This window comes from Cupressus sempervirens, chromosome 1 (genome assembly GCF_028749045.1).
Source record: "Cupressus sempervirens isolate cs-2001-9-10 chromosome 1, ASM2874904v1, whole genome shotgun sequence".
Lineage (NCBI taxonomy): Eukaryota > Viridiplantae > Streptophyta > Pinopsida > Cupressales > Cupressaceae > Cupressus > Cupressus sempervirens.
Genome location: NC_143118.1, coordinates 572,974,763 through 573,046,851, shown reverse-complemented (window position 1 = coordinate 573,046,851; position 72,089 = coordinate 572,974,763). Strand labels below are relative to the sequence as shown.

Below are 72,089 nucleotides of genomic sequence, written 5' to 3'. Positions count from 1 at the left end.
TTCCTTCTTCCTTCTCTGCTCAGCTCTACAACTTCTCTTTGATCTGCTTGATCTACAAACTCTACTGAATGAATGAATGTAGAAATATTCCTTTTGTCTTCTAACCTAAAACATTTTCCCCTCTCATTTCCAAATTAAAAAATCTCACCTACCGTATTAACTTTTCTTTCTATTCTGGATGTCAGGGTGGTAGGTGAGCATTTGGCTCAAGGGGCAAATGTCAACGCTGCAATAAGTTTTCCAACACCCTTTGACAATGAAATAGAGATGGATGTTACTCTGCTGGACTTGCTACACAAGCTTCCAAATCTTTAGTCGCTATCTCTTTTGGATTATTTCATTGAGGTTTTAGGATCTGCATTTTAAATTTGTATTTGAAGAAAGGCTTGTAGTGTGAAAAACTTAATTTTTCTATAAAGTTACTTATTCATGGTATTGCAATGCAGGATCTGGCATGTGGTTCTATACCTCAATGTCTTGCATTTCCACATGTTAACCTTAAGAAAATATGTATACAAGTTTATGAGTTGAACTACAAAGAAATTGCATTGATAAGTTGTATGCTTCAAAGCACGCCTTTTCTTGAAAGGATAGAAATTAAGCTGTCTGCAGAGGATGACTATTGTAAACATCGCTTTCTTTGCTTTCGAGATATTTTTCACCAGAGAAGAGCATCCTCATTAGCAAGGATAATTGTTGATTTTTCAAATTCAGGTTGATTAACTATAAACTTCATGACTGTTTCTTCTGGAATAATGAGTGCTCTTGTGCACTTTAATTTCCCAATTAGTTTGTATAGTCTGTATTGTTGAAGCTTCATTTTTTCCCTCTTAACTCTTAGTGAATCATACAAACATATTCAATGTGTGAAAATGCTATTCCAATTATTTTTGAACATTTGTTTTAGTTTCATTTTACGGCATGTAGTTACATATAAACTAATTATACAACTAATCCCTTCAATTTTGAGTTCTAATCTCTTATTGGAATGAAGCAAAATCTTCACATTTTACTTACCAGCATTTTATTTACCAAAATTTCATTGAATTATTTGATGTCTGTAATCATCCAACAACTATTATAGGATGTTGGCTTAAGTTTGTCCATTGAATAAATTTGTTATAAACTTATAACCTATACCAACACAACTACCACTTTTTCTTTTTAAATGATTTCATTTGTGTTTTTAAATTTTTTTTATTAAAGACTGTGTACAAAAAATAATACATTATAAAAAACTATTGTTCGAATTCATGATCTATCTTGATCACCAAGAGTCTAAAAATATCAGAAATAATATCTAAAGAGAGACAAAATTGAATTGCCAATTGAAAAATAGCTGATATAGAATAAAATAGATCAATTTTCAACATCCACCAAGAAAAAAAAGATAAAAGATAACATATGATATTTTCTAGAATAACTTTGAAAAACATTTAAAAGATGACACATTGGCCAAAGATATTAACTGGAAAACTGAAATAACATTTAAATATTTCAAGTTTTGTTGTAAGAGCCTCATGCTTTTCACTGAACAAGTTGGTTGCTTTGTGTTCCATCGTTTTTCATTTTTGAAGATGAAGAAAGGTAACCTTATGACCTTGGAGTTTGTAATCGGAAGGAAGATTATAGTAATCTTGCACTTGTACTTGATTATGTAGTGCTTCATGTCTGTATGCTTGGTGCATGTAAGCGTAACTGATAGCACCATTCCCATAATTATAATTGTAAGAGTAATAAAGGTATGCCCACAACTTAGCTTTTCCACCATTCCCATAATTATGATTTGTACTAGATTCTAGTTACCTTAAATGAGGGGCTCACATAATAGATGCCATTGTGAATTTCATTAATGCATCTGATTCAATCCATTGATTTCCCTACTTTTTAATATTTGTATATCTTATATCAATAACTGGTACAACCTGTATTTGACTTTTCTATTCCATTTATAAATTGACCATGTGAATTCAGGGAGAAACATGAACGAGATCATGAATAAGCAAGATAACCGTTTCCTTTGTAATACAAACTCCTTTGAAGTAGTTGATTCTACTCTTTTTTGGTTTATGTAATACAAACTCCTTTGTAGTAGTTAATTCTATGCTCCTTTTTGGCTTATGTAATACAAACTCCTTTGTAGTAGTTAATTCTATGCTCCTTTTTTTACTATTCAAAAAATTACTTTATGTTTTTTTCAACTATTCTTGTGATTATTCTTCAATTACTTGTTTTCATGTTGGTTTACTGCAAGAAATGTAAATGAAGCCACATATGATTCTATTTTTTGAATTTCTCATTTCTAAAATGGTACTAATATGTTGTCATGAATTGGATGTCTTGGAGAATACAACAACCCATAAGGATGTTGTTTAAATAGATTATGTAGGAATGAATTAATAGATTGGAGGACCATAAAGAAAAAAATCATGCTAGAAGATAAGTTTGACAAGGTTGCTAATTTCTTAGTGCAGGTGATACATTCAGCGGCCACCACCTCTACCTCATACATACTAACAAGGAAGACACAGATGATGATAAGGATATGGAGACGACTCACTCTTTGTGTGACTTCTTGGCTGATGATTGGCTATGAATACTTATAAAGAATCCAAGAAACCAAACCAAGGAGGGTTATCTCCTGCTTGTGTACTTTGATTTTAGTTCTTTGCTCTATGATTAGTAGGTTCTTGATTGCCCTAAGGGATCTCTCTAGTAATTATTACTGGACTAGTTTAATGCCCACTATGAATTATTTGGCCAAGTTTATGTATAATTTTGACATTCATGTGGTTTGTACTAGTAGTAGTTTTAAAAATACTTTAACATGGGGGTTTTTGATATTAAAGAAAGGGGTTGGGTAGTTGCATGGTAATGGCTCTTGACTGATTCTCGATCTATGTTTTTCTTTGTTCTGGGTTAGGCCCCACTTTGGCTTCTTTCGAATATCAAAAACACAAAATGAAGCATTATGAAGTTGTAGGTTGTATGAAACCAAAACGAATTTACCATATGTTGATAGGAGTAGTTTCCAAGAGATGAGGATTTCATTTTAAAGATCAAATTCCATTCCATTCTTGTTATAGCGTTGACAAATATATGCCACATACTATTTAATAAAATGTATGCCACATAGCATATAGCGCTAAAAAATATATGCTAAAAAGATAATAAGAAATAGGTAGAATGATATTTAAAGACCAAAGACATAAAAAGAAGAAGTTAAATATCTCATAATAAAATAATGCTTTTATTTTGAGATACCATACAAACATTCCAACTTAAAACGGATAATTTAGTTGTTAATATTCCTTACAATATGTAAGTATAATGTTAATACAATATGGATACAATTTTTATTAGAGGTTAGCATGTCCAGTTTAAAAATGAACAATAGGGCATCAACTGTAATGAAGGAGCCAATGTTTAAAAATAACCAAAAAAAAGTATTACTCATTTAAGCTTTCATTACCATTATAAGAACAATCGTTGAATGAGGCATAACACATCCAAAACAAGTAACAAAATAATGCATGTAAAAGTTAAAACCCATGCCCACTAAAGAAATTAGTATGGTTGTAGTGAAAATTAGACCAACATTGTCAAATCAGCATAACTAGTGACCAAAATGACCATCTATAAAAGGTAACTACTTCTTCCATTAGTATTTAGTATCATCGGGAGCGTCAGAAATAACTATTAAACAAAAGAAATTGTTCATGCATGCCTACATAAAGAAGTCTAATTGAAAAAAGTCACGATCTCATAGTCATTTCCTCACTAATCTATGTTTCCTTCACCCACCATTTTCCCACAATTTGCAATGTGCTTCTTAGTTTGTTGAGTGTTAGATACAATTGGTTAATTGAGTGTTGTCTTTGATGTTACACAAATGTCATATCAGTCATCAGACAGAGTCTACCGAGCTCAGAAGGTAAGCATAGTAGTCTACAGACTCTACCGAGCTAACTTGGTTAACAAAGAAAGTTCAGTATTTATCGAGATCACTCGGTGATCGAAGGAAACTGTGACAGAGTGTTTACCGAGCTGGGAAGGTAAGCGAAAAAAATTTAGTGTTTACCGAGCTGGGAAGATGATCGAAGAAAATTTAGTGTTTACCGAGCTGGGAAGGTGACCGAAGAAAAGTTAGTGTTTACCGAGCTGGGAAGGTGAGCAAAGGAAAGTCAGTATTTACCGAGTTCACTCGGTGTCCAAAGGAAATTTAGCAAAGATAGTTTCTACCGAGCTCACTCGGTCATCTATACTCACGAAATTTGTTGTATTAACCGAGCTCAGTCGGTTAACACAAGAATTATTTTCTAAACATTATTAACCAAGCAGTGTCGGCTAGTAAAGGGATTTGTTAAATTATTTCTAGCCAACTATTGTATTTGTTTGATTATTGGTCAGTGATTAGAGCCGACTAAGATAATCTGTAAGGTATATATGAAAGATGAAGTTGTGAATTCATAAGATGTAAGAATTTGGATGCATAAGAGTGTGAATATATGGATATGGAATGAGCAAATATTGAACATATGAGCGAATGTTGAAGAAGTGTGATGAAGGATCATATGCGTTGAAGGAGCTGCAAAGTTGTATGTGATCAGTAAGGATCCAGTCAAGCATAACAGAGATCTGCAATCAGCAAAGATAAGTTGCACATTATATCAGGTCACTTCATTGTTGCTTAAAACCATTGTAACAGTGAACTCAAAATCTCTTAATAGAGTGGGTTTAACAACCCTATTGTAAATCCTCTAACAAGGTGACAGTTCAGTTGAATTGTTCTAAAGACCTTTAGCAAGGCCACTCCTAACAGGGTGATTAAATCCTCTAACAGGGTCACACCTAATAGTGTGTTTTGTAACCTTTAACAGGGTTGGCTCCTAATAGGGCTCACTTCAGAAGAGTGAAAAACAGTAACTAGTTACATTGGTGGTTTTTCTCATATTGGGTTTCCACGTTAAATCTGGTGTCTCTAGTGTTCATGATTGCTGAATTATTTTTTGGTTATCAGTTCTTAATAATTATTAGTATTTGCTGCATTATCAAGTTTCAGTTATCTGTAACTAAGATCAAGATTTTTAGACATCAAAGGGACTGTGAAATGTTTTTGTGGTAACTGATTCACCCCCTCCCCCTCTCAGTTACTCCATTCTCATTTCCAACAGTTGAGAAGGTCCACAAAAGCACTACTTTGATGGGTTTCTCTTGTTAGAAAATTCTAATTGAGTAGGATATCTATAATGGGATGATTCAATTCAGAACACACTTACATACCATTCACACTTCATTTTCAGACCACACTCATTGTGAGACAAATAAAAGGACAATATTTTGTAAAAAGTCACAAGCTGAAGAATTATAGGAATAGAGTTTGGGATGAGATAGAAGGTCTAGATGCATTCTCTATTGAATCAGTACTGAGGGTGATGAACATTAAGGTTGATTCCCTTGTATTCTTTGCCTCTCTATTACTTCCACATCCAGACTTCAAAGATAAAAGGTATTAGATTGAAATTGTGTATCGATCCTCCATTTTGGACAACATAGAATCCGAGCAAGTCTTCAATGATGATAAGAGTTTGCAGCTATTCCTGGAAAATGATAAGTTTAGTTTTGAACATGAATCTAGTGGAAGTGATCATGAAAGCTTTGATGTCAATAGGAAATAGAATCAAAATGGAGAAGTTCAATTGAAAGGTAATATTACTCCCCCATATTTTGTGGCTTTAGAAAAACTACTTAATAGACATGATTCTTACATAAAGTAAAAAAGAGTAGAAAAGGGGCCTATCATGGGTGAATATGAGGGAGTAAAAATTGGAGATATTCATAATCCTAAAATGATTAATATTGGGAAATGTTGTTCACCTGAAGAGAAAGAAGCTGCAAGAAAATTATTCATAGAATATAGAGATGTTTTTGCCTAGAGTTATGAAGATTTGAAAAGCTATAGAGGTGGGAAGGAAAAACTTCAAATTCCACTTAAGCTTGATGCAGTTCCTTTCCGATAAAAAAAAAGGAATCATAATCCTAAGGTCATGGATGCCATTTTTTAGGAGGTAGATTAAATGTTAAAGGTGAGGATCATCTATCCCATTCATCATTCCACCTAGATAGCTAACATAGTACTCAATAGAAAGAAGAACAAAGAGATAAGAATCTATGTTGATTTCCACAATCTAAACTAGGCATCTCTAAAGGATAAATTTTCTCTTCCCAATATGGATTACTTACTACAAATAGTGGTAGGATATAAAATGATGTCCATGCTCGACGGGTTCTCAAGTTATAATTAGGTTGAAGTAGAAGAGAAGGATCAACATAAGATGACATTCACCACTCCTTGGGGTACATTTGCATATCGCAGAATGCCCTTTGGGCTTATCAATGCTGGTGCTACATTCCAAGGACATTCGTTGATTTGAAGGACCAAATTATAGTTATATACCTAGATGACCTCACTAGATTTTCAAAATAAAGGAAAGATCATATGGAAGACTTGAGGAAAGTTTTAAAAAGATGCCGAGAGCATGGAATCTCTCTCAATCCCAAGAAATCAATTTTTTTTGTGATAGAGGGAAAACTCCTGGGTCATATAGTGTCCTATGAAGGCATCAAAATTGATCTTGAATGAGTGGAAGCCATTCAAAGATTAAGCTTGCCCTCAAACAAAATAGGAGTTAAATCATTCTTTGGGCAACTAAATTTCCTCAAAAGTTTTGTGCCAGACTTTGCAAAAACCATGAAGCATATAGTGGATATGATGAAGGGGAATTCAAATTTTAGATAGAATGAGGCAAGAAAGTAGGCCTTTTAGGATATAAAAATTGCTATTGCTAATGCCTCAGTTTTGAGTCACCCAAATTATAAATGAGATTTCTTCATTTACTGTTATGCTTCTAAACACACATTATCAGTGATACTTATGCAAGAGAATGATGAAGGGGTACAAGCCCCAATAGCTTTCATGAGGATACCTTTCAAAAATCATGAACTGAAATATTCACAGATTGAAAAACATGCTTATGCAGTGGTTAAGGCACTCAAAATTTTTCAATTCTATATCTTGCATTCACATTCTATAGTTTTCATCTTAGATGTAGCAGTAAAAAGTGTGTTAACACAATATGATGTAGGTTGTAATGTCAGAGGAGCATGGGTAGTGAAAACATAGGAGTATGCTATAGGAATCAAGCCTACCAAGCCAATAAGGGGAAATTCTCTATGCAAGGTGATTGCAAAAAACAAGATTACTGAAGAATTAGACGAATCAAGGGAGAAGCAGTTGGTTTTAGCTATAGGTCTCTACAATTCATGGTTTGAGAATATTTCTTATCTACTAACACATGGTGAATGTCCAAAATGCCTAACTTAAAAACAAAGAAGAGATCTTAAATTGAAAATAGCTAAGTATGTGATTTGGGATGGAAAATTATTCAAAAAAGCCATCGATGGCACTTTCCTTAGGTGCATAAACAAACAACAGCGAGAAAATTTGTTGAGAACATTCCACGTTGAAGCTTGCAAAGGAAATTTTTCATCTTTATTCACAACTTTTAAAATATTGAGGTAGTGTTATTACTGGCCTAGGATGTTTAAAGATGCCTATGCCTGGGTAGCAAGATGCAAGAAATGCAAGATGTTTGTTGGACGCCCTCAATTAGCTGCTCTGTCGTTAAGACCTGTCATCATTGAGGAACCTTTTAAGCAATGGGGCCTTAGTTTTATTGGTCCAATTAATCCAGCATCTAGTGCTGGTCAACAATATGCAATAACTACAACTAACTACTTCACTAAGTGGGTAGAAGCTAAAGCTAGCAAGAAAACTACTTTCGAGGTGGTATGCGAATTCATAAAAGAGAACATATTAGTCAAGTTTGACGTTCCAATTAAATTAGTGATGGACAATGTAGCTTATTTCTATTCAATCCAAATTACCAATTTTTGCTTTGAGTATGTGATCACAGTCGATCATTCATCTGGTTATTTTTCTCAAGGAAATGGTCAAGCCGAGTCTAGTAACAAGAATTTGATGAATATTGTTAAAAAACTGGTCTTAGACAATCAAAAGACTTGGCATAAAAGAATTCATGAAGCACTTTGGGTAGATAGAGTAACACCTAAAAGGGAAATTTTCATATCTCCTTTTGAGCTAGTCTATAAGACTAAGGCTAATCTCCCCTTACCTCTGGAATTAGCCATGAATAAACTCATAACAGTGATTGAAGATGATATTTATAAAGATGGTCTATAGAAGAGGATTTTGTACCTAAGCAAACTTGAAGAGGAAAGGGAGGAAATTGTAGATCACATCACATAGCATTAGATGTGAGTGAAGGATATATTTGATAAGAAAGCAAGACCACAAAAATTCATGGTAGGAGATAGGGTGTGTTACTCTGGGATAAGCAAAATGCTCCCAAGGGTATGGATAAAAAATTGATACTTAATGGAAAGGTCCATTTAGAATTCATCAGAAGGTCCATTTAGAATTCATCAGGAATTTGAAAATAATTCTTTCAAGTTGGTTTACCAAGATGGAGAAATGCTGCCCTTGACCTACAATGGTCAGGATTTGAAACTTTACCAGATTGAAAACTGAGAATAGGTAACCCTTGTATTGTATTTAGTTAGTTTTAGTTTCTTCATGTGTGTCCTTAGGTAGTTTTCCTTCCTTTGCCTTTGTTTTCCTATTTTTCCCTATTCTTGTTTTGTTGTGTTTCCACCTTTTATTTTATTGTGAAACCAAACATTTTGAGTTCCTCGCTTGGGTATGCTCTACCAAAGTCCCCAATTAGAGCCTGCTGTTGCCCCACTTTTCATCTTGAATCCATGATGCAAAGTGAAAATTTGTATGTCTTTGTTAATTCTAAGTGTGTCTAGGTATAGTTTTAATCTTTTTTAGGTATAAAGCTTCTCCATCAGATTATCCATTCTTCGCTTCCTTCATATCACATGGTCAGGTAGGTTCCCTCTATCTGATGAGTCTATGGGTAGTCTAGGACCTAATTTGATGGAGATTCTTACAATTCACAAAGTGATCTTTGGTAATGAACTTGTTTCTAGCTTATCATGTTTTTCATGAGAAAGAAGAGAGCTTGCAGAGAATGGAGTATTGCCTTATCTTTGGCAGGCTTTCTACCCTTGAAGGTGATTTCTTGCAGAGACCAACAAATGAGGCTTGAAGGCTGAAGCAACAAGGAAGTAAGTTTTTCTATGGTTAGGTCATACCTCCATTATAGTCTTCCACCTTGGGAAGCATTTAAAATCCTTCATAGTGCTCAGAATCACCTCTAGTAGAAAACTCTAAAGTGGCTTCTCCATGGTAGGATTTTGACCCATGAAGTCAATTTTTTTATGAAGGCATTGGTGAAAGAGAAAAACAAGTAAGTGGGTCCCACTTCAAATTTCATATCCATTTTTTTTATTTTCCAAAACTAAGAGGCATATTGGCCTAAAGGGTAAAATGAAAATAAAAGCATGGGCAAAAAAATGGAAATCGCCTTCACCTTGATGGGTTTCCAACCCTTGAAGGCGATTTTTAGCATCTAGTAAGAAATCAACTTCAAAAGCATGTTGGGCACACAAATTAATCACAAGATACTTAAAGATGGTAATGGAAATAAGTTAATTATAGTTGGGTAGGTATTTTGAGCAAAATCTAACTCGGCCGATATTTCCTTACCGAGTACTCTATTTTCAATTCTTTGAAACTGGGCAAAAAATGGAAAGGTAAAGTTGAAATAAAGGAAAGTTACTATTAGGCCAATGGAAATAGTGAAAAGACATGGAAATACATGTTATGAACTCCCACATTTACTAATCTAATCGATTCATCCTTTAATTTGTTCATGTGGCATGGATCCTGAAAATTAACAGATGGATTAGAATACCTATATAGAAGGAAATATAATGATTTTAGGAATCATCATTTTTCTTGAACTATTATATTGCAGTAATTGTGTAGCATTTTCAAATTTCCTATGTTGAGAATTCATTTCTCTATGCCTAATCTAGATTCAAATTTGCAAATTATCCTATATTCTGACAAAATGGCAACCAGATTCATCGATTTCGAAGGACTGGGTGGGATCAAGTCCACATTGCAAAGTTTCATAGATACTTCACTCCATTTCTATGACATGCAAGACTTTCAAAGGAGGCTGAGGTTAGATTTGATCCACCCCATAACTAAGAAACTCCAAGGGAGCAGATTAGTGGAGGCAGCTAGTTTCCTTGTGGCCGTGCAAGCTCCAAAATTGATTTGGGAATGCATAAATCATTACAATCTAGACACCAAGAAAATTTCGTTACCTGATCATACCATGCTAATCTTGATTGATAGGCAAACTATTGTGAATTGCCTCAGAATTCCAGAACGAGAAGAATTCTTAGAATTGATAGTAGGAGGGGCAATGTTTGAGTTCTCCTTGAAGAAAATAGTGTGGAGAAAAGAAATTATGAGGTCCTAGTTCTTAAAGCCACAGGCTACTAAGAGTAAGGTCCCTAAGACACTTTTCAATACTGATCTCAAGGTTGAGATCATAGAAATTTTGGTTCTCTTACACAAATTTAATGGTGAGGTAGAAGCACTTAATTTTGTTGAACAATATTTCTTTTTGGTGCAAATTATCTATTCAGATACACATTACGTTGATTAGGCTTATCAAGTAAGTGAAAATATATCTAGAGCTCTTAGTGCTGTGAAGTTCCACAACACCTTTTACATATCTTCATTTTTTATTCACATGTTAGCATCCCTTCAATTGTGGATGGGTTTGTCAAGATTAAAAATTTTTTTCCTGATGATGTAAAATGCTATGAGTTCTAACCATGTTTGCAATTATAGAACAGTTATGTAGAATATGTCAAAGTTAATGATGCATTTACTATGAGAATTTGCAGGGAACTACAAGGATGCCTAGAAAGGAGATTCAACCCAGAAGTGATGGTGGCCATCAGTCAATTTGGCAATTATTTTATCCAGTTCTCAACCTTTTCCTATTTACATCTTGTAGCTTTTGATGAATTCCCTTTGAAGCTGCCTAGATACTCGAGGGACATGATTGTGTTGATAGAGATTGTGAGGTAGGCTATCCAAGTGAACATGCTAAGCGGGAGCCTAAAGAAGAAAGGGTATAAATTCCCTATGAAGGTTGGGGCTTATAGTTGCGAGTCTCAATCTGATGCAAAGAACATGCTCAAGGCCTTTGAGATGAAATATAAATTTGAAGATATGAGGTCATAAGACCTATATTCGATCCTAATGGATACACAAGGGATGTGTTACAAACTGGGAGTGTGATCAAACATGTTACCACTATAGAAGATTATTGGGTAGATTGCAAGGATGAGTTGGAGAGCCGAGATTGTGCTTTCGCCAAGCTCACAGTGGAACAAGTAAAGACATATGGTATTGATCTCAATGTTGAAAGATTAGAGGATGATGTGTAAAATATGTACAATAACACATATTTAACTAAGATAAGGAATAATCCTATCAGTTTGGAGCCTTACGTGGATATAGAAAAAGACTTTGATGTAATGATGACCTGAATCATTAAGAGAACTAGGAAATGGGTTGAATGGATTGCTAAAAAGAGTCAGAGTAAGAGCACAACCACTCAAGCTTCTTTAGTAGCTGCTACTCCAACTTTTTCTCAGAGTGCCACACCTAGTGTGATGACAACAACCACTCAAGGAATAGCTCAACCTGCAGGAGGAGGTGATCAACCTCTAGAAAAGAATGCTTCAATAACTCAAACTTGTCAGGATGGTTCTCTACCAATTATTGGAACCCATATGGTGTTGAAGAAAGGAAGATGGAGGAGAAAAAGGACAGTGCTTCCACTCTAGTCCCATCCCCTCATGCCACTCCAGTTCCATCTCCTCACACTACTCCAGTTCCATCTCCTCATATCACTCTAGTTCCATCTCTTCATCATAGCCTTGTTCCATTAGTAAGTGCTTCACTACTGAGGCCAAGTGGTTCCCTGTTACAAATAGTAGATTTTGGAGATGGAAAGAGTAGTAGCAATGAGTCTATTAAATCCGATGAGAAAACAAAGAAAACCCAAGAGGTGGAGAAAGGTCAAAGTTCTTCTGGGCTCATTTCCTAAGATCCAAACAATCCTTTCTCCCCAACTGCAATGGTAGTGACCCCAGCTAAAAAGAATATGTTTAGCATAGAATCACTTGGGATGACCTCCAAGGTAATAGGTATTGATTCTTTATTGAAGGACACTTTGGACAGGAAGAGAAAAAGGAAAGATGAAGGCACCGCTACCAAGGATAATGTTTCTATTATAGTTGGTTCTAGATCTATGCTAACCAAGGTTAAGAAGCATAAGACTTTGTCCATACTTGGGCAATATCCATAAATAGGGCACTTAAAAATGGAAATAGCCAAGCCAAATAGAGAAGAGAGAATGGAGGACATGATGGCTAATGATTTCACTTTGCACTCAATTGATCTTGGAGAGGGTAGACATGATACAAAGGTTGGTTTGTGGAGGTCAAGTAATGAAGTAATAGAAGGATAGTTAGAAAGTCTAAAGATGTCAAAGATCAGGATTAAGGCCGAGTTAGAAGAGTTGAACAATTTCATCAATCAACTGGTCACCCCATTGGAAACTATTTCTAGTATATTAGTGACCAAGAATTCTACTACAACTAAAGTGCAAGCCCTCATTTCCCAACTTTAGGAAGATAAAAAATTTGGTCAAATTAGAAAAGAATGGATTGAGAAGCTCAAATCAAAAGGAGTTTCTATCATAGAACAAATTGGTAATGTTATCCTTAGATTGGAAACCAAAAAGGATAGCCTCATATCAAATAGCAATACTCTGGCTAGAGAAAGGGAAAAGTGTGATGATTGCATCTCCCTTCTAAAGATGATCATCCAAATGAAAGCAAAGGAAGCAGTTAAAGCAAAGATCTTGAAGAAGGGAAACGAACCCATGTTCAAGTGGCTTTAGAGCATGCAGTTCAAGCTAGAAATGATCTATCTAGTTGGAAAGGGACTCAAAGAAATAGAGGATAAAACAAAGAAGACTCAAAGATAGAGGATTCAAACTCATGAAAGGGTTACACACTAATTCACAAACTAGTGGCCAAGGAAAGGCTCTCATTGGAATAGATGTAATGAAAGGTAACTTTTCTACATTTTTGGATAATCTATCTAGAGTGACTTCTAGTAGTCAAAATAGAGTTGTAGAACTCTAGACACTCAATGGATGTATACACATGGCCATAGAGGAGTTGCCAAATTAGTTGAATGTAGTGAAAGAGCTGGCTAGGAAACATTCAAAATGGCTCTTGAGATTCACCAACATACACGTGCCCAACCATGAAGAGCTAATTCAGATTATAGTTGTTGCTAAGGCATATAGAGCAAAAAATAAAATGGGAAGAAGTCTAAATGATTGACTTTATGCCCTCTTTTCATTTTATTTTGTAATTTTTGTAATATGACAAACTAGCATTTCTCCATCTATCATTTTCAAATGATGAACCAATTAAGCTTCTATTGTAACGGTCATCTCGAAACTCTATATGTATGAAATTTAAAGATTAATGAAAGGTCAAAAATTTTTTGGTGTGAGATACTTGATGTTATAAAGACAATTAATGGTATTTTATGTCAATTATTTCTAATTCCATTTTCTAGTATTTCTAGTTTTTTTTCTCTTTTGTTTGAATTGAAGCAAGGAAAGAACATAGTTTCACTCCGTTGTTTCGAGACAATGAACAAATGTGATAAGAATTGTTATTGTTTGTTCAAAGAGAAATCTCTTTAAGTGTTTTTTCCCTTAAGTAATGGTAGTTTAGATTCGAATTAGCTAATTTGGATGTTGGTTAGAATGTTGTTAAACCTCGTGAATGCATAATATGTGTGGTTTTATGAACTTAATCAAATCTTTAGAAATCTTCATTTGGCCTGAAATAGATTCTATTTAGGTCTAACTTGGTTTTACCTCTTCTATTCTCGGGTCAAGAAAAAATCCCTAATTAGCTTTAGGAATAAAATATAATTCATTAAAGATCTATCATAGGGAGCTGTACCTATCAATTCATAGAAAATCCTATTTATCTGTAAGTGGCTTTTCAGTTGTATGTAACGAAATATTGTTCCAAACTTGGGTATTAAAGGGTCAAAATCAAAAGAATAAATCTATTTACCAACACCTAGCACTAACCCTAACTCTGACTTAACTCTAACACTCATTCTACCCTTAACTGTAACCCTAACCCCAAATAATCCTAACTCTAACTCTAATTTTAACCCTAACCTTAATTTTAACCATTATCCTAACCCTAACCTTAACCCTAACCCAACTCTAAGTCTAACACTAATTCTAACCTTAACCCTAACCCTAATTTTAGCCTTAATTCTAACTCTAATTCCAATCTTAACTCTAACTATATCTATTATTCTAACCCTAACCCTAACCCTAACCCCAACTCTAACTCTAGTAATAACCATAACTATAACTATAACTCTTATTGTAACACTAACCCTAACACTAACCCTAGCTCTAATCCTAACCCTAACCCTAATCCTAACCCTAAACCTAACCCTCATCGCAACCCTACCCTTAATCCTAACCCTAACACTACATATAACTCTAACTCTAATGCTAACCCTATAACCTTAACCCTAGCCCCAATTCTAACCCCAATTCTAACCCTAACACTAACCCTAATACTAACACTAGCACTAATAGTAACACTAACACTAACACTAACACTAACACTAACACTAACACTAACACTAACACTAACACTAACACTAACACTAACACTAACACTAACACTAACACTAACACTAACACTAACACTAACACTAACACTAACTCATACTCGAACTCTATATGTAACCCTAACCCTATGCCAACCCTAACTGTAACTGTAACACTAATTAAGACCCTAACTCTACCCCTCACTCTAACTCTAACTCTAACTTTAACTCTAACCTTTACTCTAATTCTAATTCTAACTCTAACTCTAAATCTATCTCAAACCCTCACTATAATTCTAACCCTAACCCTAACCCTAATTCTAACCCTAACTATATTTGTAATCGTAATTCTAGCTCTAACCCTAATTCTTACCATTACCTAACCCTAACTCTAACTCTAACTCTAATTCTACCCCTATCCCTAACCCTAACCCTCTATAAACCTAATTCTTATCCTAATTCTAAGCCTAACCCCAATTATAGCCCTAACCATAACCTAATTCTAACCCTAGCCTAATTCTAATCCTTACTCTAACCCTAACTCTAACTTAGTTCTCACCCTAACCCTAATTCTAACCCTTACCCTAACCCTAACTGTAACCCTAACCCTAATTCTAACCCTAACACTAACACTACCTCTAATTTTAACAACTATAATTGTAACTCTGACCCTAATCCTAACCCTAACCCAAACCCTAATACTAACCCTAACTCTAACCCTAATTTCAACCCTAACCCTAATTCTAACCCTAACTATAACATTAACTCTAACTCTAACCCTTATTCTAACTATAACCTAAATTTTCTCTTTTATTGTTATTCAAATTTCAACTCACCTAAAATAGATAGTTTTCATCTCCCACCACATTTTTCAAAACAAATCTATTCTAACCAGAAGAAAAATTATACATTTTGGAAAAGGACTCTCTCCTCTAGAACGTCATATAGATTTTAATTTTTTATTGATATCATATACTATTTTCTCTTTCTCAAAATCATCTTTTTGAGTGTTAAAATTTGTGCTTGTAGAATTTTTCAATTACAGTATACTATATCTAATTAAAACACTATAAACTCTATATTATAATATTCTTGACTTTGAGCTCTATAAAATAGTGTTTATATGTTATTAAAAATATACCATAAAAACTAGTAAGAGTTATTGAAATGTCAATTTTCTGAAATAATTTTATTTCTTTAGTAATTAGGTACAAACTAGTATAAAACATGCATTTAATTGACATTTCCAATTGGAAAATTTCAGACCATGTATAACTTAGCTAGAATAAGTTTATTTAGATTATATGTTTGAACAAAATTAATTTTTTTAAATTGCCATTTCCAATTAGAAAAGTATGAGGCCATGTATAACATAGCTAGAGTAAATTTATTTAGATCATATGTTTAAACAAAATTGATTTTTAGATAGAAATACTCAAATTTAATCATTCTGATATGCCATCCTGAAAGGTGACACAACATTGTACTTTTACCCTACTCTCTTTACAACTTGATGAGGAACTTGATTATGAATGTAACATGCATAATTTTTTGCTCTGCCCAATACCGAGGTGCTAATGATTTGGAATGAATCATTTTATAGGCCTTTTCCTTTAAGGACCTATTCTTCCTTTTTGCAACTTCATTTTGTTGTAGACTATAGGGAATTGTGTGTTGAAAATCAATTCCTTCTGAGATAGAATTACTCAAACCTTTGGTTGGCATATCCCTCCCATTATCTATGCACGAGACCTTGATAAACTTTCTAGTTTGTTTCTCTACAAAGGATTTGAACTCTTGGAAATACTCAAATACTCCAGACTTCTATTTGAGAAAATAAACAAATGTGTATTGGGAAAGATCATCAATGAATGTTAAAACATATTTGGCCTTGTTGAAAGAAGGATGAGGAAATGGTCCTTCCAAATCACTATGTACTAGTTCCAAAAGGTTTGTGTCTCTCTATGCTTTCCTTTATCAAAATTTTCTTTAAGATGCTTTCCAAGAATGTATCCTTGATAAACTACATTAGAAAATTGAATATAAGGAAACCTTGTAACTGTATCATGTTGATTGAGTTGCTGTAAGTAGCGATAGTTCAAGTAGCCAAATTATTGATGTCACAAATGACTCACTTTATCAGAGTGAGTGAGTAATACAAGTGAAGGTGAATTAGGAACAAAGTGAGGGAAGTGATACAATCTTGGTTGGTGTTCTACCTTTCCCACTATAATTTTTGACTCATTTCTCATCTCACTAATAACCACTACATCTAGAGTAAACTCAACCTGCTTGCCAAAGCCTATGTGAGTGATCTGATAAATAGATAGGAGATTAGTTGAAAAATATGGAACACAAAGAACATTATAAATTGTCCCTTTGCTCATGTCAGTATCCCCTCTCCCATGCACTTCAACATGAGTGTCATCACCCAAAAGAATCTATGGCATAGAAATGACTCTAATGAGGAAAAACACTCTTTTGATGAAGCCATCAAGTGTGATGCACCCTAATCAATAATACATGAATTTAGTTGTGAGGCAACAACAATTGGGTGTTGAAAATACAATAGGGAAAGTAAACTCTTGTGGGGGGGGTGGTGGTAGGTGGTGACTGTGAATCAGTCCTTCAAAAATTTAACCATAAATTCATTCATCACACATTCATTTCATAAATTGCATGTAAACTAAAATAGCTAGCTAAATATATTCATTCATAGTATGAAAGAAAATAACATTCAACACATGTATGACACAAGATATTTGGTTACCCAAAAACCCTCCAATAAGAAGGTAAAACTGGGGTGGGGATGACACCCAAAAATCTCCACTATTGTAGTAATAAAGTGTATCTAATGAAGGTTACAATGTTTGGTCATGAAACATAATCTACCCTATGAAAGGTCTACCCTGTTAAAGGCTTAAAACATTGTTAGATATTACACTGTTAAATGATTTGAGCGCCCTGTTAGAATTGTGCCTAGAAAAAGGACTTTAACTTACAATGAAGTAAGTACCTTTTTAAATAATTTACAATAGAATGTTAAGACTACTCTGTTAAGAGATTTAACTGATTCCCCTATTAGAATGTCTCAGCAATGATCTTGCAGTTAGCACTCTATTGCTAAATAAAAAATCTCCTCTTTCCTGATGTGTACTTGATCCTCACTAATTAGATGTATGTCTTTTGTCTTTTAATTCCTTTCCTCTATTCTTCTCTAACTTATTCTACAATATATCTCAATTCACAACTTCTTAGCCACCATGAACGCTCTATTTTCTCATGCAAACTTCTCTCTTTTCTCCCTTTTCATTCTCATTAAAATTTTTAGGGTTTTTCCTCCTTAAGAATACTTAGGTGACTTAGGGTTAGGTATGAATTAGCGATTGTGATTTTCCTATATTTTTGTTTAATCCTCTCCTTTTTCTGGTTGGTTGCTTGTACTACATAGGGATCCTCAATAAAGATTCATCCTCATCATCTAGAATCACAAAACAATCCTTAAGTCAACTAAAAAATGGTTTACATAGAATTTTGTTCCATTGCAAACAACTATGCCAAAACTATATTACTCAAAACTTGAAGTGTTTGATGCTCGACATCCACTATCTCTTCAATGCTATAACTTGGCCTCTAAATGACTAGCCATCCATTGATCACTCAGAATTTGAATGATTCATCATGTACTATCTATTCGGTACTTGAGTGACTCAAAACTTACTAGTTACTCAACATATACTATATATCTCTCGCTCAACATATACTATTTGACAACTTATGCTTGACATACATTACTTGTTTAGCATGAACTAAGTAAATGACTTAAGTATATTGTCACTCATATGTCAAAACCAATCTGATATTAGTATTAGGGCATTACCCTTTCCTTTTCCTTTACTTGATTCCTTGGAAGATTCTTGGAATGAATCTGACTTGACAGAATCAAGCACTTTGATATTGTTCCTTTCAAGAAGACGAGACAAGTGATCAATTTTCTTCTTCAAATATTTATGTTAATGATATCTAACCAAGTTTTTTACAATAGGAACATGTTTTTCTCTCCTTCTTGGGCTTATTTATTTTTGAAGAAGATGTATCATTTAATGCTCTTGTAGTAGAAAACTTCTTTTCTTGATTCTTTTCTGCTTAGCACTTTTGATTGTTTTCTTTCTTAGGAGGACCTCATTGTTTTCTTGTGCCCTAATTTGCAGTCAAGGCATGAGACTTAGATGGCATGATCATGCCCATATGGATTAACTTATCCTGCTTCTTTGTGAGTTCATTGGCAAACTCATCAAGAGAAGGCATTGTGTAGTTGTTTTCTAAGGCACTTTTAGTAGCATAGAAGGTGGAGATAAACACAAATATGTAGGACCAAAGTTGGAAAGAATAATTAGAATTAGTTTTGAATCTTTCTTCTCAATTCCACATTCTTTCAATTGCAATCTTAAAGATTTCAAGTTAGTAAATAAGTCTTTAATAGTATTAGAGTTACATGGATTTAATCCTATCAATTTATTCTCTAATTGATGGTCTCTCAATTCATCTTTCTTTCCAAATAATCCTTCTAATGTTGTCCATACATTATTAGGAGTTGTAGATGATTCCACATGATAGAGAATCTCTGGAGATATATCCATGCATAAGGTACCATATGCTTCATCACATTTGTTGTACCATTTAGGCTTTTCTACAAGTAATGTTGGTTCAATTTCAAAACCCATTGTTACTCTATATAACCCTAACTTCTTAAGATAGATTGTCATTTTAGACATCCACTCATAGTAGTTATAGAGTGTGAGTAATGGTATTGTAGATTGATCCATTTTAGTGCATAAATAAATATTTTTGAGCCAAATGAAAGAGAAGAAAGGTTAACACAAGAGACTACACACAAGACTACCACCCCCCCCTCCCCCCCCCCCCCCCCCTTTTTACTAGATCAAAAATCACCCCCCAAGATGCAATGATTTTGGCACTTTATAATTAAGTGCATGTATAATTGGAACTTTTGCAAAATATGGTTCAAAGTGGACTTGATGTTTTAATTAAAACTTCCAATTTGAAGAAAATGAATACTTATACAATCAAGACTAAGGATTTCTATGAATCCAAAATATTATAATTGCCAATTTTGGCTAAAGGATGAAAGTGCAATTTTTTCCCAAATAATTCTATATTTTTATAGAGTATTTAAATTCTTCTTGAAAAATCATGAACTTTAAAAACAAATAGCACTCCAAAATCTATCTGTATGAGGTCGTACAATGCTTTGGAAGTTGCAAAATGTAGGATTACATAGGTACAGTCATGAAAACTTGCAATTTCGAATTATCATATGCATCCAAAAATAAAAACTAACATATTATTTGGAGAATTCTACTCCAAATCAAAAAATATTTATGATCATTCAAAGTTAGACTACCAAAAATAAAATGCAATTGAAGAAGGGCAATTCACAAATATCTTTGATTAAGATTGATGCTCAAATGAATGTCATGACAAGGAAAAACATCTCACTGCAATGGTCACAGAGACGTCAAATTTAACATAGAAAGTCGACAACATTTAGAAAAAGTACTTTTCCCACATACATATAAATGTAAAGGGAATTGAATTCTTTAAATTTTTTAGTGCTCCCACCTAAATATGTACATTGATTTGGTCAACCTTGTAGCTAGTCAATGTGCATTTGGGTCATTAAAGACTTCATGTGGGCTTTTCCAAGCATGTTTCAGGCTTCAAATATAATTTTTCAAGTGCCAAATGATAAAAAAATGTCATAGAGAGCTCCAAGCACAAAAATAGGTCGAATAATATATCAAAATTTGTCTCCTAAGCCTTCTAGATGCAATGGTAAGCTTTAATTGGCCTAAAATACTCCGTTCTTTGTGCCCTACTCCATATTTGAGCTCAAAGTATGTGTTTGTAACTAATGAAAATAGAATTTGATTTGAATGAAACAAAAGTCAATTTTGACTTTTTTGAACCTTCTGGATGAAATGAAATTGTCAAGATAGCTTCATGAATGTACTAGAGTGTTGCAATCAACATATCAATACAAATACATATAGGCAAAATAGATATTATTGTGTCTCCATAAATCCTTTATGCAGTTTGTATATAAATGAAAGAGAAGAGCATACAAGATTTTACAAGACCTCTAATAATAATATACTATTTCAAAATTGCTCCGATACCATGTTAGAATTTGTATTAAAAGAAAAAAAACTAGAATCTAATGAAAGACCTAGATTAATCAAGAGGAAATAAATTAGTTGCAATAACAATATAAGAACAATCTCTAATGTAAATGTTTAAAGGCCTAATAACATCAATATTTCCTAATATTTAATATATAAGAGCTAGCCTATTTATATAGGCAAGATTTGAGAGGATACTTGGACAAGATTGAGACAAGTGTCTCAACTTGGAGGAAGTAGAGTCTCAATGGAATCAACCACCTACCATCCTCCTACAATCTAGATGAGTGGTGTCCAAATTGAAACTAATCACATGTAATATCTTAGGAGTAGTCGGAGTCAAAAAGATGACTCATAATATCCTCCTAACAATAATATCTAAAAATATATAATTCCTCCTAACTTATGAGCTCACCTATGTAAACTTAATATAAGAGTTAAATGGAAAAGAACCATTTTCTCTAACAACTAGTAGGTCAAAAAAATTTGGACAAAGAATTTTCTCAAAAAATCATGATCACAAATAAACTTATTGGGGGGTTTCAATACAAACCCCTCAAGACTTTTGAACATGTATCTTTTACCTCGATTAGAAAGTGACATTCAATCAAAAGTCACTTAGTACAAGTAAAAATTTAAAAAATTACATTGGATGGAAAGTAATTATGTTTGTCACTTATATTCCTGACATATTCATCTAGGTAAATTTTCTTAATGGCCATAAATTTCAAGTTGAAAACCTCTTTTATCAAATCATTGTTCAAGACCATAATCCCTATATATATAATAGTTGCCTAATAATATAATCATAATTAGTACAAATTGTATGTATGTGGCATATGGTCATAAAGACATTCATTACTACCATATTGCTTAAGTTGAAGCTCTATATGTTGTTATCAAAATATCTCTGTCTTAGTGCTAACAAAGACATAATTAATGAATCATGTATGCTTATAAAGACATTGGATCCCATTATATTCCCATCATATCTTAAGTTAAGTATTTAGATATTGTATATTATAACTTCTCTCCCTCCCTCAATCATAAATTAATTGACGTGAAGAAAATATTTAGATATTGTATATCGTCGACTACCATTTGCTATGATTATATTTATTCATGGCTAAACATTATTGCTATACAATCTTGGTCTAAATAATTTACTTACTTCTCCTTTAGCCCAACTCTACACCTTTGTGAATATATTGTAGCAAGGCTCAAAAAAGTAAAATGACCCTTTCCAATCTAAATGAAAGTAATTTATTCCTTTTGATAGTCTTAACAAACAAGTGCCACATTATGGCCAGTACTAGCCTTGTAGTTTTTTAGTGCAAATATTTGATAGAAAATATTGTCATATATTATATAATAATTTAAATATTTTATTATAAACATGTTGTATATTATACTTTGTAAGACATTAAAAATAGTTAAATTATGAAAAAGTCTAAAATGATAACAAAGATAGAAAAAAGAAAGATAAGAACTAACCTAAGATTCAAAAGAATATATACTTATAAATTTTATAATAGTACATATATATACACACAAATTTAAAAATTAACAAGTAAAAATATTAATTAATTAAAATTTATCAATAGTGAAGCAATTAGAAAATAGACTATAATATGAATGCAATTCATCATATCTATTACAAATACTTTTTATACATGTTCTAACAAAATATTTTTAAAACATGTAAATGTATGATATTAGTAGTTGAAGTATTATCAAAAATTTTAATATTGAAAATACATAAATGTGCAAATCCTTTTAGTTACTGTAAATATATCTCACAAGTTCATTAAGCTTCTTAATTAAATAAATGTAAATATAAATATAAGTTCAAAATGTGTATGGTAATATAATGATTTATTTATAAATATAAATGTAGATGCTTAATTTAAAAATAAAATTTAAACAGGTTTATTTTTCAATAAGATGTCAATTAAAATATAGTATATAGTAGTTAAAATATGATTAAAGATGTTAGTATTTAGACATTTATACATGCTTATCATTTATCCATAAAAGTTGTAAGATATTTCTTATTTAGTTGTTAGTATAATAGTTATTATATTTATTTAAAATATTTTATATAATTTTAATAGCAATTGAAAAATTTAGTAAAATAGATAAATAAATTATTCTATTTGACTTTGGTCGTTTTATAATACTTATAATATTTATTTAAAAAAATTATATGATTTTTAAAAATCATATATATTTTGAAATTAAATAAATTGTGCTAGATTACTATGGTAATTTAGAAAAATAAAGAGTTTGAGTAGGTTAAGTAGTTTTGTAAAATTTAGATAAAATAGTTTTAAAGGTAAATTAGTTACAAATTAAATAAATAATAAATTTAATTAATAAATATTGTCATCATATGAAAAAATAGTACAATATAGAACTTCTACAAAAAGAATCTAATAACACAAAATTGTATATATAAATCAATAAATTAACTTTATAAAAACTATATATATATATATATATATATATATATATATATATATATATAATTTGTAAACAAGAGTTGTGATACAACTATAGTCTTGCCTAAGGGTGAGTGAGTAGCCGAGTTGGTGTGAAGGCGAGTCGTGAGGCATAGTGTTAGGCTAATGATCCCGGTGCTACGCATCAACTCCGGTTCGAGTCACACTAGGTTTACCACAAACCCTTTTGCCAATAGTGGCATGTTGTGATGGTTAAGTTGTTGTGTTGTTATCCTTGCCATCAAGGTTCAAATATCATGGGGATGAAGTCCCCCGTTTGTGGCCTCACTGGTTCATAGCTCCAGGTCAAAGCGTTTACCCCTCTTGAAAAAAACTATAGTCTTGCCTAATGCAAATGTGGATTGAGATTGAAATAAAAAATTCTTTCACCACTTTTATAAAATATTTGGTGTATATATATATATATATATATATATATATATATATATATATATATATATATATATATATATATATATATATATATATAATATTTTTTCATCAATAAATTTTACATGATAATTATATATAAAATTAAAAGTTTAGATATATTTTTCATAAATATTTTATAAGGAAATAAAATGTTAATTTCATAAAGCATAATTAATGCCGATAGGCATTCTACAATGGTAGAATGGGGGAGTGGGATGGTGTGAGCACGTTAATGTTAACTTTTATTCTTCCAGGTTAAATTTGACAACCATCTACATGTAAAAAGTTTAAATCTTATTATAAATATGTTGCCCCGTTATAAAATTGTTTCAATTTTATAAACCTCGGTTAATTTTTGAAACTTGCCTAGTTTTAAGCTTTATATTGGCCATTTTATCTCTAAGTTTTTGTGAGTTTCTAAATCTTCATGTCTCCAGCTCGTTCTCAGCTATGCCCAGCACTTGAAATTTTTAAAATCCAACTTCTAAGCTCCAACTTATCATAGGTTAATGTTGAGACCCAAAATACGTGTTTTCAAGTCTATCATTAACCATTAAGCTCTCAAAAGGTTAATGATAACTTTCAAAGTGCGCATTTTGGAGTAGGTTAATTAACATCTCCAAAAATGAATTTTTCTTAACCTCTCGAAAGGTTAATGATAACTTTCAAAACACGCATTTTGGAGTAGGTTAAGTAACCTCTCCAAAAACACGTATTCCTCAAACCTCTTTGAGATAGTTATTAGCCTATTTAACATTTCTCCATGAGAAGTTAGATATGTGAATGGCTTGAAATAAAACAAGAGAAAGATATGTCTAATGAGAAGATGAAAGTTTTGGAAAAGCAGATGTGCAGAATCCTCCCTGATCCTAGCCATGGGGAATCAAGCAAGTTTTTGAGAGGATAGATGGGTGTATTAGATAATGAAAATGCAGATTATACAAATGATAATAGTTATGGTGGTGAGGATGGAGAAGCTGTAGAAGAAAATAGTGCAACCCAAGACTGTGCTATAGATATGCCTACTCCACCAAACATGGGTTCAATTCACCAGAAAGATCATTGCCTACTGAAGCAGGCAAAGAAGTACCACAAATAGATAGAGCTAGGGATTCATCAATTACTGACAAAGGAAAGTCGAGTTAATATATTCTCATTAGAAAGATATCATTCGTGAGATATAGAAAAGGTGAAGAAGATGCTTTCCTGTGCTTTTAGAGGTTGGCTACAGACTGTAGAAACATCCATGCGAGTGGAAGCACCTTCTCAATTATCATAGATTGGTTTGGTACATTTTCTATAAGTAAAGAAATGAGGGAATTAAAAGAGTTAGTGTTTGATAAGTTGAAGAAAGGTGTGAAAAAATTTAAAGTGATAGTGTTCTAGATTTGGAACTAGGTAAGCAGGTCCATGCGCAAGCCATTGCAACTACATTTGTGTCAGATGTCTTTGTAGGAAGTGCTTTGGTAAACATGTATAGAAAATGCAAGAGCATAGAGGATGCACGGAAATTGTTTGATGGAATGCCTGAGCGCAATGTAATTTCATGGACTACAAACATGGTAGGATATTCCCAAAGAGGGTATAGTGAGGATACCTTGCACTATAGAATTTGGCAATAGCAGTAATCTAGAATTTATGTGCTTCACATGAAACAAGCAAAATTTTGGAGAAAACATGAAATTTGGAAATGATGGCATAGACCAATCTAATTGGAGTTGTATAGACTTTGCAATGGCAACTGAAGCGCTAAGAGTCAACAATTCACATACAAGGACCCAATTCATAGTCAAGACCAAAATGAGCCATAGGAAAATCATCCTTCTCGTGTGCTATACGAAGATACGTAAACATATTTCTAATAGAATTCCATATAGACCCGTCGTCGAGTAGTGGCAAACTATTGTGTATAATGCACTTTTTGATGTGGGAATCACTCTGAGTAATTGGTTTATGTATGATCATAAATATAGTACCAAGGTTGATGGATCCATCTTTGATAGTCAAGGAAATTGACACACTGCTGCCGACCTCCTTGGGTATGCAGATCCTACAAAGCTTACCGTCTTGCTCCGAGCAAGTGTGCATTAGGTCTACTTTTCCATGCAAGGAGTGAGCAGGCCAATGGCTTCAGGTGTAATGTATACAGATGCAAATGGGAAAACACACACTGCTTATCTGACAAGGAGGGCAGGAAGTGAGGTGATAATATCTGCAGGTGCTATGGGGAGCCCACAGTTGCTAATGCTGAGTGGAGTTGGACCATCATATCATTTGACATCTTTTGGCATTCCAATAATGGTGAATCTTCCTACAGTGGGACAAGGCATTATAGACAATCCAATGAATTCAATATATGTTCCATTCCCAAACCTGGTAGAAGCTTCTCTCATAGAAGTTGTGGGTATCACCAATGTTGGAAGTTATGTTGAGGCTGCCAGCGTTGATTATACCTCATCCTTTGGCAGGAACTATGGAACAATGTCTCCTGAAAAGGGGTAGTTGGTCACAATTCCTCCAATGTAGAGAACGAAAAAGGTGATATCCCATGCCATATAGATGCAGAGTCGTCTGCCAGACTTAGCATTCAGGGGAGGCTTCACATGGAGGCTGTCAAGTTGGGCTTGTGGTGGATCAGAATTACCATGTATTGGGAGTGGATGCTCTCAAGTGGATGCTCTTAGAGTCATTGATGGTTCCACCTTTAATGCTTCACCGAGCATCAATCCTCAAGCCACTGTTATGATGCTTGGCAGGTACGTGGGTGTCAAGATATTGGAGGAAAGGGGGATGTATAAGAGGTTAAGAGAGAGGAATAAACAAAGTAAAGGTTGAAGTGGATCAGATCATTCATTGTTTATGTCATTTTTAGAGGGATCAATAAGGATCGATTATTCAATCCCCCCTCAAAATATCTAAAGTCCAAGTTTTAGGTCATATAGGTTAATTTTTTAGAGGTTAATTAACCTCACCCAAATCACGTATTTGGGAGGTGGTTATTAACCACAAAGAGGTAGTTATTAACCTCTATGTCTATATAAGGACTCCTGTTGGCTTTGTAAAAGGACCTTTTTGGGTTTGAAAATAAGGGAACACTATGTTGAAATTTTGATTAAAAGATGATATTTGGAAAGTATGTACAGATTTTGTCTTTATAATCAGAAATTCCTCTTAAGTTCTTAGTGCAAGAAAATAATGGAATGTGCAGTTTGAGTTCCCTCTTTTCAAATCTAAATTGTTACAAATTTTGATTCTCTTTGTAGTGAGCATTCTCACAATATGGTGTAAATGTTTATGAATCTATGGATCAGTGTTGTGCTAGTAATAGTTTTCAAGCGTAGATCTTAATCATTGTTATTAGCAGTTTTAAGTTAGTAGTTCGGGAAAGCTTTGATGTCGTGTGGTGCATTCGTCATCATGAGCTTTCTCATCTTTAAAAGTTTGATTTCATCTTTTATTTGAAAAACTTCAAAATTATATCATACGAGGGAGCTGCCCCTCTAGATGCAGAGGAAGGCCACATACCAAGGGCCTATCCAACTGTTGGAGACATCAATTTGCCACGTACTCCATTGAGCCAAATCATATATTTTCAAGGTGACAAATCTGTTTACCAACAAAATAGTATATACTTTCAAAATTAATTTAATAAATACCACATAAAATATCCTTTAAATTATCATATTTGGAGATATAATTCATCCATTTTAAAGAAATTAAAATAAAAAGATCAAGTTAGCAAAAAATTAAATAAATGAAGATAAGAGAAATATAAATAATTTTAGATGTAAATTAAATTATAACTATTTTAATTAAATAAATGAAGATAAGGGAAGTATAAGTAATTTTAGATGTAAATTAAATTATAATTATTTTGTAGTGGATATCTATCAACATTTCTTTAGATAGATTTATTTAAAATATCTATATTAGTTTTATTATAGTTTATAATATATAGACATGTGGATATAGCTATATGTTGAATTGTATAAATATTAAAGTCAAGTTTTATTGAACTAATATTTCATAAAAAATTATCATCCTTAATTATGTTAAAAATGTATGATATCAATGTTAAAAATATATAAAGTGTAATGTACACATATATTGAATTTTTGAAAAGAAAAAATGAATAAAACCACTAGCAAAAATATCACCGACCAATAAGAAACAAAAGAATATTTTTACAAAATTAGAATAATAAATTACAAAACATTACAAATATAACAAATATTTTTATAATACACTCAAACTAATCATTGAAAATGAGGTGAAAATATAAGTCTTTGCCTATATAGGTGGGACTAACTAGTAACTTCTTATTGAACTAAAATGATGAGTATTAATTTTTCATAGTGGGGAAGATTGCTCCATCATTGTTTCATGTAGGTTCATTTCCTTCACACATGAAATGTAAATTGTTGGTAAAGATTGATGGACAATTGTTGATGTAGGCAAGATGTGCCTTGATAGCTAATGAAGGCAATGCCATCAACTATATATTATTTTGTTAAGTTGTAGTAGTAACAATAGGAGGGCTAACTAGTTTTGAATTATCTAACCCCAAATTCTTCAATAGACCATTTACATACTTGGATTGAGAGATAAACATGCCTCTTTTTTCCTAGTTCACTTTCAATCCAAAAAAGAAGTTCAACTCTCCTAACATAGGCATCTCAATCTATTTCTATGCATCATCAACAAACTTCTTGCACATATAACCTTTGCCTTGAAAGATAATATCATCAATATATACACAACCACAATAAAAATTATGTTAGTATTAATTAAAGTACATATTTTTGTCAAATAGGCCTTTTTTGAATTTTTCATTAACTAAATATTTGTCTAACTTTCTATACCAAGCACTAGTTTTATGCTTTAAATCAGGGTGAACCCACACTAAGAGGTCAAACTTTTTTGAATGGAGAATTTTTTTTCTAAAAATCATGAAAACAAATAAACTTATTAGGGGTTTTTGTTGGAAATATTAATTTCTACTAATTGTTCGATGCTTCTAGATTATTAGGTTTAGGTTTAGGGTGTGCCGGCTAAAGTATTTTCTAGAAGTTGGGTCAGCCATAGCATTTTCTAGAAACATGTAGATATTTGTCCCTTGTCGGCTAATGTAGATGTTTCCAGAAATAAATTAAGACCTCTATAAATAGAGGCATCATGTAATGCAATTGGCAATGGGAAAATGATGAATGAAATATAATATATTTTATTGTGTGGCAGCACATTGTGTTTTGTGTTTGGTATTTTGTATTGTTCTGTGTTTTTATTTTTCATGCTGCCCACCCAATAGATTGGTATCAGAGCTATTCTGAGTTTCATCAAATTCATATCAAAGCTGTTGTGTGTTTCTACAATTGGTATCAGAGCCTGGTTAGATAGAAAGTTGTACACAATTTTGGATTGTGTATTGTGCTGCTAAATGGTGGAGGATTGTTTGTGAGAAAGATAATTGTTTTGAAGAAGACCACAGAGGAAGTGTTGAGCAGGAAAGAGGGCAAGTCAGAAAAAAGGTATGGTGCAAATTTTTATGGCATTTAAGAAATTATAATAGTAGAAGAATATTGTGAGGATTTTAGCTATCTAAAAGGGTTGTTTCAAGCTATTTGAAGATTTAATTCTGGAAGTAAAAAAGTATTTAGAATTTTCCAAAAAAAGCAGAGTAAAGTGTGTTTAATTATTGAATTCAATGGGAAAATCTGGTAGAGTTCAAAAAGAGAAGACAAACAAGTTAGAAGAAGAACTAGTGATGGTGAAGAAAGAAAATGCAAAATTATTGTGTGAAAAAGATATTTTGCAAAAAGAATTGGAAAAAGTGAGAAATGAAATGGGAGAAGAAAAATCTAAATTGTTAAATGAAATTAATGTCCATATAGAGGCAGTTGAAGAGCTAGAGGATAGGCTAAAATTTGTGGAAGAAATACATAATTGGCAAGTGAAGGAAACACATAAGATTAGAGAGAAAAATAAAGAATTGGAAGAAAAGTTAAAAATGTTTGATGATGTTAAGAAAAGAAATGAAGAATTAGAGGATGAAATGAAGAGACTAAAAGAAGAAAATGATTTGTTAAATGCATGTGTCAAAGAAAAATTAGTATGTGATGTTTCATGTAGTACAAATGATTTGAATTCAACGCTAGAAAAGCGTGACTCTGTTGAGGTTGTTTGTGATAAAGAATGTAAGAAGGAGTATGAAAATATGGCATCAAATACTACCAGTTCCAAAGATAAGAATGTTGGATGGAATATAATGAAGAAAATGGGTTACAAAGATAAAGGATTGGGAAAACATCAACAAGGAATCATAGAGCCTATTGAGCCAATCATGAGACTAAAATATGAAGGACTAGGATATGCGGCAAATGAAAGTAATGATGTCATGAGTTCAAACAAATTTGTTGAAAGTTAAAAATATATGCAATGTTCAAATTCTAATAGGAAAGGGCATACAAAAGAAAAATGTTGGGATCTACATCCTTGTAATATTTGTGGCTTAAAGAGTCATAGTGAAAAGGTGTGTTGGAATAGAAATTGCAAAAGTGATTCTATGGCAGGTTGTATCAAAATGGATTGTTGATGGAACTATGAATCAAATTGGCAGAAAATTGCAGGAATGATTAGAGGGTTATTCAAGTATAAATGTTCAAGCGTAAGGAAGACTTTAGTACTAGTGGGAAATAGATCCAAGCAAGACATCAAAGAGGCAAAAAGTTATCGGCATTTATGACAAATGAGGCAGCATTATCAGTGGATCCTATGAAAAAAAGAAATTTTTGGTAGTGAATCATTTGTAGAAATTAAAGGCCGTAGCCTTGGAAGACACTATTCACAAAGGCATTTATTGATATGAAGATTTTTTGAAAAATAGCTTTTTGGGATTTGGATTTGTATGTATTGTAATTTGATAGTAGAAATTAGGGGGGAGTGTTGGAAATATTAATTTCTACTAATTGTTCGATGCTTCTAGATTATTAGGTTTAGGTTTAGGGCGTGCCGGCTAAAGTATTTTCTAGAAGTTGGGTCAGCCATAGCATTTTCTAGAAACATGTAGATATTTGTCCCTTGTCGGCTAATGTAGATGTTTCCAGAAATAAATTAAGACCTCTATAAATAGAGGCATCATGTAATGCAATTGGCAATGGGAAAACGATGAATGAAATATAATATATTTTATTGTGTGGCAGCACATTGTGTTTTGTGTTTGGTATATTGTATTGTTCTGTGTTTTTATTTTTCATGCTGCCCACCCAACAGATTGGTATCAGAGCTATTCTGAGTTTCATCAAATTCATATCAAAGCTGTTGTGTGTTTCTACAGCTTTCAATAGAAACCCCTCAAGGCTCTTGATCATGTACCTCCAATAGAAACTGAAATTCAATCAAAGGTCATTTAGTATGAGTAAAAATTAAAATAAAGTACTTTGGATGGAAAGTAATTATTTTTGTCTCTTAAATTCCCAACACAATCATGTAGGTCAATTTTCTTGATGGCCATAAATTTCAAGTTGAAAACCTCTTTTATTAAATCAATGTTCAAGACCACAATCCCTATATATATTTCGATTGCCTATTAATATGGTCATAATTAGTGCAAATGGCATGCATGTGGCATATGGTCATAAAGACATATCGATGTGAAGAAAATGCTAGATATTGTTTACCATTGACTACCATTTGCTATGATTGTAATAAATCATAGCTAAACATCATTGTTATATGATCTCAGTCAAAATAATTTACTTATTTCTCCTTCAACTCAACTTTACACCTTTGTAAACATTTTGTAGGAAGGCTCAAAATTGTAAAATGACCCTTTCCAATCTAAATGAAAGCAATTTATTCTTTTTGATATTCTTTACAAACAAGTGCCACATTGTGGTCAGTACTTGCCTTGTAGTTATTTAGTACAAATATTTGATAGAAAACATTGTCATATTTTATAATAATTTAAATATTCTATTAGAAGAATGTTGTATATTATACTTTGTAAGACATTAAAAATAGTTAAATGATGGAAAATTCTAAAACAATAAGAAAAGATAGAAAAAAAGGAAGATCAGAACCAACCCAAAATTTGAAAGAATAAATATTTGTAATTTTTATAATAGTACAGATATATATGAAAAAAATTAAAAAATCAACAAGTAAAATATCAATTAATTAAAATTTATGGATAGTCAAGCAATTAGAAAATAGACTATAATATAGATGCAATTCTTCATATCTATTACAAATACTTTTTATACATGTTGTAACAAAATATTTAAAAGATATAAATGGATGGTACTAGTAGTTGAAGCATTCTTAACTTATTTAATATTAAAAATAAATAAATGTGCAAATCCTTTCACTTATAGTAAATATGTCTAATAAGTTCATTAAGCTTCTTATTTACATTTTATTTAAATAAATGTAAATTTAAATTTAAAATTAGTAAGGTAATATACTTCTTAATTAGTTCAAAACCTTGCATTGTCAATTTTAAAAAAGAAGTTATTATATTTATTTAAAATAATTTTATATGATTAAAATTAATAAATAAATAGCTCTATTTGACTATGGTAATTTTATAATGGTTATTATATTTATTTAAAATATTTTATATGATTATAATAGCAATTGTGAAATTAAATAAGGTGGATAAATAGATTGTTCTCTTGGACTATAATAATTTAGAAAAAAAAATAGACTTTGGGTAGGTTAAGTAGTTTTGTAAAATTTAGTTAAAATAGTTTTTCAGATTATACAAGTGCCACATAGTGGCATGTAGTTGCCTTGTAGTTAATTGTATTTATATTGAATAATTGTTTATATTATTTGTAAGGATTAAAATAATACATTAGATTTTCTCATTTCTTGAACTAAATTGTAAAGAATTTTTTATAGTCTATATAATAAATCAAGTATAAGAAATAAAATATTACTAATAAAAAAATATATGAAATTAAAAAATGAAAAATTTAAAATAAAATTAATCTTAAATTATTGTATTATTTTTTCTAAACAAATATTTGTCGAAGTAAAAGAGTATGTCAAGAGAATATATTGTGTATTAAAAAATAAAGATTTTTTTATGATCTACTATATGACAAATTATTCATCTTCAACAAATTTTAAATTTTAATAGAAATAATTTTTGGGTAGAGGAAAATGTATGGATTTAATCAAAAAATTATTTGACATATTAGAGAAAATATAATTATAAGTTTTATATTTAAGACACATAAAGTCAAACAAATTGTTATATGGAGAACCTCCAAATAAGAGAACTTCTATAACACAAAATCAAATTTGACAAATCAAATAATTTGTACAACATATAAAATTTATAAATAAATAACAAAACTTTAGAAATTTTTTAATTATTCAAAAATAATTTAAGATTGATAGAAAGTAATACAAATTTTCTACAAAGTGAATACAATAGTACATTGCCTATGCAACTACACTAAATCAATCATATTTCATATTTCAAATAATAAAATTTTATTGAAAAAGTAATAAAAAATTAACTCATAACTTCTTATTTCGCTGAAATGATAATTATTTTTCATGGTGGGGAAGATTGTTCCATCATTGTTGGAAATGTAGGCAAGATTGAAGTACGTGCCTTGATCGCTAATGAAGGCAATGCCATTAGATATGCTTTTCAGAATCGCCTTCATCATCTGAAAATCATTTCGCAATATTGTTGAGAAACATGTGTCTCAACCTTGCAATCTTTTCCTGGAAAATTTCAGAATTAGTTTGTAGGAGTTTTCCATTTGTTTATGCATTGGAAAGTGGTTAGTGAGTTGTTAAATGAGCCTTGTCCTTAGTAGAAAATAGGTAGGCTATTTTTAGAGCCTTGATGACTCATTTTATGACTTTTATGGGGGTCTAGACTAAGAGACAAAATTGTGGACAGGATTACTATTTTAATTTGGTTGTTTTTTCATATTAGAAATATAAATGTTAAAAATGGGTAACATGTGGCATGGTAGTTTTGCTCATGGTTTTGTAAAACCATAAGTGGTTTCCAGGTTGTAAAATCACTATAAAAGGAGGGCTTGGGAAGGTGTTTATGTAATTGAGTTTAGTTTGCAAGATTGGTGCTAGGAGTCTCTCCAAGTTCGAGTTGTGCTGATGCACTCCTATAAGAACTTGCATTGCAAGTGTATTGTAATCATCTTGGTTTGATAATACATTGTGTGAGTTTTGGAGGGTGGGCTTTTACTCCCGGAAGGGTTTACCCATGGTAATCATTGTGTTGTGTGGTCTTTGTTATTTTGATTATGTTATTATGCATTTCTTGAGATCTTTGCAATAGTTACTTTGATTTGCATAATCGTCCTCTCAAAGATTAGCGTAGGAAACACCTTTGCTTCCTTACAAATATGTCACCTGAAATCATAAACTCGCATGACCCAAGCGGCAATAGTAGACTTCCATGTTGCTCTTCTTCTGTATTTATGCAGACAAGCACTTTCTAGTTGTCTTGTCTTTTTTCCCTCTGCATCTCACATCGCCGTCATGCCTTCCCGAGATGCATTCTACACGCTTTCTGACTCTCTTGTTGCTCTCATACTCTCAAAACTCCCAATCAGAGATGCTGTCCAAACTTCCATTCTCTCCAAGAGGTGGAGATTTCTCTACACCCACATGCCCACCCTCACTTTCTCTGTGAAATCTGTTTTGGGGTGTGATCTTCTAGGGGCGAATAAAACTCACACAATGTCAAAAGCTGAGAATATTATATCCAACATCTTGCTTTTGCGCTCACGCAATCTGGAGGCGCTTTCCATCGAGCCCCAGTGCTCTTTCTATTTAAATAGTATACAGAGGGGATTTTCTTACGAAAATGTATGCACATGGGTAAGATATGCTGCTTCCTGTGATGTCCAACACCTCACTCTTTCTGATGACGATTACGAAGAAATGTCACCCCCTGCCTTGTTTTCGTGTTCACGTCTGGTCACCCTTTCTCTGACTGGGTACGCTCTTACCAGATTACCAACCACTTTCGTTGGATTCCCTCGCCTCATTTCTTGTTACCTCGAACAAGTTAAATTGACAGATGAATTTTTAGTATCCTTCATTTCGCTCTGCCCCCTTCTGCAGAAACTAGAAATAATTAATTCTTCTGAGCTAGGTCGTGTTGATATATTCTCATCCACTATTGAACATTTATATATAGAAGAAGTAAATTATCTGTCTGTCAATTGCCCCAAACTCAAAATTCTGAAGGTGACAGATGTAATGGATTTGCGTGTACATGACTCAATGTTCTTTGAGCTTTCTCAAGACATCCGAGATCTCAAAATGCACTCTGGAGGTAGTGTGAGGGAACTATCCATTGTTGGCTCAGGACATTTATCAGCAACTCGATTTGTTGACATTCTAGGCAACTTTCGGTCGTTGGAGAATCTTGACATAAATATGAAAGAGCCCTTTGAAATTGAAGAAAAGAGCGGAGTTCGCCTGCTGAACCTGCTTTGCAGGCTTCCAAATCTTCAGTCGTTCTCAATGTCGGGTTTTTTTCTTGAGGTATTCATGCAAACTTCACAATTTCCACCACAATATTTTCAAGTTTAAAGCTTTGAAATTTTAAGATCCATAAAAGATGAAACACTTATTCATAAGTAATTTAGCAAGTAATTTAGATTACTGATTCAGGGCAGTGCAATGCAGGAACTGGCAAGAGATCCTATACCTGAGTGCCTTGCCCCTCCACTTTTTAACCTCAAGAAAACACGCGTAGAACTTGATGAGTTTGACAACAAAGAAGTTGCGATATTAAGGTGCTTGCTTCAGAGCACGCCTTGTCTTGAAAGAATGGAAATTAAGCGACCCATATATCGGCGGGCTAAAGATTACAAGCATCAATCTATGTTCTTTAAAGACGTTTTGTACCTGAGGAGAGCATCCCCACTTGCAAGGATAATTGTGAATATTTGAAATTGATGCTGCTATAAACTTTATAACCGTTTCCTCCGTAATACAAACTCCTTTGAAGTAGTTAATTCTATGGTCTATTTTGGCTTATGTAATACAAACACCTTTGTAGTAGTTAATACTATGCTCTTTTTTAACTTATCCGAAAAAATACTTTCTGTTTTCCTCAACTGTTTTCGTGATTTTCTTAAATCATGCAGGTGGATTTTCTTCAATTACTTGTTTTGTTGTTGGTTTAGTGCAAGCAATGTAAACGAAGCCGCATGTAATTCTATTTTCTGAATTTCTTATTTCTAAAATGGTATTAATATGTTGCTGTGAATTGGATGTTGGTATTAATATGTTGCTGTGAATTGAATTTCTCATTTCTAAATAGATTATATAGGAATGAATTAAAGATTGGAGGACCATAGAGAAAAAAATCATGCTCCCCTACAACTAGGGGCATGAGGATGACATATTCAGGATTATTCAGAAGGAAGAGAAACCGATGAAGGATTATATAGAAAGCTTTGCCCGCATATGTAGAAAATTTTACCAGCATGTACTGATAAAACAAAGAGATTTTTCAATAATAAGTGGTATAGGGATGGAGATTTTCACATAGCTTACAATTGTAAGACTTTTCAGAGCTGAAGATGTGGCTAGCATCATACAAGATATGTCTGTGAAGGAAGAATTCAAGGTAGTAGATAAATTTTCAATTTGGATCACCAGAGACAATGATTACCATGATAATGTATACCTCAAGAATCCTCGTCTTAGACTATTCTATTTTTTATTAGATTTTCAAGTTCTGATAAATTGGCATAGCACAACAGTCAATTGGACGTTTCAAACAGTAAGGTTTCAGCAACCACCATATCAATCACAAGTCCATAATAATAACATAAAACGTCTCAATAAGGCATGGCAGCCACAATGAAGGGGAAACTAATCATAATCTTAAGACTCTAGACCCATTGCTAGCTTACAGCAATACACACAACTTCTACGACAATAGCCAGCTATTCACAAACGCTGCTATTCCAAAAAGAAATCCTATAAGTGTTATGTAGAGGTAAATGCCTCCGTGGAATTGCATAATGAATAGTTAGAATTTACTTTATGATTTGTAATTAACTTGAATATTGAATTTCTAGTTCTTCAACACAGATCTGGCGACCTTCATTGGAGCACTCGTAGAAGCCTCTCCAAACTTTCTCAAGTCAATTTCTTACCCCTGATTGATCTCTGTGTTTTTAAAAAATCTTATTGTGCATTTTCCACCTCCATCGGACTGTAAAACAATCAGACAGGCCAGCACTGCAAAATAATAACACAAAAATATCACAAAATATTAAAGACCTATAGAATATTAATTAACACATTGGAAGATAATACTAATTTTCAAGAACATTTTTTTTCGCTGCTATGAAAAATTAATGAATCATATGGCAAAATTCTAGCAAACAATCACAAGAAAGTATAAAACTTAGCAAAAAATTGAATTTATGAAGAACTCGTCTCTTGTTTTAAATTCAGCATGTAGGCATAAGACACACAATTTCGTTCTATTTAAATTCATTCTATAAAATAGAGCTACACAGAAAAAAACAATATTTATTTTATTATATTATTTATCTATATATTTTAAGAGATACTTTGGATATTTATAAAACAAGATAATAACATTGAGCACCAAAACACAAATCTGAAATACAAAACCAGGCACCAACATCTTGAAGCTTCCTGATTAAAAAAAAATCGTAATAAATGATTTGTGTGTGAAGTGTGGACGATTACTTCTGATACTCCTCTTTTAATTCACTTTGGCAATCCCATATTGGTACTTTGCCATAGAGAATGATTTGCGTCTGCTAGGAGATTTCTATTATAGTATTGTTTTTCTTTGTAGGATATAGATGACTACTTTACAATAATTTGTCTCTGCAAGGGAAAGCATAATACCTTGCATGATGAGTCCACTTTTTGTCAAGAGGCGATTGAACACGACTAGTTCAACCAAATCGATTAGCTTTTGTTTCTATGGGACAAAACGACTGGTTCACCCAAATACTCTCTCTTTTGTCTATGCATGGTGGGAACATGAATGATTCGCCTTCTATTTATGCAATCATTCTCTTTCTCCCAGGCATTTAAAAAGTTATCCCTAATTTATACTTACATCCTTTGCATTAGATTCTCTATTTTCTGTATTTTTTTTAATTTCTTCCAACATTATACTCTTTCTTACATTGCATATCATTGTCTTCTTTATTATCAAGGATGACTTTTTTTGGTTTTTCCCCTTCCATCTTCATTATTATCTCTTATCATCACATTTTCTCTCTCCATTTTTTAAAATTCTCTCTCTTTCACTCATAATTATTTTCTTTAGCATCATCTACACTACATTTTTCTTTTTGTTCTTCAAGTTATTTTGCTCAGTCATGTTCTTCTTTCAAACATATGTACAGGTTATTAGATGCATGATTTCACTTCAACAATGATTTTTACAACTTTTTAATTTTTTGTAAAGTCACTATTTTCACTTTTGCTATTTCTTCATTTTTCAGCAGACTGATAACAAATGTTAGAGTAATAAAGTATTTTCTTATTAATTAAAACATATTGATTTAACTATTAAGTCACTTATTATCGCTAGTTTACTTAAGCTAAACTTTGGGCATATAATAATTAATTATTTTATTCATTATTATCATGTAACCTAAATTTTACCATTTTGAGTTTTCTCTTTGTAGTTCATTCATTCACTTTTGATAATAGCAATTTTTCTTTTTGCTTGTCAAGAATGTCTCATCTATGGATATGGGAATTTCAACCTCCATAGCTTTTGATTCTCTCTCTCTGTAATAGGTGTTTGCACCTAGGTGATTCTTGGGAGCTATGGGGTTGGTCTTCTATCAATTTCAACAAAAAACATCTTAATCAGCTATGATTGTATCTTCACTTTCTCTTATCTTATCCTTTTTTTTTTCTTTCTTTTCTTCCATCTATACTTTTCAAATTCTTCCCCTGATTGTTGGTACATATTTGAAACTCTTTTATCTTGAGTTCAGTAATAGCTTCCTTTGACTCAACACTTATCATCCCTTTTGAGTGTTGAAACTTTTTATGATTTCTTACATCTTTCTTTACATATGGAATTTGTTCAATCTCTTGAACTTTTTTATAAGCTCTTTACAACTAGATTCATCAATCCATCCGCAGTTCATTTTTATATCATCTCAAACAAATTCATTCTTCCATGTTTTGTTCAAACACATCTTTTTATTCTTCCATTTATTTTTCAAACACAACTTAGTGAGACCACCTTTAGTTTAATGAGAACTTTGATTTCTTTCTTTCTTGTGCTAATGAGTGAACACACATATATGTTGAACATTATTATCACTATTATTTTATAATATTCATAAGCAAGAGGTTGAAGCGATTGATTAAAACTAGTAAAAGTAACAACTCAACTTGATAAATACTGAAAGGATAGATTTGGGTAAAAGTCCTTCAGATTTGCTTTACACTCATAAAATTATAATATGAAATACATAGTTTCCTTCAAGTATTATGTTTCCCTTTCAATTGTCCCTCATTATTATATCCAAGACCAACATTTTTTTAAATCTCCAAATGGACTCAATAGGCTCTCTCATTCCTTGTTCACATTTTCCCAATCCTTTTCCTTTGTAGCCCATCTTATCGATTAAATTCAAACACACATTCTTAGTATCATAACAAGAAAATTTATTCCATCCTTAGCCCATCACCCTTAAAAATTACTAGTCAAAGTTCCTCCCCCTACCAAACCCTAGCTTGAAGAGGACCTCACTTCCTTGGCTAAGAAGATTAAGAAGGAAAAAATTGAAATTATCGATGATGAGAACATTGGTACCATTTCTAGTAAAGGCATCAACTGGTCAAGTAAGACGCTGAGAGAGAAAAACCCCTTGATCAATCATGATAAGCCTAAACTTGATAACTTGAGGAAAAGGTCTGGCCCTAAACCTGAACACATGGATAGTGTTCATGGATAGTAGGAGGAATTATAGAGAAAATGGTGATGAAGAAACAATGAGCAAGGATAAAAATGAGGATGTTTTTGAGGATGTTCAGAGTAGTCCTTTGCCCTAATAAGGTCTTATATACTTTGAAAACGGATCCATCACCCACAATTTTGGGAAATATGAGAATCTTGAAGAGCAAGGAATAATCAATTTGTAGGTTAGTATGGGTAATCTGAGTAGCCACACCCAGGCTGAGATTATCGGGGGTGAAGGGGACCTCATAAGGGTAAGGTGCAGGGAGGAAAGCGCACTCTACAGAACTAGACCATGATCAAAATGAGGAACAAAATGCAGGGAAACTCGGTGGTGGAGAAGTTGGACAGGTCCTTTACTGATCTAATCAAAAGGAATGCGGAGGTAGAGGATGAATTCGACAAGGCTGCTAATTTCTCAGTATGTGCCATGTACTCAGCAACCACTACACTCTACCTCATGCAGACAAACAAGGATGGTGCTACTAATGGCAGACAAACAAGGATGGTGCTACTAATGACAAAGAGGTGGACACTACTCATTCATTATATGACTTCCTAGCCAATGACTGACTTCGCCTGCTATTGGCAAACTCGAAGAACCAATGAATTTTGCTTTTGATTAAGGTAGTTAATTACTCTTTAATCCTTCGGGACCCTTAGGCTTTTTGCATTTGACATTTTTAATAATCCTACTTAATACATTACATGCAAGAAAGAAACAAGAATTCAAAACAACAATAGTGAAGCATGGCTCCCATTGTTCACAAAAAAAATAATTATTTTGAGTGCAAGCATGTGGCCAACATTGTAGAAGACAAGCAGGCCAAGAAAGAAGGACAATGAAGACGCACAAGTTTTCTATATTTAAGAATCCTTATCATACAATGTTACATTTCTATTTCAATTTCAATTTCTGCCTTTTTTACCCAACATTATTAACTATATAACCCTTGAACCTTTGTAAAACTCAATGCCACTACATGACACCATGTGATAATTATAGCCACAAGCTCTACAACATTAGCCAAGTATAATTATTTTGGTTGGTTGTTAATGATTTTATTTGACCTAAAATAAAAATATAAGAAGTGATTAAAATTAAAAATTTGTCTTGAATATTTAAAAGAACTTTAAGATCAATGACAAATACAATTACATATTAAAAAGTAATATACAATGAAAATATTTCTAGATTTATCGAATAATTTTTTAGATTGTGTAAAATATGTTTAAACGAGACTCTATTAAACACAAGTACTCATTTCTACAAATAAGATTACTAATTCTATATTTTCTTAACATATTTACATTTCACCATACAAAATTAATTTATATTAACTAACCATTACATCTTATTGGTATAAATGCTTAATTTTTATTTTTTTGGCAAAATATTATATTTATATTAATAATAACCAGTTTGAAATAGCTCTCGGAGAAAAGAACCAGAAAAGAAATTTTTTGGTCATTGCCTAATACAAAAAAGATGCAGAAGAGGAAATACTACATCAAGAGAGAGTATCTATCAACACTAATGAATCTTGTCATACAGATTCCCAAATCAAAAGTGATTACAAAGAGTCCAAAACTCATTTGAATACAATTCATTATTTGGTGCCAAAGACAAAACCAAGAGCCCAGCCAAAAAATATCATAAAGATTACAATCATTGATCTACATCCAAAAATCCAATTGAGACCATGATATTAGAAAGCCATCTAATGCAAGTGCATTCCAAGACCCTGACCTACATACAATATCTCAAAAACAAGTGAGATCCATTAAAAAAAAAAAACATGTGAAATCATTAAGAAGTCATGATTTACTATCAAATAAAATATGAGAAAGACTCAACCTTATTCTAAACATATTCATTTGTCACAATATTAACCAAGTTGGGGAGATCAAAGAGGTTAAGTGAGGAAAGTAAAGAGTTAATATAAACCCATCACTACCTAAATTAGCTAGACAATCAACTAATATTAATATAAACGCTAATATTAATACTATGAAATGGTGGTACATTGCTAGAGGCAAGAGCCTCTAGCACAATGGTAACACATAATCAAAATTAATCTTAGTAAACAATAATAATAATAATTAATCTAAGCTTCTATCATTAGACTTCTTAGCTAAATTAGAAAACTAAACAAGTCATATCTTGAGCTTCTCTAAGACTTGCCAAATAAAATATTCAAATTCAAAATAATAATTCAAACTTATTAATCTTTATAAAAAAAATTTGAATTTATTATAAAAAAAGATTGAACAATTTTTATTAATCTATTATAATTGGACAAGTCCATGACTTGAGAAAGAGAAAACTAAATTATATACCCAATAAACAATGGATAGGGCTATCCTCCTACAAAAATGTACAATTGATCAATTTTGAATAGATCAAAAACATTTTTTTTTTTTTTTGAAAATTTAAGTTTGACTTTATTTTGTCTTTGATATATATATATTTTTAAAGAAGATTAGCCTGTAGCATAAACAATAAAAAGACATATAATTTTTCAAATTGACCTAGATGAAGACTCTACATAATCCATAATTTCTTCTATGAACTCATTTTCAATGATCTATAATAACCATGTCAACAGTTACATTGGCTGGTTTGTTAAATCCTTTTTCGTGCCTACATCTACTCTTCGAAAGGTGACTTCTTTTAGTAATCACTATACAAAGTTTAATTACAATGCACAACAGAAAAATAGACATGACTCCAAGAAAAGTAGACATAACTCCAATTGAACATTCCATATCCAAGGAAAAGAAAGTTGAACAACCATTTTCGAGGGAAAATGGAAGGCCAATACCCAAGAGTCCCAAAGTACTCAATGTTAGAGTAAATAATTAATTATTTATTATTTATTCTATTTACTTAAACTTACTTAGGTTAATGCATTTATTTAATATTTAGTATTTAATGGATGTGGTGATGAGTTGTTGACAACACGAGAGTTTTTTCTCTTCTAGCATGTTCCACCTTTTTGTGGAAGTGTGCTTAGTTGTCAACCTTATCTTCTACCACTTTCCAGCTTGTTCTACAAGCTTCCATGAGGCCTTTATATTCAAGCTCTCTCATTGTATTTTTCCAACGCATTCTCATTGTAAATACATTTTCATTATTTTGCAATATGTTCTCTCTCATATCTATTTAGGGTTTTTCCAAGCTCACCTCTTCCTTCTTGGTTTCCCTTCGATAGGTTTTTTTCATGCAGGTGATCTTGGCAATTGTGGAGTTGGATTTCATCAACTCTTATATGGTATCAGAGCCTCTCTGCTACTGCTTCGTTGAAGGTTTTTTGAAACTGTGATTCATAGACACAAACCCTAGTTTGTTTGTGCATTTTTTCTTTAATCTAGAGGAAGAGCATTTTTTCATAGCACTTTGGGCCCAAACAGACACTGTCATTGGATTCAGAAGGCATTTTTCGGCTATGATCCATATATAATTTTCCATTTTTGGAGATAGGGCTCAAGGAGGCAAAAAAATTTCATTCCAAAGCTTTCTGTATGGTCGTACAGATGCGTGGCATGACAAAAATAATTGCACGGGCTGCCGCTACTGCACCACCACCGCGCCACCCAAGCACTGCTTGTCAGCTATTGCAACTGGTCACACTAGCTAGGTGGTGCCCCCACTATCCTCTGCTTCACTATGGCTCTCCCTTGTCTGTTGCTCCTATCCAATCAGTGCCAACTCAATGATGCATGGCTTTTGCATGTATAGTCAGCTACTTAGCTCCACCTGCCACCTCTACAAATAGTCAACTTACCAGCATGGTTCGTGTGCATAGTCAGCATTTGTGTGTGTGACATGTGGTAGGGCTACCACGTAGCACTTTTTCATGTGGCCCCTACCACATCACCTAGCTAATGTCACCATTTTGCCACGTGGTGCCCATGTGGCCTCTTTTTTTTGTGATGATGGCCTCTAAGTCATCAAATTTATGCTAGGCAAATGATGACATCAGCATGATGTCAGCACTGCATTAGAAGACCTTCCTGCCTCTCTAGGGTCTTTTTGACCTACCTTCATTTTTTGGCCATAACTTGAGCATATGGAGGTATCTTTTCGATTTGAAAGAAGTGCCAAAAAGTTGGTTCTGAGATGGAGACATTGGTATAGATATTTTCAAGTTTTGATGTAGTTTAGTTGCCCATATTTTTAGTTGAAGTTTGAAGTTCTATTTTTTACTCTGGCATGCATATCTTTTGCATCCCATAGTTAGTTTTTTAAAAATGTTATATTTTTGGAAAGCTAGTTTTGTCATCTTTTCATAAATGTGGTCTTTTTCCTTCGATTTTGGCCCATGCTCTTTCTATCATGTTTTCGGCATTTTTTCTATATGGTGGATATCTTGGGTGTTTTAGGTCCAATGATTATTTTACTAGCATGGTTTCTTTTTTTTTGTGCTATCCTTTCTTTTGTATCAGCTTTTTTCCTGTTCTAATCATTGTAGACATCATTTGTAAGCACTTTTGTATATGGACTGAGATAAAGTGTCACTTTTACATTTTGGGTTCATGAACATTGTTTTTGAGATAGTTGTACTTGCACTTTTTTTTATAAAGCATCATAAGGAATAGTTATTTGTTGTTTTATGCCTTCTCCCTTTGTCAAATGACTGCCTCTTCCATGACATTAGCCCCATGCAACGTCGTTGTGACTGTGTCTTTATAAGTGTTTGTACCTCTTCCTCTCTTGTCATTCTTGGTTCTATCTATAAGAGATTTTGGCCCACCTTCTCAGTTGCCTGTCATCTCACCCCATTTATATTAAGGGGGGCTTATGTTGTTGTTCTAATGCATCCTTGGTTCGATGGTTCGATAGTGTGAGCTATGTATTCAATGGTTGATCCTATATACGAGGCGATTGTAGTGGCTGGCTAACTATGCATTTTAGTGAGATGGATCATCTACCATATAGACATGCTCGGTTCATGCCTTCTTCTTCCATGGATGTTCTTTAGATTAGTAGTTTCTTTCAGATGACAGACTTTGCGGCTTCTTCATGCTTCAGTGATGCTCTTCATGATCACTCTTTATTCCTATTTTAGGGGACATTTCCCTTAGTTGGAGGCTTCTTCAATTCTTCACTAGGTTACCTCTTTTTGGGAGAGGGTTTTTCTCACGTGGTTTTCTCTCTTTCCCCATTTACAGAGGTTGCATCTCTTTGCATTGTACATGGGTACCTAACATGGCCTCGTTGTCGGGACCCATTCTACATTTTCATCTTAGTTTTGTGAGCTTAAGGCATTCCCTAAGTTGCACTTAAAGGGGGGTGTTAGAGTAAATAATTAATTATTAATTATTAATTATTTATTCTATTTTTTTAATATTTAGTATTTAATGCATGTAGTGATGAGTTATTGACAATACGAGAGTTTGTTCTCTTCTAGAATGTTCCACCTTTTTGTGGAAGTGTGCTTAGTTGTCAACCTTATCTTCTACCACTTTCTAGTTTGTTTTACAAACATCCATAAGGCCTTTATATTCAAGTTCTCTCATTGTATTTTCTCAATGCATTCTCATTGTAAATACATTTTCATTTTTTAGCAATATGTTATGTCTCATGTCCATTTAGGATTTTTCCAAGCTCCACCTCTTCCTTCTTGGTTTCCCTTTGACATATTTTTTGCATGCAGGTGATCTTGGTGACTGCGGAGTTGGATTTCATCAACTCTTACACTCAAGCTATATATATACCAAGAAAAAAATACACAAAGTACGTACCAAGCATCCTTGTTGTGTTGCATCTAATTATTACACCAATAATGCCTTCCAAGGATGCCTTCTACGTGCTTCCTAATTCTCTTCTTTCTCTCATACTATCAAAACTCCCAATAAGAGATGCTATACTAACTTCCATTCTCTCCAAGAGGTGGAGATTTCTCTACAACCACATGCCCACCCTCACATTCTCTCGTGATGATTTTGTAGAAACTCACGATGATTGCCACTGTGCTAAGAATATTATTTCCAACATCTTGCTTCTACACACAGGAGATGTGGAGGCATTTCACATCTGAGGCCTTAGTGGAAAGTGGGAGTTTTCTTCTGAAAGTGTGTGCAAATGGATAAGATATGCTTCGCAGTATAATGTACAACACATCACTCTTTATCACACTACTATAGATGAATTTCCACCGCCTGCCCTCTTTTCATGCTCACACCTCATAGCCCTTGCTCTCTTCAGTTATCTTCTCACCACCTTCCCCACACATTTCCTCAGATTCCCCCACCCCAAGACAAAGTCCAAGTATCAGATGAATCATTACTCTCCCTGATTTTTCTCTGCCCACTTCTTCAAAAACTTGAAATAAAGGGAGATTCCAAACTAGATAATGTTACAATTGTTTAATCTAGTATTGAACATTTGGAAATAAAAGAAGAAATGTCTCTATCTATTGAGTGCCCAAAACTCAAATATCTGTATGTCCTAGTTGATGATTTGAGTGTAAATGGAATAAGTTTCCATGAGCTTTCTGATTACATTGTGATTCTCAAAATGCATCGTTGAGGTAGTATGAGGAAAGTATCAATTAGTAGCCCACAAGCTATCTCAATAAGTAGATTTCTTGACATGGTAGACAATTTCTAGTCCTTGAAGAAACTTAAAATCTTCATGGACATGCCCTTTGATAACGAAATAGAGACATGTGTTACTCTGCTGGACCTACTCCACAAGCTTCCAAACCTTTAGTCGCTATCTCTTTTGGATTATTTCGTTCAAACCTACTAAGTTGAGGTTTTAAGATCTGCATTTTAAATTTGTATGAATAAAGGATGAAAGGCTTGTAGTGTGAAAAACTTAATTTTGCTATAAAGTTACTTATCCATGGTATTGCAATACAGGATCTGGCAGGTGGTTCTATACCTCAGTGTATTGCATTTCCACATGTTAACCTTAAGAAAATACGCATACAAGTTTATGAGTTGAACTACAAAGAAATTGCATTGATAAGTTGTATGCTTCGAAGCACGCCTTTTCTTGAAAGGATGGAAATTAAGCTACCTCTAGAGGATGACTATTGTAAACGTCGCTTTCTGTGCTTTCCAGACATTTTTTACCAGAGGAGAGCATCCTCACTAGCAAGGATAATTGTTGATTTTTCAAATTTAGGTTGATTAACTATAAACTTCATGACTGTTTCTTCTAGATTAATGTGTGCTCTTTTGCACTTCAATTTCCCAATTAGTTTGTATAGTTTGTATTGTTGAAGCTTCATTTTTTTCTCCTACAATCATACAAATATGTTCAATGTGTGAAAATGTTATTTCAATTATTTTTGAACTTTTTTTTAGTTCCTTTTTACGGTGTGTGGTTACATATAAGCTAATTATGCAACTAATCCCTTCAATTTTGAGTTCTAATTTCTTATCAGAATGGAGCAAAATCTTCACATTTTACTTACCAACATTTTATTTACCAAAATTCATGGAATTTGATGTCTTTAATCATCCAAAAACTCTTAGAGGATGTTGGCTTAAGGCTATCCATTGAATAAATTTGTTATAAACTTATAATCTATATCAACACAACTACTACTTTTTCTTTTTAAATGATTTAACTTGTCTTTAAAAAAAAAAATTATTAGAGACTGTGTATTGCCCTAGTTCATGATCTATCTTGATCAACTGGAATCTAAAAATATCATAAACAGTATCTAAGAAGAGACAAAATTGAATTGTCAATTGAAAAATAGCTGATATACAATAAAATAGATCAATTTTTAACGTCCACCAAGAAAAAAAGATAAAAGATAATATATGATATTTTTTAGAATAACTTTGAAAAACATTTAAAAAATAATATATTACCCAAAGATATTAACTAGAAAACTGAAAAACATTTATAGTTCTGCTATAATATCCTCATGCTTTTCACTGAACAAGTTGGTTGCTTTGTGTTCCATCATTTTTCATTTTTGAGGATGAAGAAAGGTAACCTTATGACCTTGGATTTTGTAATGGGAAGGAAGATTATAGTAATCTTGCACTTGTACTTGATAATGCAATGCTTCATGTATGTATGCTTTGTGCATGTAAGCTCAAGTGATAGCACCATTCCCATAATTATTATTGTAAGAGTAATAAGGGTATGCCCACAACTCAGCTTTTTCACCATTCCCATAATTATAATTTGTACCAGATTCTGGTTACCTTGAATGAGGGGCTCACATAAAAGATGCCATTATGAATTTTATTAATGTATCTGATTCGATATATTGATTTCCCTACTTTTTAATCTTCGATATATCTTATATCACTAACTGGTACAACCTGTATTTGACTTTTCTATTCCATTTATAAATTGACCATGTGAATTTGGGGAGAAACATGAATGAGATCATGAATAAGCAAGATAATTATTTCCTTTGTAATACAAACTCCTTTGAAGTAATTAATTCTATGCTCTTTTCTTGCTTATGTAATATAAACTCCTTTGTAGTAGTTAATTCTATGTTCTTTTTTTGCTTATGTAATACAAACTCCTTTGTAGTAGTTAATTATATGCTCCTTTTTTACTCATTCAAAAAATTACTTTCTATTTTTCTCAACTGTTCTCGTGATTATTCTTCAATTACTTGTTTTCATATTTGCTTAGTGCAAGCAATGTAAATGAAGCCACATATGATTCTATTTTTTGAATTTCTCATTTCTAAAATGGTACTAATATGTTGCCATGAATTGGATGTCTTCGAAAATACAACAACCCATAAGGATGTTATCTAAATAGATTAAGTAGGAATGAATTAATAGATTAGAGGACTGTAAAGAAAAAAATATGCTCCCCTACAACTAGGGACATGAGGATGACATATTCTAGATTATATAGAAGGAAGAGAAACCAATATAAGATTATATAGAAAAAATTTCTCTCATATGTAGAAAATTTTACCAGCATGTTACATATTCTTATCTTTTATCTTTTATTTTTAATTTTTCTTTCAGGTCATTCCATATTTTTTAATGTTACATTCTAGCAATTTCATCATTGCATAACTTTCAAATCCTAAAGCTTTTGAGGAGTCCTGGTAGTGACTTGGTGATTACTTTTGATTTATGTCTCCTTTACTAAAATCTAGTGTTGCATTGTAGTACAATTATTGGGATGATAATTTTAGTTAGGGACTATTTTATGAAACCCGTGGTTGTAAGGAACCATGATAGCGAAAAAGATGCGCAAGTAGCTATAACATTTAGCAATTTTTGATTTAGGTCAAGGATATTTTTAAAATGAATTAAGCCTTTTTCATTCCAGCATTTAGCTTAGGCTTGTCTATTTTTCAGTCAGATCATTTCTATGAACAACACTCTGATTTTGAACTATGTTAAAAATTGAAAATTGGATGAAGTTATATGCAACCATCAAGAGATATATATCTTCTTGAAGTCTAAGAATACATAAGCAAGACAATCTGTTTATTGCATAATTTTTCAAACATTCTCAAGTGCCAGTTTCAAAATTACTTCAATGGAATTGTTTTCACTTTTGCAAAGTTCACATATCCAATCTGTTGTTAAAAAATGCATATTAATTTAATTTAATTTCTTGTGTAATAAAAATGCATATTAAAACTAATTTCCTCTATAATAAAAATATCTAATTGTGAAGTATTCAGATTAAGATCAGAAAAGATGCTATTTCAAAAAGAAATCCTATGAGTGTTATGTAGAGGTAAATGCCTCCATGGAATTGCACAATGAATTGTTAGAATTTATTTTATGATTTCTAATTAACTTGAATGTTGAAATGTCTAGTTCTCTAACACTAATCTGGGGACCTTCATTAGAGCACTCGTAGAAGCCTCTGCAAACTTCCTCAAATCGATTTCTTACCCCTGATTGATCTCTATGGTTTTTCTTAAATTCTATTATGCATTTTCCACCTCCATCAGACTGTAAAACAATCAAACAAGCCAACACTGCAAAATAATAACACAAAAGTATCACAAAATATGTAAAGACATATAGAATATTAATTAACACATTTGAAGATAATACTAAGTTTCAAGAATATTTTTTTGGCTGATATGAAAAAATAATGGATCAAATGGAAAAATTCTAGCAAACAATCACTAAAAAATATGAAACTTAGCAAGAAATTGAATTTATGAAGAACTCGTCCCTTGTTTGTGTGAGGAATATTAAAAAAATTTCAATCACAAAAAAAACCTAACCCTAAAACTTGCTCGGGAGCAACTATTACCGAGTGATAAATTTTGCTCGGTAACCAAAGAAAAGTAGATGGCAAGAGAGGTTACCGAGTGAGCTCGATAAACATGCAACTCGATTACCAAAGGATATCGAGTGAGCTCGGTAAATAAAGAGCTCACAACTCGGTAACCAAAGAGGGTGTGATTACCGAGTGAACTCGGTAGACAAAGTGATTACCAAGTGAACTCGGTAGCCACAGGAGAGTGGAGCTCGGTAGATGAAGACACCGAGTGAACTCGGTAGACACTGCAGAGAGGAGCCTGGTAGATGAAGACACCGACTGAACTCGGTAAAGACTATAAAATTAAAACTCAAACTAAAGAGCAAACCGAGTGACTGACTTATGACATAAATATTTCCACCATTAAAACTAGAGACTCGAAACTGGAAATGCTCAACAATAAACTTCACAAATGCAATGAACAAGGAGAGAGAAATAGATTCAAGTATGCCTACTTGCTTTCTATTTAACTTGGATTCAAACTATTACAAAACTGGGAGCATTCGGCTTGAACCAAAAAACCCTAAACTAACCCTAAAATTTTAAACTGATAGAACTTCAAACTTGCAGCTCTAATGGCTGCATACAATAACGCTTGGAGCAATCACTGCTTCAACAAAATGAATGAAAACAATAAACTATTTAACTTACAGAATGACACAAAGGAGCACGTGCGACTACAGGCACGTGTAACACTTCCTCCTATCTCTGCACCAATGGATCTGCTGATCACTTTTCCTTCTTTCTTCTCTGCAACTTCTAAGCTCTTTCTCTTCTCCTTCTACTCTGTCTCAACTGACTAGTCGAGTTGAATATAAAACATTCCTTTTATTATATTTGCAAAAAAATTTCCCCCCATTTCTGAATTTCAAAATCTCACCTGCCCATAATAAATTTTTTGAACATTCAGGGTGGTAGGTGGGCGTTTGGCTACAGGGAGAAACGACCAACCACAATTAATATTCCAATACTCCCCCTTTATCCTGAGCCAAACAAACAAGGATCACTACTGATCCAAATCAACTACACCAAGACTCTCTCTTAGGTGTACAAAACTTCCAATGCCTAATGGCTTGGTAAAAATGTCTGCTAGTTGTTGCTTAGACTTGAAATATTCAATTTTGATACCCCCATTCTCCACCAGCTCTCTGATGAAGTGATATCTGATCTCTATATTTTTGCTTCTCCCATGGAAGACTGGATTCTTGGACAATGCAATTGATGATATGTTATCACAATAAATTATGGTTCCATCCTCTTGCCTTTCATTCAAATCTATCAAGATCCTCCTTAGCCAAATTGCTTGACATGCTGATGCATTTGCTGCTATGTATTCAGCCTTTGCTGTAGATTGAGCAACAATAGGTTGCTTTTTGGATGCCCATGAAATTGCACCTGATCCCATATGGAACATATATCCAGAAGTGCTCTTCCTATCATCTAAGCTTCCAGCCCAATCACTATTCGTGTAGCCAACCAACTTGAAATCATCATTTGCAGTATACAAAATCCCAAATCCCTTGGTACCTTTCACATACCTTAGGATCCTCTTTCCCACTTGCCAATGGGAATCCTTTGGTGTTTTCATAAATCTAAAAATCAGACTTACTGCATGCATTAGGTCTGGCCGAGTTGCAGTCAAATACATCAGACTTCCAACCATACTCTTGTATAGTGTTGGAAACCTACTGCTATTGGTGTGAGGGTTGCCTTGTTGTTTTGCATTTTAAATCTCTCCAAGATCTGCCCTGCATACTTTTCTTGAGAGATGAAGATGCCATCATGCATTTGTTTTACTTCTATGTCTAGAAAGTATTTCAAGAGACCAAGATATGTCATTTCAAATTCACTTTTCATGACCTCTTTGAACTCACCAATTAGAGCCTTATCATTTCCAGTAAAAATCAAATCATCTACATTTAAAACAACAATCAAAACATTTCCATTTGCTGCTTTGATTTAAAGAGTAGGCTCACCATTTCTTTTGCTAAAGCCATTGCTCATCAAATATGAGTCAATTCTACTGTACCATGCTCTTGGAGCTTGCTTGAGCCCATAAAGAGCTCTCTTCAATCTATATACTTTATTCTCTTCACCTGCAACTTCATAACCAGGTGGCTACTCCACATACACTTCTTCCGTCAATATACCATTTAGGAAGGCGAACTTCACATCCATTTGAAATACCTAACACTTGTGTTGAGTTGCAATTGCTATGACAACACGCACGATTTCCATTCTTGCAACCGGGACATAGGTCTCATCATAGTCTCTTCCATACTGTTGTTTGTAGCCCTTGACTACCAGCCTTGCCTTATGCCTATCAATTTTGTCTTCAGCATTGCATTTGGTCTTGTAGACCCATTTCACTCCAATCACTTGCTTCTTTGGAGGCAATTCAGTTAGCTCCCATGTCTCATTCCTTTCTATAGCATATATTTCCTCATCCATGGCCTTACACCATTTCTTCTCCTTAATAGCTTCTTCAAAATATATTTGATCACTATGAGAAAATAATGCAAAATTAACACTCTCATCATAATCTTCATACCTTTCATCTTGGTATATCTCCCTAAGACTCTTGGTCTTTCTTGGTAACAGGGAAGAGAGTGTGGGATTAGAATCTTCGTTGTTGCTGATTGGCCCTGACACTCGGTCATGCCTAGAGGAGCTCGGTAATGACTGAGGCTAATTTCCTTTTCTTCTATCTGCTCCTTCTTCTTGTTGTTCATCAGCATCCTCTTCATTCATAATTGGCACTTTACTTGAAGTGCTTGGTGACTCATCAATTTGTCCATACTAGGATTGATTTTCAAGAAATTCCACATCTCTTGAAAGCATCATCTTGTTGTTCAATGGGTCATACAATCTGTATGCCTTAGATTCTGGGCTGTACCCTATGAAAATGCATTTCACACCTTTGTCATCAAATTTTTGCCTTTTCTCTTTAGGCACATGTGCATATGCAACACATCCAAACACCCTTAGGTGTTCAACTGTCCATCTTCTTCGTGACCATGATTCCATTGGAATTCTGTCACGAGCAGCCTTTGTAGGGCACCTATTAATTAGGTAAATTATTGTTGCCACAACCTCTCCCCAAAATTCAGTTGGGAGACCTTTCTCTTTCATCATGCTCCTTGCTATTTCAACAATGGTCTTGTTCTTTCTTTCAGCCACTCCATTCTGTTGTGGTGTATAGCTGGCTGTGAGCTCTTTCTTTATGCCATGTTTCCTACAAAAATTTACAAAAGAATTGGAGGTATATTCCCCTCCTCTATCTGATCTTAGGACCTTGATATAGTGTCCACATTCTCTTTCAGCGTGGGCTTTAAATTCTACAAATTTATCAAATGCTTTAGATTTGTTCTTTAAAAAAATACACCCATGTCCTATGACTGAAATCATCAATGAATGTCATAAAATAAGTACTCCCCCTAATGGAAGTAACTTGCATAGGACCGACTAGGTCGGTATGCACTAACTCTAATGGATATCTAGCCCTCCTAGAATTTCCAAAATTAAAGGGAAGCCTATGTTGCTTACCCAAAATACAAGCCTCACACTTGTCACATAAATTTCCTATTCGTGGCAAACCTTCTACCATTCTTTTATTTGATAATAAATTTAAACTAGCATAGCCAAGATGACCATACCTGAGGTGCCATAGCCGTGAGGGGTCTTCAATCACACTCTTTAGAGTTGATTGTGTGGGAGGTGCAGAACTCACTTGAGATGAGAAATATGTCTCTATCCTCAAGGGAAACATTTTTTTCTTGGTCATTTGCATTGCTACAAGTAAATTTTTGCTCCCATCCTTTTCTTGAATAACACACATGTCATTCTCCATCAGCACTTTGTATCCATTTTGAATGAGCTAACCAATGCTCATCAAATTGTGCTTCATACCAGGGGCAAAATACAAATTTTGTATTTCTCTTTTCTCACCTTTCTTGGTGCAGACCATAATAGATCCTTTGCCCACAATTGGTAGGGTTCCATTGTTACCCATCTTAATTTCTGATTTGAAACTCTTGTCAATGAATGAAAAGAAGGTTTCATTACCACTCATGTGTTTTCTACATCCACTATCGAGGTACCAAACCTCAGGGCTTCCTTCTTCACCAACATTACACATGATGAAGGCACCAGCATTCGGTCCACTTCCCATATTCACATCAGCCAAATTTGCTTGTCCTGACTGATCATTCTGCTTCTTCCAGCATTCATTTGCATAATGCCCAAATTTATGACAGTAGTAGCATTCTACATTACTCTTATTTGAGTTGTTTTTTTTCTTACCTCCTCTTGAAGTATTTTGTTAGCTACTTGCTCCATCTGCTCTTCCTGAGCTTTCTGCTGTAGCATTTCTTTGTCGTCCATTACCTCGGCCTCTGCCTCTAGAGTTTCTGCCTGAGCCATTTCTTCCTCTCCCCCTTCCTCTTGGATTAGACTAAGCCTTGAATACTTGCTCTTGGGAAGATGAAGAAGTAGATCTATTGATCCTATGCTCATGGGTTTGAAGTGTACCCATCAACTCATCCATTGTCAAAATAGTGAGGTCTTTTGCATCTTCTATTGTCATGACCAAGTTGTCATATTTATTAGGTAAACTCCTCAATATCTTTTCCACTATCCTCTGCTCTTGATATTCTTCTCCATTTGACTTCAACTGGTTAATCACATTGGAGGTCCTTGAGCTGAATTCTGCAACTGATTCATTCTCCATCATCTGAAGGTTCTCAAACTCCCTCCTTATATTCTGTAGCTTTACTGTGCAGACTTTATTAGTCCCCTTGAAGTTTTTCTCAAGGATATCCCGTGCTTCCTTCGCATAATTTGCTGCTGCAATCTTGGGAAAAATAGTTTCTGTCATTGCTGCTTCAATCAAACTTAATGCCTTAGCATCCTTCCTCCTTGACTCTTTCAAATGAGTCTTCTATGCATTTGTGAGGGAATCATACTGAGTTGGATCAGTCACATCATTGAATCCATTGACCACAAACTCTCACAAATCATTTGCAACTATTATGGTTTTCATTTTCTTTGCAAATGTATCATAATTTTGTCCATTGAATGATGGTGGTTGCTACCATATCTTTCCTACATCTCCTGCCATGATAAATATCCTAGAAAACAAATTCCCTATCTCACTTTGGATGTGGGGCCTCAAAGCTCTGATACCATGTGAGAAATATTAAAAAAAAATTCAATCACAAAAAACAACCTAACCCTAAAACTTGCTCGAGAGTAACTATTACCGAGTGATAAATTTTGCTCGGTAACCAAAGAAAAGTAGATGGCAGGAGAGGTTACCGAGTGAGCTCGGTAAACATGCAACTCGATAACCAAAGGATACCAAGTGAGCTTGGTAAATGAAGAGCTCACAACTCGGTAACCAAAGAGGGTGTGATTATCGAGTGAACTCGGTAGACAAAGCAATTACCGAGTGAACTCGGTAGCCACAGGAGAGTGGAGCTCGGTAGATGAAGACACCTAGTAAACTTGGTAGACACTGCAGAGAGGAGCCCGATAGATGAAGGCACCAACTAAACTAGGTAAAGACTATAAAATTAAAACTCAAACTAAAGAGCAAACCGAGTGACTGACTTATGACGTGAATATTTCCACCATTAAAACCAGAGACTCAAAACTTGAAATGCTCAACAATAAACTTCACAAATACAATGAACAAGGAGAGAGAAATAGATTCAAGTATGCCTGCTTGCTTTCTATTTAACTTGGATTCAAACTATTACAAAACTGGGAGCATTTAGCTTCAACCAGAAAACCCTAAACTAACCCTAAAATTTTAAACTGATAGAACTTCAAACTTGTAGCTCTAATGGCTGCATACAATAACACTTGGAGCAATCACTACTTCAACAGGACGAATGAAAACAATAAACTATTTAACTTACAAAATGACACAAAGGAGCATGTGCAACTGCAGGCACGTGTAACACTTCCTCCTGTCTCTGCACCAATGGATCTGTTGATCACTTTTCCTTCTTTCTTCTCTGCAACTTCTGAGCTCTTTCTCTTCTCCTTCTACTCTGTCTCAACTAACTAGTCGAATTGAATGTAAAACATTCATTTTATTATATTTGCAAAAATTTTTCCCCCCATTTTTGAATTTCAAAATCTCACCTGCCCGTAATAAATTTTCTAAATGTTTAGGGTGGTAGGTGGGCATTTGGCTGCAGGGAGAAATGACCAACCACAATTAATATTCCAACAGTTTGAAATTTAGCACACAGACATAGCACACACAAATGCATTCTATAAACTAGAGCTACACAAAAAAAAAAAAAATTATTATATTATTTATCTATATATTATAACAGATACTTTGTATATATATTAAACAAGACAATAATGTTGGGCACCAAAACACAAATCTGAAATACAAAACTAGACACCAACATCTACAAGCTTCATGATTCAAAAATGTGTAATAAATGTTTTGTGTGAAATGTGGACAATTACTTATGATACTCTTTTTGTTCACTTTGGTAATCCCATATTGGTACTACTGGTTCACCCCAAATTCTTTTTCTTTTGTTTTGCATGGTAGGAACATGCATGGTTCGCCCTCTATTTATGCAATCATTCTCTTTCTTCTACCCATTAAAAAAAGTTATCCCTAATTAATTTTACCGTCCTTTGCAATAGAATCTTCTATATCTATTTGTGTACTTTTTATATTTCTTCCAACATTATACTCTTTCTTACATTGCTTATCATTGTCTGCTTTATTATGAAACCAATCTTCCACTTGATAATTTATTTTTGAATCTTTATTTTGTTTTTTTCCCTCTTCCATCTTCATTATTCTCTTTCCCGCGATCGCATTTTTCTCTCCTTCACTTTTTTAAATCCTTTCTTTTTCACTTATAATTATTTTCTTTACCATCTTCTACACTTCAATTTTCTTCTTCTTCTTCAACTTCTTTTTCTCAATCATGTTCTTCTTTCAAACATATGTACCTTATTAAATGTGTGATTTGACTTCAACAAAGATTTTTAAAATCTCTTTTTCTTTTTTAAAGACGCTATTTCCACTTCTACAATTTCTTCATTTCTCATTGAAGCATTGTTACACCAATTTAACAAACATCTTAATCATCTATGGTTGTATCTTCACTTTCTCTTATCTTGTCCTTATCCTTTTCTTTTTCTTTCTTTTCTTCCATTTATACTTTTCAAATTCTTCCCTTGATTTTTGCTACATATTTAAAACTCTTTTTTGTTGACTTCAATAATAGTTTCCTTTGACTCAACACTTATCATCTTTTTTTGAGTATTGAAACCTTTTATGATTTCTTACATCTTTCTTCACAAAATGAAATTTGTTCAAACTTTTGAACTTTTTTATAAGCTTTTTATAACTACATTCATCAATCCATCCACAATTCATTTTTATATAGTCCCAAACAAATTCATTCTTCCATGTTTTGTTCAAACACATTTTTTTATTCTTCATTTGTTATTCAAACACAACTTAGTGAGACCTTCTTTAGTTTAATGAGAACATTGATTCCTTTCTTTCTTGTGGTAATATTTGAACATAGACATATATTATGTTGAACATTATTATCAATATTATTTTATTTTATTTTATAATATTTATAAGAAAGAGGTTGAAGCCATTGATTAAAACCAGTAAAAGCAACAACCCAACTCAAGAGATATTGAAAGGACAGAGTTGGGTAGAAGTCTTTCAAATTTGCCTTACATTCATAAAATTACAATATGAAATATGTAGTCTTCTTTAAACATTTTTTTTCCCTTTCAATTACCCCTCATTATTATATCCAAGACCAACATTTTTTTATCTCCAAATGGACTCAATATGCTTTCTCATTTCTTGTTTACATTTTCCCAATTCTTTTCCTTTGTAGCCCATCTTATTTATTAAATTCAAACCAACATTCTTAATATCATAACAAGAAAAATTTATCTCATCCTTAGCCCATCACCCTAAAAGTTATTGGCCAAAGTTCCTCCCCCCACCAAACCCTAGCTGGAAGAGGACCTCACTACCTTTGCTAAGAAAATTAAGAATGAAAAAATTGAAAATCCTCGATGTTGAGATCACTGTTACCACTTCTAGGAAGGGCATCAACTAGTCGAGTAAGAGGTTGAGAGAGAAAAACCCCTTGATCAATCTTGATAGGCCTAAACCTAATGACTGAGAGAAAAGGTATGGCCCTAGACCTAAACACATGGCCACTACAAGGAATCACAGAGAATGGGATGAGAAAGAAACAAAGAGTGAGGATAAAAATGAGGATGTAATGGAGGACATTTAGAGTAGTCCTTTGCCCTCTATGGTTTTAGATACATTCAAAACTGATACCATCACCTTGGATTCTAGGAAATCTGATAATGTTGAGCAGCAAGGAATGATCACTTGGCAAGTTAGTATAGGTAATCTGAGTAGCCACACCCAGGCTGAGATCATAGGGGGTGAAGGGGAGGATAAGAGTAAGGTGTGGGGAGGAGAGCACACTCAACATAAAGATGTAATGGTGGAAAAAAAGAACAAAATGTAGGGGAACCTAAAGGTGGAGAACTTGGAAAGGTCCATTGCTGATCAGATCAAAAGGAACATAGACCTAGAGGATAAATTTGACAAGGTTGCTAATTTTTGAGTGTGTGTCATGCACTCGGTGACCACTGCATTGTAACTCATGCATACTAACAAGGATGTGGCCAATACAGTCTACCTCATGCACCTATTTTGTTTTTGTTTAAGGTAGTTTATTACTCTCTAGCCTTTGGACCCCCTTAGATTTTTTGAATTTGACATTTTTAATAATCCCACTTATACATTACATGAAAGAAAGAAACAAGAAGTTGAAACAACAATAGTGAAGTACGGCTCTCATTGTTGACAAAGAAACATTTATCATGAGTGCAAGGATGCGGTTAGGATTTTAGATGACATGCATGGCAATAGTGAAGTATAGCGCCTATTGTTCAGAAATTTTTTTTTTTTTTGAGTGCAAACATGTGGCCAACATTGTAGAAGATAATCACACCAAGGAAGAAGTTAGACAATGAAGATGCACAAGTTTTCAAGTTTTCTATATTTAAAAATCCTTATTATCCAATGCTCCATTTCTAAATTTCAATTTCAAATTCTACCTATTTTAACCATACATTTTTAACTATATAACCCTTCAAGCTTTTTAAAACTCAATGCCACTACATGACACCATATGATAATTGCATCTACAAGCTCTAGAACAACAACCAAGTATAATTATCTTGGTTGTTAATGATTTTATTTGACCTAAAGTAAAATATAAGAAGAGATGAAAATTACAAAAATTGTATTGAGTATTAAAAAAAAAAGTAAGACTAATGACAAATACAATTATATATTTAAAAAGTAATATACAATGAAAATATTTATAGATTTATTAGATAATTTTCTAGATTCTATAAAATATGTTTAAACAAGACTCTATTAAAAAATGATTAAGATGACACTAAATTAACAAGTGCTAATTTCTACAAATAAGATTATAGTATAGTAATAATATTTTCTTAACATATTTACATTTCACCATACAAAATTAATTGCTATTAACTAACCATTACATCTTATTTGTGTAAATGCTAATATTAATACTATGAAATGCTTGTATTAATACTACTAACATGGCTAGAGGCAAGAGTCTATAGACATTGGTAACACATAATTAAAATTAATCTCAACAAACAGAAATAATAGTAACTAATCTAGACTTCTATCTCATTACCAATCTAAAAAAATACTATAAACACAACTAAATTTCTTAGCTAAATTAGAAAACTAAATAAGTCATATTTTGAGCTTCTCTAGACTTGCCAAATAAAACATTTAAACTCAAAATATAAGAAGTGAATAAAATTACAAAAATTGTATTGAGTATTAATTTTTTTTAAAGACTAATGACAAATATAGTTATATATTAAAAAATTAATATACAATGAAAAAATATATAGATTTATTAGATAATTTTTTAGATTCTATAAAATATGTTTAAACAAGACTCTATTAAACAATGATTAAGATGACACTAAATTAACAAGTGCTAATTTCTACAAATAAGATTACATTCTATAGTATAGTAATAATATTTTCTTAACATATTTACATTTCACCATACAAAATTATTTGTTATTAACTAACCATTACATCTTAATGGTATAAATGCTAATAATACTACTATGAAATGTTAGTACTAATACTACTAACATGGCTAGAGGCAAGAGCCTATAGACAATGGTAACACATAATTAAAATTAATCTTAGAAAATAATAATAATAATAAATCTAGACTTCCATCTCATTACCAATCTAGAAAAATACTATAAACATGGGTAAACTTCTTAGCTAAATTAGAAAATTAAATAAGTCATATTTTGAGCTTCTCTAAGACTTGCCAAATAAAACATTCAAACTCAAAATAATAATTTAAACTTATTAATCTTTATAAGAGATATTTGAATTTATTATTATAAAAATAGATTGAACAATTGTGATTAATCTATTATAAATGGACAATTTTATGCCTTAGAAAGAAAACCAAAATATATGATCCAACAAACATCGTGCATTGAATATACTTTTTCAAATTGACCTGGATGAAGACTCCACATAATCCACAATTTCTTCTATGAGCTCATTTTCAACTTTGGCAACGGGAATACAAGCGGAATAGGCATATGTAAATTCTTAAAATTTTGAATTCTTTGTTTGGATGCACCAAATCGAAATTGGAATATGAAGTAAAATAGGAATATGTATTCCAGTTTTTGCCCAAAAATGGGGTTTTGCAATCCCACCCAAATAAGTGTTATTGGAATATGTATTCCTATTCCACTTTTATTTATTTTAGAAAACATAAATTTTGGGGTCCGCAAATTCCACATCAAATATTGGTTAAACCAAATAGAGAATAGGAATACATAGCCCCATTTTCTATTCTAAAATAGCTATTCCTATTCCCACAACCAAACAGGCCCTTATAGACATGCCCACATAATCCACTCTATGAAAGGGGATTTCTTTTATTAATCACTATACAAAGTTTAATTTTAATGCACAGTAGCAAAATAAACGTAACTCCAACTGACCATTCTGTATGCAAGGAAAAGGAAGTTGAATAGCCACAAGCAATTAGAGGGGAAAAGGAAGGTGAATACCCAACAGTCCCAATGTAATCAAGCTATATATATACCAAGAGGCAAATACACAAAGTACGTACCAGGCATCCTTCTTGTGCTACATCTGATAATTATTACACCAATAATGCCTTCCTAGGATAATTATTACACAAATATCTGATAATGTACAAGACATCACTCTCTATCACTGTGTCATAGATGAATTACCACCGCCTGGCCTCTTTTCATGCTCGTGGCTATACAGCCATGAAAATGAACTTCCTTTACATTGCTTTTTCTAACTTTAAAAAAAATTAACTAAGTCCTCTCCTTTGTATGGAAGTGCATTTTCGTGGCTGTATATACGTTGCCTCTTTTCATCTCACTGCCTTCCCCACACATTTCCTAGGATTCCCCCACCTCACATCTTGTTGCCTCGATGACGTCTATTTGTCAGATGAATCATTCCTCTCCTTGCTTTCATTCTGCACACTTCTTCAAAAAATTGAAATAGAGGGGGATTTTGGACTAGATAATGTTAAAATTGTTTCATCTAGTATTAAACAATTGAAAATAAGAGTAAACTCTCTATCTATTGAATGCCCCAAACTCAAATCTTTGTCAGTCCTGGTTGATGATTTAAGTGTAAATGGAATAAGGTTCCATGAGCTTTCTGATTCCATGGTGAAGCTCAAAATGCATTGTGGAGGTAGTATCAAAAAACTATCGATTAGTAGCCTACAACCTATCTCAATTAGCATATTTATTGACATAGTAGAATATTTCTAGTCCTTGGGTATGTGCAGGATCATGGTGTGCCAAAAAGTGGCGATGTGAAAAAAAGAGTTTGAAGATGCCTAAAAGTGCTTCAAAATCCGCTCTAACTTTTTTTCACCTATCCAGGAACCAAAACTAGAAGGTAAGGCCAAGCCTTATCGGATATCAGATATGATATCGGATATTCGATTTTAAATCGAATATCCAACATGTGACTAGATATCTGATAATTAGAGTAATAATATTATATCGCTATTATTATTATTATTATTTAATATGATATATTATTTAATATTAATATTTACTACATGATATTATTATTATTTAATATAATATTATTATTAAATAATAATAAGATATAATAATAATATCATATTAAAAATTATTATTAAATAATATATCATACTATTATATTATAATAATATTATTATTTAATATTATTATTATAATAATTATTATACTATAATATAATAATATTATTATTATTATATTATAATCGTATAATATTATACTATAATAATAATATTATAATGTATTATATTATAATAATATAATATAATATTTAATATATTATAATATATAGTAATGTAATATAATATATATATATATTTAAGATATAATATAATAATAAAAAGTAGTATCTTATGATATAATATATAATAAAAAAGTATAATATATTATAGATTATAATAATATAATATAATATAAAAATATATAAAATGTAATATAATGTAATATATTATATGTTATATGTTATATTATATATATTATACTCATTATATGTTATTGGGCCATATCGGATATCCGATGTTATATCGGATATCCGATACCTTTGCATTGGATTAAATAAAATCACAGACTCTCAGGCCCTCATTTTATGCGAATTTGGGGCCAGTATTACCATTGTTGATCGGATATCAGATATTCAGGTATGTTTTTTTTTCCCCCAACTCATTTTTAACCAAAATTTAATAGATTTTATGATGATTTTGTTTGTTTTAGTTGAATCTAGGGTTTTTTTGACAAAAATGGATAAAAGTTAGATTCTTTTTAAAATATATATTACGTTTTGCAATTCAATAGGAATGGCTGATCAAAATGATGACACTGAGGTAGGAAATAATATTCCTCGTAACCCACCACCAAACAATCCAGTATCCCCACAAAAACCTCCACCAAATGATCCTCTACCTCCTTAAAACCCTCCTCGAATAACATGTTAAACACCATAGTGGATAACATTGAAACCCTTACGAACCAACAAAATGCTGCTCTTCATTGGCGTGATGAAATGCACCAGATGTTTGATGATGGTTTGGATTATGATGAGGTCGTGACCCTCAACATAACCAAAGATGATTTGGCTAGCCTTTTTGCTAACCCAAAAACGGGTATACCAGTTGACCCAAAAAAAACCAAACTATCGATTAAATGGTGCACAAATGATCCCATACGTGCAAATTTTTGGGATCGTTGGTGGATGGTCCTTGATATCCCTCCACATGGCAATTTAGACATACCATTTTATTTCTTTTGAAAATTATATGTAGAATTTGTGTTGAAACTTAAAGTGAACTATTGGAGCATGAAGCTCAACATGGGCTTAGGACTAGGAGCTCTTCAGGATAGACCCTCTTCCCAGTAGAAGAAACTTGGCACTTTTGCGCCCCCCCCCGCCCGATATCTCCCCCCCTCCTCAAGTGCAACATCTAAATATTATGGCAAAGGCTAGCTCTCAAACCATCAAAGCCATTCATAGGCTAAGTAGCCTAATGATATCTCAGGCTAGGTTAGTCCTACCTCCTCATGTTGATGATGTTGGTACTAGTTCATCATCGGCTAGCTCATCACACGTTTGTGTGCCTCACACTTGCATTACATGCAAGAATATTTGCTTGGGTCCCATAGGTGATCTTCCTAAGTATCATTTTGTATTAGACGAGGATACACCAGATGCATGTGCAGAGGCTACAGACCTTGATGTGAGAGAGGAGGGGAATGCAGAGGCATGGACTCCTTCGGTGTCGGTACGTGTATACATTTTTTTGTTATGACATATGTGATTTAAAGTTAATTTATATAATAGAGTAATTTTAATTTTTAAGCCATACTGACTTTTACATGTATGTGATCTTCATTCATGTTTAGTTGATGACTGAGGAGGAGCTCAGACAGATAGATGATGCTACACTCTCGGCCATTTCATTTGGCCTTGAGACATCTACGGTTCATTATGTTGTGTTCGCATTTTTTTTTTTCTATTTGATATTGTAGCATATATGGTTGCTAATCTTTCTTTTATCTTGCAAATACCACCTACCCTGGGGGGACAAAGTGTGGGGGGTGAGCCAACATGCACTAACAAAGGAAAATTAATTAGATGTTTTCTAATTGATTAAATATCGATGCATTCTTGTAAAATATTTTTCGTAATCTCATTTAATTACATTATTTATTGTATATAGGGTGTGGCTACTGGTGATGAGCCTGTATAGATTCGACATCCTAGATCATCATGGATTTCCATTCGCACAGAGAGCCCCATTGTATGTATAAGTATCATTTATTTTATTTTATTTTTATTGATGCAGAGGAAAGTATGATTGTTGTTCTCTACAATTTTTGTGATTTTTTTCGTACCAATAATGATTCATGTCTTGCATATGTTCATTACAACTTAAATAGGCTTATATGCACCTGTCCAACTGACCAAGTTGGTTACAAAGGTTTATTTAATCAAACAAATACCAAATTACTACTTTCCCTTCAAAACTAATATGACCATTTGAATTTGAAATTCAAATTTCAAACTATAGTTTTTATGCATTCCCTAACTTTCTAAACTATTCCATTGACTCAAAATTGGTCATATGGATTTATTAAATGCAACTAAGTATGAAACTATCCTAAGACTACCCCATATGGCTCTTTTGGCCATTTTACATCATGTTTCCCTTAGGTCCTTACTAGGACTTTTATGACTTTTGTCTTTCAAAGTACATTGTTTATTACATAATTCTATTATTGGTCTTAATATATCCCAATTAACACTCAATGATGTCTTTGATCCTCTATCTTCATCTGGCACCAAGGCTCTCTTAGATGATTTAATAGGTGCCCCTGCACCAAACACCCCACCGTCAAAGAAACTCTTGTCCCAAGAGTTAAGGGGCACTATCTTCTTTCCTCCCATCCTTCTAGAGGGATGTTTGCAACTTTGCACCTACAATATAGATTTCGACTTGGGTGGAGGATGGTATGTTTGGGTCTATCGGATCGAAAGGATTGGCTTGAGGCTCTTCTTTTGGCTTATATTGAGGATAATTTGGATCATAAGAGCCTATGGGTGGTGGCAGTTGCCCAAACAATAGGTGAGATGGATCTGATAATGGAGGGGGTCTTCCAAAGTCAAAGGTTCCTACATTGTCCCTTTGAAAATTAGCCATGATTGTCTCTTTTTTCTTGTCTATAATGGCGTTTACCAATACTGCATTTCCTGGTTGGTTCATGAAAGCTTCAATGTTAGTAGGTGATGGCATAGCTTTCTCTGGGCTGAAGGATGGCTGAGTGCTCAAGGGGGGTGAGACTATTTGATCCAAATGATAGGGCTCCATTGTTTCTTTCTTCTTGGCTAAGCGAGTGACGGCTGGCATGAAAAATGCTCCTAGGGATGAGATGCAATAATGCTGATGGATGCAAAAGGGGGAAGGCTTCTCTATGCAAATGATTTCCTAGGTTGAGGCAAAGCTATATGAAAAAATGAAATGTCCCTTTACTGATTTTATATGATATTTCACACCTCTAATCAGATTTCCAAAATCAAACAACTAATATCACAAAGATCCACCAAATTTCTCAAGAAACCCCAAATCGGGTATGCCAAAAATAGTGCCAAAAGCTTCACAACTTCACAAATTATTAATAAATCTGAAAATGGACATTTTTACAGAAATTTAAGCAGCATAACAGCCTAAAAAATGATATTTTCAAATCTGTATAGCCTTTACACAACAGTTCACAAATGTAGGATAAAAACTATGCTCATCGGACTCCTGAAATTAACACAAAAATGCCCGGAAACAACACAAAAACACTAATAATATATCTCAAAAATTTAATCATGTCCCAATACATATATTCAGCTCTATTTTAACACCTTAAAGTCCAAAATACAGCAGCAACCCAAACTGATATGAAATACTCAACTGAAAACACCAAACTCATACAAAAAACACACCCGAAAATCCACAAATCTGCACTGTTCAGCACAAAGGCAAAATCTATATGAGCGTGCATATGAAATGACTTCAAACTCCCATCCTTAGCCTTATTGAAAATTTGATATCTCCTGTTCTTGGGTCTCCTTCTCCACAGGTTTGGCTACCTCTAAAGAACAACAAAGAAATGAGCAAAAATCAAGTTCTGGAATGAGCCCAAAATGCCTCCAAAACCCCTTAAAAGAGGGCATAACCCTAACTCACATCCAAGAGGAGTTAATAAAATATAATTTAATAATAATTTTTATTTATTAGTCCATTTTTTTCCAAGGATTAGGCCCTTTTGCCGAAACTTCACCTTTTTGGAGCCTGCCTGACTTAGCAAAGTTTATTATTTTTTAATTATTTGAAAAAGGGGACATGACAAGTCCTCCCCTCCCAAATATTGCTTGTCCTCAAGCAATGAAGGTTGGAATTCTCAAGAATATGTTCTCCTTACCAAGTTGCATCTCTAGTGGTAATCCTTTCCATTTGACCAAATACTCTATGACGCTTATGTTTCTCAATCTTTTCTCTCTTGTATCCAAAATTTCTTCTGGTATCAAAACTAATTTCCCTTCATCATCAAGAGGTGGTAATTCTTTAGATACTATGGTTTGCTGGCCTAAAACCTTCTTCAGGCAAGATACATGAAAAATATTATGTATTTTTCTGTTTGGTGGGAGCTCCAATTCATAAGCTACCTCTCCTACCTACTTGATGATCTTATAAGGCCCATAGAACCTTGGCTTGAGTTTCTCTGCCCCACTCCTCTTCAAGGTGTTTTGCTTATATGGTTGAAACCTAAAAAATACTAGATCTCCCACCTCAAAAGATCTTTCAATCCTTTTCCTATCAGCATATAACTTTTGTTGGTTCTATGCATGTTGTAGATTATCCTTGAGAGACCTTATTATGTCTTGGCTTTGCTTGACGAAATCACTTGCTGCAGGTACTCTGCTATTAGAAAGTATTAGATCAACAAAGGAAAGGGCATGATAACCATAAAGAGCATGAAAAGGAGGCATACCAATAGACATGTGATGAGATGTATTGTAACAATACTCCCCTAGGTGTAACCATTTCACCCAAGCATGTTGTTGATTTGAAACATAGTTCCTCAAATATCCCTCTATCCATTTATTAACTATCTTTGTTTGTCCATCTGTTTGAGGGTGATAGCTAGTACTGGAAGTGAGTTCATTTCCTACCAAATGAAAGATCTCCTTCCAAAAAGAGCTGAGGAATCTACTATCTCGGTCACTAACAATGTTTCTAGGCAAGCTATGTAATCTAAAAATTTCCTTGAAGAACAATTCGGCCACTTGTGATGCCTTGAAATTAGATGTGATAGGAAAGAAATGTGCATACTTAGTTAGTCTATCTACCACCACATATATGCAATCCTTACCTTGAACTTTGGGCAACCCAGTGATGAAGTTCATGGAAATACTTTCCCATTTTTGTTCAGGAATAGGAAGTTGTTGCAACAACCCTGCAGAAATTTTTTGCTCACTCTTGCTTTGTTGGCATACCATACATTCCTTAATGTATTTAAGGAAATCCTCCTTCATACCTTTCCATGAAAACCGCTCTCAAATTTTCCTGTATGTCTTGAAGTATCCTTGATGACCAGCCAAAGGTGTGTCATGAAAGGCCCTCAATATCCTCTCCTTAGTTTTTGATCCTGGCACTAAGAAGATCCTATTCTTGTAATAAATCAATTCATCAACAACTTTTTACCTGTTATCATCCACTAACTTATCCAAAATCTTAGTGGCAAAGGAATCTTTAGCATACTCTGAAATTATGGAGACTTTCCAATTAGCAGCGATAGATGTTAAGGAACACAAAGTGGGCTTTCTTGAGAGAGCATCAACAACCACATTATTCTTTCCTTTCATGTATTCAATATCAAAATCATAAGCTTGCAATTTGCTTACCCATTTTTTTTTATGATCATTCAAATCCCTTTGGTTCAAGAAGAACCTGAGGCTATTATGGTCTGTCTTTACAATGAATCTCCCACATACCAAATATTGTCTAAACTTATGAAGTGCATGCATGATTGCCAACATTTCCTTATCATAGATGGAGTAACATTTCTCTAATTGATTTAATTTTCTACTCTCAAATGCTATTGGATGTCCCCTTTGAGTTAGGACAGCCCCTATACCTTCTCCAGAAGCATCACATTCAACAACAAAAGGTAAAGAGAAATCTGGAATTGCAAGCATAGGGCATGAACTCATTACCTCCTTAAGCTAATCAAATGTTTTTTGTGCCTCTTTTGTCCAAAAAAAAGCTCCTTTATTTTTCAAATCAGTCAAGGTGGCAGCAAGCTGAGAAAATCCCTTGGCAAATCTCCTATAGTAACTACACAACCTGCAGAAACCTCTCAACTGTGTAAGATTAGTAGGTGGAGGCCAATCCAAAATTGCCTGGATTTTTTGTTGATCAACCTGTACTCCTTTAGAACTTATAATATGTCCAAAATATAGGATCTCTGTCAAAACAAACTCACATTTAGATAGCTTAGCATAGAAGGATTGCTGCTCCAAGATTCCTAAAATAGTGTCAATATGCTTTAGATGCTCTTCTCATGTTTTACTGTAAATCAAGATATTATCAAAAAATATCAAAACAAATTTTTGAAGATGCTGGTTGAATACCTTATTCATACAAGATTGGAATGTTGCAGGTGCATTAGTGAGGCCAAATGGCATAACAAGAAATTCAAAGTGCCCATAGTGACATCTGAAAGCAGTCTTTTCTACATCTTCACTCATTCGGATTTGATGGTACCCTAATCTTAAGTCAATTTTTGAGAAGTATACAACACCATGTAACTCATCAATGAGTTCATCTATGTGTGGTATGAGATACCTATTTTTTATGGTCTTCTTGTTTAGAGCCCTGTAGTCTATACACATTCTCATTGTACCATCCTTTTTCATGACAAGTACCACAGATGATGCAAATGGACTAGAGCTAGGCCTTATGAATTCCATGTCCAGGAGTTCTTTAATAGTTTTTTCAATTTCTTCCTTATAACCTCTTGGATGGAAGTATGGGGTTGTTATAACTGGTTTGGCACCTTGTTCTAACTCTATAACATGCTCAAAACCTCTATCTGATGGTAATCCTAGAGGCAAGTCATTGAAAACTATACTATGCTTATCAAGAATACTTTGAATTTCAAAATGAAAATTACCTTGATTCTTTGGAGAGCTTGTTGGATGGATCATGACTCCTGCTACCCATGCTACTTGTCCTCTTCGAAAAGTCCTCTCCATCCTCTTTGCAGAGACAGCCTTAGGTGCTCCATTCGATAAGCCTCTCAATATGACTTCTTTTCCATTGGAATGAAATTTAAACTCCATAGTTTGATGGTTCATGTAATAGCCTCCAATAGAGTGCAACCATTGAACACCTAATACAAGATCTGTCTCCCCAATACCAACCACATAGAAATCATCACATAACTCATCATCTCCTAAGGTCATCTTGAGTTGTTTCACCACCCGTGTGCAAGGCATAGTGAATCCATCAGCTACAGTAACATCGAATCCCTCAAAATCTTCTACTTTAATCCCTCTTTTCATGACAAATCCCTCATCAATAAAGTTGTGAGTTGCCCCACTATCAAGAAGAACTGTCAACCTTTTCCTTGCTAGTACCCCTCAAATTCGAAAGGGATGGTATCTTGGGACTCCTGATAATACTGCTAAAGTGCCATCCTTGCTGATTTCTTTTTCTTTCTCTTCTTCTACCTCCTCCTTAGTGTCATGAAATTCTTCATGTTCATCTGAATTAGATTCTGAAGCAAATTCAATATAGTGCACTTGACCTTTCCCCAAACATCTGTGTCCTGGAACCCATGGTTCTCTACAAGTAAAACAAAGCTTTTTCCTTCGTAATTCACTCCTAGTCTCTTCGTCTACCTTCTTTTCTACCAAATTTATCACATCTTTCAGTGGTAGTCTTGGGAAAGTCTTTTTCTGAAAATTTCCCTTATGTTGCCAAAGATTTGAGGGTTTTTGATTAGTGACTGGTTTCATAGGCACGCAAGTTTCAAGTTGCAAGCTTCTTTTGATGGCTTCCTGTAAGGTTGAGGGTGAGAAAGCCTTAACCAAACCCTTAATAGAATCTTCTAAACCATCAAGAAAAAGATAAACAATCCTCTTTTCACTCATATCAGGTACCATAACAGCCACTTTTTGAAACTCTTCTATATACTCATTAACTGATTTGGTTTTCTTCAACTTTGACAATTCTTTAAAGTACTCTTCTTCATCCTTGAGGTCAAATCTATCTATCACTCTTTGACTGAAATATCAAATGTAGTTACCTGATCATGACCTTGAGTAGTCATTCCATGATACCACCAATCATAGGCTACATCTTCCAAGTGTAGACTTGCAAATTGAACAACATCACTGTCTTTCATGGGGTTAAGTGTGAAGAAAGTCTGTAATTTTTGTAGCCATGCTCTAGCTGAAATTTTATTTGTTCCATCAAAAATAGGTGCTGTAAACTTACTTATTTTATTTTTGAGCTCTCTTCCACTTATGTCATGCTCCCTCCTATTCTCTTTTTTGGGCATCAAAGTGTTCACCATATCCACATATTCTCTAAAAGGAACTGAACTGCGAAAGTCATCATCTAAGCCATTGTAAGTAGCTCTTAATGCAATCAAGTTACCTGTAACCTCTTCCATGCGATTAATAGCTGGATTCGGTACTGGTGGCTCATCTGCAGGCAAGAAAATAGTTTTGGTTGATTTAGATGGTGTGGATTTCAGATTTCCTAACTCCTCTGAAGTGCTCCCTTTCTCTTTAATAAATGCAACTCCTTGCAATTTTTCTGTCAATATTCGCAAAGTCTCTCTAGTTTCTGCCAAACTATCCACTGTTTCCTTCTGAGTATTTTGGATGTCTTGGAAGAATTTCTTTGCCATCTCATCTGGATTAGCCATACTTTTCCCTTCCTTGGATTTTGTACTTTTACTTTCAACTGGAGGTTTGATCAAATTTTTTTTATTCTTTTCTCGCTGCAAATATCTTTTTTCTCTTTCACTTAGTTGCATGCGACCATAAATTTTGACATGCAACTGATTGGAAGCAACATGCAACCACCAAATTCACCAAGAACAAACATGCAAATGATTAGAAGTAGCATGCAACCATAAATTTTGACATGCAACTGATTAGAAGCAACATGCAACCATAAATTATGACATGTAAGATCTAGGTAGTTGTCAAAACTGACATGCAAGATCTGGGTAGTTGTCAAAATTGACATGTAGGCTTCTACAAACCCTCAGGCTGGCAAGATCATGGCTCTGATACCACTGAAATGTCCCTTTACTGATTTTATATGATATTTCACACCTCTAATCATATTTCCAAAATCAAACAACTAATATCACAAAGATCCACCAAATTTCTCAAGAAACCCCAAATCGGGTATGCCAGAAATAGTGCCAAAAGATTCACAACTTCACAAATTATTAATAAATTTGAAAATAGATATTTTTATAGAAATTTTAGCAGCATAACAGCCTAAAAAATGAAATTTTCAGATCCGTATAGCCTTTACACAACAGTTCACAAATGTAGGATAAAAACTATGCTCATCGGACTCCTGAAATTAACACAAAAATGCCCGGAAACATCACAAAAACACTAATAATCTATCTCAAAAGTTTAATCATGTCCCAATACATATATTCAGCTCTATTTTAAAACCTTAAAGTCCAAAATACAGCAGCAACCCAAAATGAT

General features: G+C 33.3%; 2 protein-coding genes and 2 pseudogenes across 2 annotated transcripts in view; all 4 read left to right on the top strand.

Annotated features, from left to right (window-relative positions):
- Positions 1-719, top strand: part of LOC149578716 (F-box/FBD/LRR-repeat protein At1g13570-like) — a 7,435-nt gene extending 6,716 nt beyond the window's left edge. Inside the window, exon 2 of the mRNA XM_089801111.1 lies at positions 447-719. Within this exon, the coding sequence (XP_089657237.1) occupies positions 447-719 (273 nt within the window). The remainder of the gene's footprint in view (positions 1-446) is intronic.
- Positions 720-25,760: 25,041 nt separating this feature from the next.
- Positions 25,761-26,477, top strand: LOC149578715 (protein HOTHEAD pseudogene; annotated as a pseudogene).
- Positions 26,478-34,412: 7,935 nt separating this feature from the next.
- LOC149578714 (F-box/FBD/LRR-repeat protein At1g13570-like) lies at positions 34,413-35,837 on the top strand. Its single transcript, XM_089801095.1, has 2 exons — positions 34,413-35,398; positions 35,543-35,837. The coding sequence occupies exons 1-2, from the start codon at positions 34,413-34,415 to the stop codon at positions 35,835-35,837; spliced, it is 1,281 nt and encodes a 426-aa protein (XP_089657221.1).
- Positions 35,838-45,659: 9,822 nt separating this feature from the next.
- On the top strand, positions 45,660-47,013 carry LOC149578713 (F-box/LRR-repeat protein At3g26922-like; annotated as a pseudogene).
- The last annotated feature ends 25,076 nt before the right edge of the window (positions 47,014-72,089 follow it).

What these genes read in the sequence shown, in the direction of transcription:
- LOC149578714 (XM_089801095.1), top strand. Translation starts at nt 34,413, where the DNA reads ATGCCTTCCCGAGATGCATTCTACACGCTTTCTGACTCTCTTGTTGCT. An exon ending in AGGCTTCCAAATCTTCAGTC is followed by an intron (nt 35,399 to 35,542) that starts GTTCTCAATGTC and finishes CAAGTAATTTAG; the next exon opens with ATTACTGATTCAGGGCAGTG.